At 42.0% G+C, this 60,948-nt stretch overlaps 1 protein-coding gene across 1 annotated transcript; it reads right to left on the bottom strand.

Annotated features, from left to right (window-relative positions):
* Positions 1–402: 402 nt before the first annotated feature.
* On the bottom strand, positions 403–32,088 carry LOC102444709 (serine/threonine-protein kinase MARK1-like). The gene is made up of 9 exons (XM_014578681.3): positions 31,692–32,088; positions 29,610–29,902; positions 26,174–26,229; positions 22,771–22,909; positions 15,499–15,626; positions 14,188–14,323; positions 12,479–12,656; positions 4,212–4,431; positions 403–2,712 (listed from the first exon to the last, which is right to left on the bottom strand). Exons 1-9 carry the CDS (start codon positions 31,938–31,940, stop codon positions 1,943–1,945), a joined length of 2,169 nt encoding a protein of 722 aa, XP_014434167.2. The 5' UTR covers positions 31,941–32,088; the 3' UTR covers positions 403–1,942.
* Between the last annotated feature and the right edge of the window lie 28,860 nt (positions 32,089–60,948).

Genomic DNA, 60,948 nt, shown 5'->3' with positions numbered 1-60,948 from the left:
GAGGTAAGCACTGTCCAGCTGGAGCTAACAGCCTGAACCCCCTCACATCCTAGTCCCCCTAGATCAGGTTTGAACCTCTTCCCACGCCCAAAATTCCTCCCAGAGCCCACACCCCTCCCTCACTCCAACCCCCCTCCAGCCCTGAGGCCCTTTTCACACTCTAAACTCCTTGGCCTCAATCTGGAGCCCCCTCCTGCATTCCAAACTCCTCATCCCTGGCCCCAGCCCAAAGCCTACACCCTCATATAAAGCCCTCACCTGTCCTGCACCTCATCCCAGAGCCCTCTCGCACACCCGGAACCCTTCATTTCTGGCCTCACCTCGGAGCCTGTACCCTCAGCTGGAGCCTTCATCTCCTCCAATCCCCCAACCCTCTGCCCCAGCCTACTTTTATCAAAAAAACTGAGTCAAATCCTGTTTATTTTTACATATTTTTTCGGATAAAACTCCAGGAAACTGAATACAAGACTGTCAAGCTTGGAATGAATTTAGAGAATTTTGTAAATTGGAGGGAAATGTTTGCAAATCCAGTTTGGCTGTGAAATTTCCATCCAGCTTTAATAATGAAGATATATAAGCTAATAGTACAATTCTGGGAATTATACCCATGTAAGGCCTTAGTTCAGGAAAGCACTTAATCACATTTTCAACACATACTTAAGTCCCATTGCCTTCAAGAGAATGGAAGCATATGCTTGAGAGCTATCCTTTCTAAGGGTAGGTCTACTCAGCAGGGCTAAAGTCGAATTAAACTATGCAACATGAGCTACGTCCATTGCGTAGCTGAAGTCAATATAGCTTAATTTGGCTTTTGGAGCTGTCTACAAAGCAAGAAGTTGAAGGAAGAACACTCTTCCTTTGACTTCCTTTATTCCTCATGAAATAAGAGTTACCGTGAGTTGGAGTAAAAAGTCCTCCAGCTCGACGTTATTTCAAAATAAAACCTTGTAGTGTAGACGTGCACTATGTTATTTCAGAATAACATCCGTTATTCTGAAATAGTGCTGCTATGTAGATGTACCCTAACTGCTGGATCTTACACACAATACATACTGATATTGAATTAAATTTATTCTGATTTTTCACATTTAAACTTATTCTTTATCCCCTCCAGAGACCTTCCCAGTATATTCTCTGTTTGTAGTCATGTTGGTAGAAATGTGGGAGAGCAAATTTCAACATGATGCAAAATACATTTAAAATACAGTGGACATTTCAAAGCTTCAAGCACAAAACTTGATTCTCCTTGTGCTCACGTAAGTTTCAATGAGGAGTAACTCCACTGAAATTAAAGAGTTTATATTGGGATAAGACGAGAATTAGGCCCAAAGTCTAGTAATTAGAAAAAGGAAATATAAACAATGAGGATGAATCATTGGAATTTAAAACATAAGGGAAAAAAATTGACTTTGTGTGCATCTCTAATTAATTAATTAATCAGTTAAGTTGGATGCCAAATTTGGTCCTCTTTCTTTTGGACCATTGATGGGTTAATGTGCCACTGTCTTGTTAAAATTCATATAGCAAATATAAAAAAATTCCTGACCTGTCTTACTAACACCATTGTTTGTTAAAACACAAAGAGGATTTTTAAAATCTTGTTTTCCATCATTATAACAATTTGTTTACATTTTCCTCCTTATTCAGCTAGGACAATCAAAATGGATTAGTCAGTTTTATTTTCTGGGTCTTTTGCGCTAACACAGTGATCTTCAGTTCGGCTGCAAATAGTGTGTTGATTCATGTACATAGATATACAAATTCACAACTATTATTGTGAGTCGTCTTCTTGAAACCTCAAATATTGCATATACATTACACAGACTTATAACATCATGGTATTCAGCTAAAAGCTATCAGCCTTATACTTTGTAGATAGTATTATTTTCTCTATCTTTCACACCCCTCCTCCCTTTTTTTCTTATATTGCTGTGCACTGTATTTATGCAAAATCTAACCTTAAAATCTCAGACTTTTTCCCTGACCTGGTTTGGTACGGTGGAGATAATACTGGAAGACTCAGGTCTGTAACTTTATGGGTATGCTTGAGTTGGACTAAGTTTCTCTTAATCTTCATGTTATTATTGAAAAAGGTTCTCGGGTTTTCTTTAGATTGCCTCAAACATTTCACCATATGTGTTTGTTGTTGGGGCATAGGGAAAATTGGTGGTCTTGAGCCACTAACCAAATGTGGAGGAGAGTCACTAGTTTGTTGCTTTGATGTTCCCATCCATGAAATCTTTTTAGCTATGGTGTCTCTCAAAGCAGCTTGTCTCAGCCTGGGCAAAGGAGAAAGTTGTGGCATTTCCATCATTACCAGATTAGGACTTTCCCTTTCTGAGTGCAGCCATGTTGGGGTTGGTATATTTTCATCCATTGGTTTGAGAAGGTCTTTAAATCTTGTGTCCTGATGAGGCATAGGACTGTGGTCTATGGCTCTATTTTCTATTAGAAACCGTGGGGTTACTTTGCTTGTACATGACATTGCAGATCTTTGAGTCTGGTGGTCTGCAGAATGTGTTGGGTTATTTGCTGATGTAGCAGAGGGTTTCTCATGAAGATACGATTTTCTCACTTCAGCTAAGTCTTTATAATAATCCTCAGTCTCGGACAGATCCAAAAGTGGTTGATTCATTGGCTCATTTGAAGTATTTTTATCTGGTGATTTAGGAAGTTCAAGATGAACCCATTCTCTATCTGCAAAATTGGAAACTAAACACAATATAGAATGGATAAGATCAGTTCACACTGAATTGGCATCATCAATAAAAAGTAACAAGTTATTACCAAAAGTGCTTCCCCTCATGATTGTGAATTTTGATGACTGTTGGTACAGTTTTTGCAATATTATAAATAATAAATATTATAAATAATGAAAACTTGATATAATGCCATAAATTTGTATATAGGCTTTTAAAAGTAACTACTGTCCAACTTTAGATGCTTTATAGGTTCCTGATTTTCAGAGGATAGATGACCAATACTGAAAATAAAAACTTTCTAAAATGTTGGCATTTAAGACTGAGTCACCCACAACTGCTAGTCACTGTTCAAAAATTATGTTGGTGTGTAATCAAAATTGCTTGTAAGTGGTAGAAGGTTCAATAGCAATGACTAAACAGCACAGCTCACATCCACATGAGGAGAAAGCTATTGATGCAAATTTGGAACAGAAAATAGTGTGGCATAGGGTTGCCTACTTCATTATTTCTGTGGGGGACGGGGGCTATTACTCAGCTTTTATTAAAGACAGTATGAATCAAAATATTTAGGTGCAAAATGATTGTGTTAGAATCATCTGAAATTTATTTAGAAGTCCAGTTCAGAGCTGGGGTCTGATTATCGATGACTGTGCATCTTACCCTTTTACATCACTGCTACCTTTCTGATTTGGCACAGGGAAATGGAGACTTTAAGAGAGTGCAACCATGCTGAAGTTAGCTAAGTTGTGACTCTTATATCAGACCTGGATTCAACCGCAAAGTCTAAAGTCACTTCTGTCTTTCTCTTCCAGAATAATCAGTGTTTAGAATTTCTTGACCTTGGAAGACCCTCACAATCCTCCTCACTAGAATTAACGAGGAAAACTATGGAAATGACTTGGATCGTGAACAGTTACTTATAATCAGTATATCCAGAGTAGTAACTAGGGAAAGTGTTTAGTTATGACTTTTTTTCTTACATGTATAAAGTTTTAAAACTGATCACCAAAATCTGAGATCAGGAAAGAATTCCTCTAAGGGTATAATGGACAAGAACCCTGAACATATTGGATAATTTTTGTACCATTGATCATCTATTGGACATGTTTCATCCAATGATTTTTTTCCTGTTGCAGAAGAGGGTGGATATGGGTAAACCTTGTTCATTCCCACCACAATCCTTTCTTTCAAAGATGGTGTTCTCCCACTGACTTCAGTGAATACAAGATCAGTCCCTAAATCTCCTTCACATTGACTTAGTTAGGGGAGTGAACGCTTCCAAGTCTGTTCTGAAGTAACAAACAGAATGCATTTATAATGTAATGGAGGGAAAACTGTGTGATTCAAGAGATGGTAGGGCTGATCTACATTTTTTTGAACTCTCCTCTCCCTCCTCATAAAAAAAACAGGAGAGAATTGTAAAAAAAATCATGTTTTCACTTCTTGCTGACCTGCTCTAAAGAAACATTTTTCAGATTAATAAGTCATCAATATATTTTAGTACAGTACCTTCTGGCAAATGTTCTTGGTTTTCCAAAGTAATTGCAATTTCATCTTCTTGAATGGCATCTGGGACTGCTGGGGTTAGTGCAGAAGGAAATGTCTGATTGTCATAGTTATTGAGGTTTTCTGTTTTGACCAGTTCAGCTTTTTGGGAAATCTGAATATCTGCATCCTGATTCAAGTTTGTCGGAGGTTTACCATCACATTTTTCTGTTACATTTTCCCTCTGAAAACATATCAGTAATAATTCATATTGTCTTAAATTGAAAGGAAGTTGAATAAACAAAGAAATGAAATATCACAAGCTCAGACAAGTACAAATGGAAATGTGCATCTTTCTTCCCCATCAGTCCTGCAGAAATCTACCCCTCAAATGTAATACAAAATAAGCCAGCATTCATTAGTTCATTAGTCTCCCATTGATCCCCAAAATCCACACCATTTGTGAGCTGGCAGGCCTTGCTTCCTGACAGAACAATTAGGGAGAGGTCCACAAAAAGATGCTAGTAGATTTATTCTCTTAGCCCCCTCCTGCTGTTTTACCTGCAGAAGGAGGTGATCAGAACCTGAAGCAATAATATATCTTATCCTTTCCCTCTCTGCACCTTACTAAATTCTTGGCTTTAACAGTCCCATGTGGTACTGAGTTCCATAATCTAATTGTGTATTACGTGAACAGAATTTCCTTTGATTGCTTTTGTACTTTCCAGCTTTCAATTTCATGTTATGAGATAGGGAGAACAGAAGGTCCAGATCAGTGTTCTGTAAATTATTCATTATCTTGTAGACTTCTCTCACTTCCTGGTTTATTTGTCTCTTTTTCAAGGTGAATTACCACAGTATTTTCATTCCCCCTGTAAATGAGAGTTTTTCCATGCCACAATGAACCCCCTTCCAATTTTACCACACTTCAAAGGAATCTGTCATCTACTCACAAGCAGAGCAATCTATAAAAACAGTGATCTCACCTCAATCATTCACTAAAAGGGTGGTTAGTCTTGATTTTAATTCTAATAATTTTAGTTTGAAAATAATTTATTCACAGTATTTAAATGAGAAAAAAGTCAATATCTCTCACTTTTAAACTTTGTTTAACTTCTCCCCCACTTTGGGGATTTCTCAACTGAATGAAAAATTCCAAACACTAAATTAATGAAAAAATGGAAAAAAAATAGTTTCTTCCAAAGTTTTTTCTCCAAGCAAATATTTTTTTCTCAGACCAGATATGCTAATAAAATGCTTCAAATTGCAGAGGTGCCTGCCACTAGGACAATGATGTGCTTTATCAAATAAAAAACAAGTGTTTTATGTTAACTCTCCCATTCTCTGTTCTTTAGCTGCTTCCACTAGTTGTCTGCAGCCCCATGATAAGCAGCAGTAAATGGGGAACTTTGCAAATGCTGCTCCTTCCTCCAAAAGGAAGATCCAGACCAGGAGGGATGAGGGGTACTCAGGCCAAGTTACAGGAGTAGGGTGTGAGTAAGGAGAGGTACTAAGGATTGTTATTAGAGGGGGAGAAGAAAAGGAAATGAGAAATAACATTGGGAATGTTAACATTGGGAAATGAGAAATAACATTGGGAAGTGCTCTGAGAATAACATTGGATCTAGGAAAGGAAGCAGCTGAATGCGGAGCAAGAGCAAAAACAGACCAGGGAATGGAAATTGCTCATTTGGGGTGGTAGTGGATGAGACAAGAAAGGAGGGGAACATGGATTGCAGATAGCTTAATTGAAGGGATTAGTTTTAACTCTCTTCCTCCTTGCAGCTGCTTATTTGTTCCACAGTGACTTTTTCCCTGATAAACTTCCCAGCCAGCATCCCACTATTGTATGCAGTACTGTAGCCATCTTAGTCCCAGGATATTAGAAAGACATGGTGGTTGAGGTCATAGCTTTTCTTGCATCAACTTCTGTTGGAAAGAGAGACAGGCTCAGGAGCTTCTGCGAGCTTAAAGAAGAGCTCTGTGTAAGACCAAGATCTTCTATTTCTCACCAACAGAAATCGGTCCAATAAAAGATGTGACCTCGCCACTGCGTCCCTCTAAGATTCCACTGAACAGTTCCCCTTCCCCAGTCTTGCTGAGCAACTTCTCCCTGTTTAGTTGCTCCTCAACTCAACACCATCCCTGCCTGGCCCTACTGCATTTAGCAACCATCTTCCTTTTCTCAAAGCAAGGCCCTCCCCCCCTTCTCAGCAACTTCCAGAACTTTGGGAGTTTTGAGCAGGGACTAGAATTACACTTTAGAGAAATCATAACCTGTCAGTCTGAATAATGAGGAGAAGGGGAATCATGCAACCCTGACAATGATGTTTTAGCTCTTGAAAGTCTAAGGTTCCCACCATCAAGTGTGATGGAGTAATCTGGCTCCCTCGTTATTTGGCTTTGTGACTTTGCCCACCGTTTTCCCCTGTTCAACTTCCAACCAGCAGAGGACTCTCTAAATCCCAAGGATCAGAAAATGGAAGTTCAGCCTGAGGTCTGACAGATCTGGACTTGGGAGAGAGCTGGAAGCTGCTTGGGTACTCACTTAGGAGGGAAGGCCAGGCAAGAGGCATCCTGAAAACTGAGAGTCAGACACATAGCCCGTTGCAGTCAGGGGACTAGAAGTATCTTCAGTGGAAAGATAAAAGGCTGGGGCAGCAGGTAGGAAAACTGTGTAGAGAGGCCCAGTGAGACTGTTACCTTATTATCGTTGTGTGCTCAGCCTGCCTTTAGGGGTTTTGAGTTAGCAACAGTTGGTCTATCATATGTTGTAACATTGTCAAACATGTTTTAAATCTAATATCCCACAAAAAGGATTGGGTATAATTTGTGGAAAACAGCTCTCTCAAAGACTGAATGCATTTTATAAGTTAGCAAAATGCTTGGAAAAAACTGAAGTTTATCAAACTTCAAACTCTTTCATTAACCCATCCTTACTCTGCATTTGCAACACCTAAATCGCAATTATATAAATTATCTTTGGAGTGGATATAAAACAAATTAGAACATGTTTAGTTTGATAACACATTGTTAAAACCACACTAGATCAATTGGGAATATGAGATGTCATAAGCGTTTTAGGTAATGCAATCAAATAGTCTCCCAGGATTTTACACACTGCTTGTTAAGAAAACAAATTTTCATCCTATGTTTTGCAAGCTGTCACCTTATATACAGTACATCAGAAAACTTGCCATGACCAATTTTACTGCCAGACCTCTTAAGAACTAATTGGTAAGCACCTGGGCAGGAAGCTTTTTGGCAGAAACACTATTTTGGACAAGGGCTAGCTATAAAGTTCTGGATGGCAAACTATAATCATTAAAGCTTTCTTCTACAAAAGAATACACATAATGCAAATACATTGCTTGGAGAAATTACCCTGCAAGAAAGAACCTGCCATATGTTATATTTATCCAGTCATTTATGGCTTACATTTTAACATGGAAAGAATCTTTTAAGGATCAAACTTTCAATACGCTTCTGTAATTGCATCTACAAAAATTGGATTCATGACTATTTGCATTCACTGAAACCCCTATCTGCATGTACAAATGCCAGTTTGTGTAAAACTAGCATTTCCAAACACAGCTATTTATTTGAATTAAGAAAACACAGTTTGTTGTGTGTGCAAAAGAATGTACTTGCAGTTTTTGCAATTGAAAATTAGAGGGCTTGTTGAAAATTTGTCCTTAAGCATTTACATTTTCCCTTGATTTTGTCTGGAAAAACTTTCAATTAATCTATTAATTAGAGCATTATGAATATTACAAAAATGTTTGTGAATTTTTGTTTGAATTTCAAAGTTATTTGGCTTGACCATGTTACTATCTTTTTATTATGTGTTATATGTGAGCATTGGTCCCAGTGTTTGAGTTAATATTTAGTGAATCTTGTAGTTATTTTGGCTAGAATTTCCTAAGAGGAGTTAGATATCCAAGTGTCACCGAATTTAAGCAAAGATTTGGGTGCTTAATTCCCTTAGGCTCTTTTTGAAAATCTCAGCCTCTAGGAATATCCCTATTCAGATGAAAGCAAGAGTATATGTTGAAAATTTTGTCCTGATACAAAGCCAATGAAAATTTGTTCTCAATGGGCTTTGGATCAGGCCATGTTTGCTATGCATTGTTTACGCTCCTGTTTTAAATGTTTTAGGCCCCAGTTCTGTAAGTACTACTTTGTATGCTTTCATTTTTATGCCTCTGTATATTCTTACTCTGCTAAGGGACACTAATATTGTGCTCACAGTAAAGCATATCTGGGACCTTTGTTATTCAATTGTGGATTATAAATTATACTGTGTGATTTAGTGACCAATCACAGATTTCTACAAACAAATAGCAATTTTTTGACTTTATATAGGCTAAAAAGACATCTAACAGTTTAGGTACCTTTGATAAAATATGAAATACAGAACATCAAATACTCATATCATTGTCTGTTTCCTCTCTCACCCTTTGTCTGACTTGTATTTTGGTGCATGGCAAGTTTTCTTTCTTTCCCTGAGTTTTGCCTTTTTGTAGACATAAGCATAAAATATCTGTTGCTAATGAACAGACAAGGGAATACTGGTAAAATATTAACATACAGTGAAAAAAACAATTGTGAGTCTAGATAATACAGGTTTTAGGACACTAAGGGCATGTCTACACTAGGATATTATTTTGAAATACCTAAATTTAAAATAATAACTCCCAAAATAGCTATTTTGAAATAAGCTTATTCCCCAAGGAAAGTGGCAGTACAGATTTCAAAATAACTAGCCCATTGTTTCGAAATAACGGGCTTGGTAGTGTAGATACTTTGCTTATTATTTTGAAATAACTCCCTAGTGTAGACCAGGGCTGTGGGAATTGGCAAATGGACTATATGACCCATAACTCTGATTTACGAGAACTCATTGGGGGAATGATTAGGAGAGTTAATCATGTGTATGGTTTGGATAGGTAAAAATTTAAAGATAAATATAATCAGTTACAAATATTTGTAGAGCATAAACACCAAGGTATGGAAATTATTGATGGCCACACAAAGGGGTATAACTAGGAATAAAGGGATGAAATGAATAAACAAACAATTTGGGCTGAATAGCTGGGAAAGCTCCCTGCCAGGAAGGTCTATTGGGTTATTAAATAGTCTCTGAATAGAACTGGTAGGCAGTTTGAATCTTTGAATTTTTAAAGGTAGACTTTGCTAAGCACTTCTTAATGAACAAGAGTGAATTGATCTGCAATGGCAGGGCCATGGACAAAATAGGACTACGAACTTTTTTCTATTTGTAATTTCTGTGATTCTGTTATTCATATCTGACTCAGATGCTAAGTGTGTCAAGGAACTCTTAAGATACCTGGCTTGGTCCACATTGGAGAAGTGACATATGGCCTATTTAAATCTATGACTCGTTTTATTACAGAACACAAATACAATCTCAGTGAAAATATCCATTATTTCCCCTTCTTAATCTGATCAGAAGTGGCATGCTAGAGAGGTGTTTTCATTACATTATTTCCCTCATGTAGGATATGTAATAGGAATCCAGCTATTTAGGAAAACCAGTTTCAATGATGGTTTAAGAAAAAAGTGATTAAAATAATAGGAATTTACTGTGAAAAATCCTCAGGTTTATTTCTTATTTTTAATTATTATATTTAACTGTAGTTCTGTGCTTCCATTTTTCATTTGTAAATATGTTGGAGGCATTTTGGCCACTTTTAAATATGGCTTCCAATAAATTAACTACTGTAACTAAGGTCTTAATGGTTAAATTTTTTATTATTATATCTTTTGGGGATTATAATTTGTATTCCTAAGTGTTCCTACCCTCTCCCTGGAAGAATGGCCCATGCAGGTTTCTTCCTCCATTTTGCTGAGGAACCTTCATGAACCTTCTCCCCACTAGCTGCTCAGGTTGGGTATAAGGTTTATGTGTTGACCCTTGGAGCATCATCTATAGCTATAGCTATAGCTATAGCTATCTGTGTGTGTGTGTTACTAATCTAAATGAGGTTGCAAAGAATGCTTTTTTAGGCCAACCAGAATGTGCCAAATCCATACCACAGCTAAACAAATACTGCCATCATTTGTGCATCCTCCCCACCCTTCTGAACCATAATAGTTGGCCTGAGCCTACACAACTGAAGTCAGTAGCAAAACTTTCCTTGACTGATTGAGGCCCCTAATTTGCACAAGGAATGGTGAGGAGGAAAAAGAGTAGAATGAACAAAGCTGAAGTACCAGGGAGGACATGGCTGGAAATGGGACACTGGATAAGAGGCCCAGAATAGCTCTCCCTGCGCACATGCATTCCTGCACCTCTCCCCCTTTTCCTATGTGTCTCTTTGCCCCTCCCTCAGCCATCCCTTTTCCCCATGTGGTTCTGCATCCCCTCCCTTGCTCAGTGCCTCCACTCACATTCAGCCTCTGCTCCAGAATGTCCATTGCCACTAGCCCTTATGAGCCCCCAGGAACCCCACACTGTCTGTCTCCCCATAACCCCTGTCTCCTGACTTTGCCCTACAGGCACTGGTTCTTTCTCTCCCCTAGGTGCCTGAAGTTGCTGCTCTGTTCTAGTACCACAGTGCTGCGGGGTAAGGGCAGGGGGCGGGGGGAAAGGCAGAGCTATAGCAACTTTTCTGCAAAAATAAAATAAAATATGGTTAGCACATTAAATATTTACAGTGGTACAGAATTCCCCCTGGAGTAATGCTAGCTGAGCATACAGGGTCTGTGCTGTAAGCTTGGGGTGGGCAATAAAAAATGGCAGCCCACCAAGGTTTGTTCCTGGTGGGCTGCTACTGCTATATTTACCTGTGCCTCCACAGGCATTGGGTGATCATAGCTCTCACTGGCCGCGGATCACTATTTGCGGCCAATGGGAGCTGTGGGACGGAAGCTCCCTAACTAACCCTGATGGACCACCATTTTTTTATTGCCAACCCCTGCTCTACACTCTGCCATAAGTGTAGACATACATTTAATCATTTCCCTGCTATGGCTGGGATCAGTGACCACTTTCCTTTCCACTTCAGGCAGGATCTTGCCTCAAGTGTTTATGATTTGACATTAAGGGGCCAGATGCTTAGCTGGTGTAATTTGTCATAAATACTTTGATTCTGGTAAAGCTACACCACTTTATGACAGCAGAGAATCTGCCCAATAATCTTTACACAACAGCTCACTTTCAATTATTCATAATGTAGCAGGTAGTTTTTTTTTTTTTTAAATAAAACTCTCAGGAGGGATAAGAACCCACTGCATCATGTCCTGCCAAATTTTATTTTTGGGGAAAAACATAACTAGTATTTTGAGTTTTGAATATGACTATGTGGCACTATCTCCATTTTTCCCCATAGTGAGATGGAATTAGAATGGAAACATTACATATGGTAGTGTGACGTCAGGGCTGTGTGCTGGGATGCGGATATAGACCCACTTATACTCTGCTAACTAATTTTTAGAGAAGTCAACTGGACCTTTTCAAAATATAGTTTCTCGGGGGGCTAAGACTTTGACTGGGATTTTAATCTCTGATGTGCATTGTTTTGTAATTGAAACATTCCCTGCTGCACTGACGTGTTAGAAGTTGGAATCTGGCTTCCTGTCTGTTCAGTTTCTGCCTGAAGCAAAATTTTTATGACTGAACTGTGAAACCCTTAGTAAAAATTGTAAAATAAAAGCTTACAGACTTTTTAGCTAATTGTAACCTCAGCAATTATTGCTATATAGTATTTGCTAATCTTAGCTTGCGTCTCTCCATTAGTCGGGGTTGAAACCTAACTTAAACTATAGCAGTAGAAATTCTACAGTGCACACAGGAGATAAGAATGAAAATGTGTAACTTTTCAGACTCACATTCACATTTGTGAACTCAAAATTAGGCCCCCACTGGCCAGTCACAAGATCAAGATAGTGTGAAGTCAGGCAGAAACTAACTTTCCCTTTTCCTACTGGAAAAATCACTTGTTCTGTAAAGAAACAAATTCCCATTAAAATTTCAATGGTCCGTCCCAATTTGATTGCTTGTAGAGAAAACAATACAATTTTTTTTCCTGGGAAAAATCTGTTATAGTAATCACTTCTGAGAATGCCATGAATAAGCCTCTTCAGACTGTATGCATGGTTGTACTTCTGTTACCATTTTTCCAGTGTTTGCAGTGTTAGTGCTATACATAATATTTAGAGCTACTTTACTCACATAAGCCCTCCTATTGACTTTGGTAATGCTGCTCATGTGAGTTGAGTAAGCAGAGGTTGATCCTCAACATGCTGTTTCTAAACTGATGTCTTACCTTCATTGTTTCATTTTCTTTTTGATACTTGACTAACTTCTTCAGTAATAAGCAATAAGAAGCCATGATAGAAGATGGCTTGTTGTTTATCAAAACATTGATAACTTCTGAAAGCCTGAGCTCCATTGTTTCTGTCATATAGTTTAGAACAACAGGGTTCAGTTCATCAGGACACAGTCTGAAAAATTAGGAATGCTCATTTAAACACGCAAGCAAGCAAACAAAAATGTACAAGTGTAGTTACATTGATTTAGAAGTAAGTGTGTCAGTGATTAATGGGCTCAGTCTCAGTAATTTGACAGTCCAGATACTCCATATACTTTACATATGCAAAATTTTGAGATACAGAGTGTTGTAACCTTAAATATCCAATGAGATAGCACTAAGATCATTGCTGGGTAAGGCTCAGTTACGATATTTTTAGAGGTTCCATTGCTGATGTAGAGTAGATGGATTAATTGGAAAAAATATTCCCCAAGATGAAGATTGAAGCACAAGAAGCAAATAGTTAATAATCTCTGATGATCCTGTTTGATTGCTTGTGTTTTTGATCCTCAAGGTAGGAGCCTGGGTGGAAGTGAGGGGGAAGACTTGCATGTGGAAAAAGATGGGAAGATCTAAGGAAGCTGGAAGATCTCAAGGGGTAAATAAAAGATTTTAGGGAAGTGGATGAGGAATTTTAAACATAAAAGTACTTAGTAAAGCTACTATTATAAGTAATTTATTAATTAAGTAATTATAAGTAACTTACAAATAGATATATGTGTTCATAAGATAACTGAATTAATTTGGAAGGCGGCACTTCAGAAATGTCTTGATAGCTGATTTTTAAAAACTTCAGAGATTTTTTCCAAACATTTTTATAATACTGCAGGAAGCTGGGACAAAGTCAATGCCCCTGGTTTGAGCCCCACCATAAAGAAACTGCAAATCAGCCTTTTAAAATCTGTTTCACAGGTGCAAATCCACAGATGTCTACAGAACAGGAGCCCAACATTTTCCCTAAATCAAATGATTGTTTGTTAGAAATAATAAAGGCTCCAATCACTGAAATTAGATATTTTAGAAGAGCATGCAAATACTAGTATGGAACACTAATTAATAAAAATGTAAAGGTGGAGAATTCATGTATAAGGGGTTATATTACTTCTTCAGAGACAGATAATTAAGAAATTGACATAAATAAGAAATAGAATAAGAGAGTGGGCTGCATTTTATTCTCAGAGTGGGAGCTATGTGTGCATATTTAAGAGAAAACAACTGGTCTGAAAAGGCAGTATTTTGGTGGTGTCTTGCATCGGTTTGCACATTTCTGTGGTTTAATAGGTGCAGTGATCTGTCTGGGAAAACATAAACTTCCGTAGAGACTGATTTTGCAGAAATGTGAGAATAATATCAAGATAGCAAATTCAGCATTTTTCCCCAAAATATCTCAAATGGGAATATATTATGTAGTTTTGTAGCGAAGAAATAACTGGAGTCAAACAATCTAGAAATTTAATGTCACCAATGAAACATACCAAGAAAAAATAATGCAATATATGCATGTAGCAACAGAAATACATTTTGTGTACTTTTTTTTAAAATGTAAAACAGATCTAAATGCATGAAGAATAAAATAGAATTTTATTAATCATTGGTAGCACTGGGATTGGCTCAGAAATACCATGGGACATACACAAGTAAATGGAAGAGAAATTTGAAATTACCTATTTTTATATGTAGTAAAGTTCAGTGGTTTCCTGATGAATACTTCATTCAGCCATTTGTCTTTCATGGCATCTTTAACAGTAGGCCGCTTAGCAGGATCAGGCTCAAGTAGGTAATGCACAAAGTGTTCAGCTCCTGTACAGATATTCAGATAAAATGGCTTGATCACTATAGAAGTGTCTGTTTATTCAAACAGTGTGAAGTTACCCATGTGCAGTGGCACAAATTGAGCCCTATTCTGAGGATCTGAGGCATGGTCATATATTTAAGTGGGTTATAAATAGAGCTGCTTGGGAAAAGGTTTGAGCTCAGACAGACAGGCAGCTGATATCAGCTGCCTGATTCTACTCACCCTAGCCCCTTTCAAAATTAAAGTTGCTGGGTTGTAATATATGCCAACAGTGAACTGGGCAAAGCAGAATTTTGCTCTACTGTTTCGTCTGCCCTTCACACCCTGCCCTTGACACACATTGGAACCAGTAGAGTTACACTCATAAAACTGCTGTGAAAAGGCAACTACACCTGTGATATGGAAGCCAGATGATGTTGAAACAACTGGGAAGGAGAATGTAAATTAAAACTAGATGTACTACAGAGTCTCCATTGACTCTCCCATGCTAGTGAAGATGTTAATGGGAGATGATGTAAACATTTTGAATTTCAATTTTTTAAAATGAAAAACAGGGACAGATTTTTCACAGAAAGTTCTGTTGTCAACCAGCTGTAGGAGTACCTTTAAACTTTGAAGAATTGTGCTTAAAGCAACAGGTGAGAGAGCTCTTTGAGGCAACTTATCAAATATTTTCTTAATTGTGCTTTTGTGGGCATTAACCAGATGGTTTCCTAAACTAGCATATAGCCCACTAAACAAAACCCTATGGGTTGGAAACTTATTTGCAGCTCAGGTCCTTTTACATCATTCCGGCAGCATAAAAGAGACCTTAAAACAGGTATAGTTTTCATGTCCACTCCCAATTACTTTAGTGTAAATGAGAATCGAGCCCTGTGATCTCTCAAGTTTGACAACAATATTATCTTTACCCTCACCGCCAAGACAAGATTGAGACAGCCTAGATAGTGTGTGATGATGTGCCTTTAATAATCGGAACAAAGAGAATGGAAGAGATGGTTGTTGTCTGCCATGCAAATGTATGGTTGCGTTACCTCCTAATAATATGAATGATAAAACTTGGTCTCCACTGTCTTCCTTTTTTGTGAGGTTGTTGTATTTACTTTGCTAATGAGATAAAAAATGTTGTATTATCTCTATTATATATATATATATATATATATATATAGGAATGGGTTACCTGAAGACATATCAGTTGGAATGGGACTGATCTCTCCATTGACCATCTTTTGATGTAGTTGCTTGATGTTGAATGGTTCCACGATGAAAGGCAATGTGCCAGTTAGCATAGCAAATATGCTAACTCCTCTGCCAAAGAAAAAAACACAATCAATACATCGAATCTAGAGATAAAGGTGGTAAAAATAGGAAATAAAATCAACGGTTCAGGTATGTGAGTCTTGTCTTTTGACAATCAAGGGCAGATTGCAAATTATATCTAGATAGTGAGACGCATTGAATCACTTGCTGAAATTATTTGCTCCATGTGAATGCCATTTAACCTTAAGAAAGCATTCCACAGTATAGGCAGTAAAAGAATATATTGTGGGTGGATGGGAATACTAATTTATTTGAGTGAAAGATGAAGGATGAATAGTACAGGGAGTGTGATATTTGTTCACAAAAGAACAATTGCACATTCAGGGACAGTGCACCATTCTTAGCCCATTCAAACTATGGGCTTTGGGCTTTGGATCTGACATGGAAGGTCGCCCAACAGGGGGTAAAATGATCATGGATTCGTTGGAGAATCTGCAGAGGCTGCCAATGTAGGTGTTTGTTAGCCCCTATAGTCACTAGCAAATTTCATTAAAGGTCACAGATTCAGTGGGGTGAGTACCCACATATCTGAATGCTTATCCAATTATTTTCTGTTTTCAGACTTGGTCTGAAAATTTCATGTGAACAGGCCATTTCACATTATTCATGGCACTTTCTGAACTGGTTGGGTCAGAAATATCACAACAGCAATCTGATGTTCTGTCCTTCCTGCTTCCAACTGGACCAGAAAGTACCAAAGACTATGAAAATGAAAAATCCGGCCAAACTTTATTGAACTCAAAATAGGTTAGGTTCAAATTTCAGGCACTTATTGTGTTGGAGCTGTTATATTTATCAGAGCAGATGTTTTGATGACTCTATTTGTGATGCAGACAACTTTCTTTTCTGCAATCACATAAAAATGGTCACGGGATGGGAGATAGCTTCCATTAGTTACTAGATTGGAGAAAAATTGAATCAGCTGCCTAGAAATGAAAATCTTTATTATCCTCAGTACCTTTTGATATATCCAATCCATGAATGTAGTATTTCCCCAAAGTTTGATGATTAAACATTCAACCACAATTCTAGAGACACAGTATAATCTCTGAAAATGTTGGATTAAATTTAGCTGGACTGAAAGTGAGACACAGTCCCTAAATATTTTCTGACAGTTGGAAAGAATATGGCTACGTCTACACTGGCCCCTATTACGGAATAGGGATGCAAATGTAGAACTTTGGAAGAGGCAAATGCGCGGGGGATTTAAATATCCCCCGCGCATTTGCCTCTTCCAAAGTTCAACATTTGCATCCCTATTCCGTAATAGGCGGCCAGTGTAGACACAGCCTATGTGTTATGCAAATGGATGTGTTATATAACATTAAGTACGCTTGCCTTTGCAACATTTTGAACACTTCCTTTGCCATGCACTTTTAATTGCTGTTAATGATAGACATGAGCAATGCCTTTATCACTGGCAATAGTTCTTTTCATCAGCTTACTGGATGTGAAATTCCCAATGTATGAGAATTTAGGGAGTGGGTGGGAGCTACAACCATAATATCTTTTAAAAAATATAAACAAGTAATACACAAAATATAGTCACTTAACAACAATGTATTTGTAGCTGGAAGCTGACTGCATCTTATGCTTGAAAATGTATGGTCTATAGCAGATTGCTGCTCTTCCATCTTGCTGAAATATCTGGCTCCATTTGAATATAGCAGCTGTTTTCTTAATTCAGCTGATGTATGAAAGCTCATAATTTTCTATTGCTCCAGAGAATCTTAAAGTTTGATGCACAAAAGCCTTGTACGGTCAAAGCTGGTGTTTCCTCAGTGGAATCCTAATTGTATTGCTGTTTAGTCTGATTTGGTTGGCCGAACGTGATTTTGGATTAATACAACTCTTTGTTTCCAGTGATAACCATTACCTATCAATGTCTCTATAAAGTCAGTACTTTTACACAACCTGGCTGATAGATTCCATGACTCCTGAGCTGAGATAGAAATAGCGTCATGAGAGTTAAAATTTTACACTCTCAAAGCTCTTTTTCCATGCTAAAGGTCTCAGCAATAACAAATCAAGTTATATATTCATTTTTTATGGCTTAGACAGAAAAATGTCTAAATAAAATACCAAAGGCCACGTATAAGTTTTTACAACTCTTTGTGTATGACTCATTGACAGAATTACATCAGTAAATAGCTTTATGGTTTCTATTTTGCATCCATTTTGCAGAAATCTCAACCAGGAACTAAACTAAATCAGGTTTAGGTGCTGACAGCATTCTCTCAGCCAAATTAAGCTGTATTACTCCTGTGTAAACTTTGATTAGCACTCTTGAAGTCAATGGCAGTACTCCAGATTTTTACTGATGTAACTCAATTTGTCCCGCTGTGCTTAACTTTTTGAACCATATATATCTTGTATGTTGGCAGTGGAGGCAGAAGGGAGAGTTACAAAGAGAGTCATGGTTCGGTCACAAATATGGGTTTAAACAAAACACTGTTATATGTTATGTCTGCCACAACAGTTTTCAAGAAGGGGTCCAGTTTATGCTCTTGGTTGCCTGCAGGTTTGGAACTTTCTGCTTACATTTTTATACATCAGTTATCTCCAAAGTATTCAGTAAATCCAAATGCAAATGATCATTTAGGGACATTTGGTGATCTTATTAGCATCTCTGTGAATTTTAAGTCCAACAGCCAAAATATGAAAAATTGATATTTTTTATATGTATTGTAACATGTAATGTCAGTATCTGTCTACACCAGTGTGTATTTGTATATGCGCGCATGCATGCACACACACACACACACACACACACTATAAATAAAAACTCCTGGGGGAATGCCGCACCACTGCATATATGCATAATTAATATGTTGTGCATAATTTTTTTCTGCAGAAAATAACTTCTCCTGGAAAATGCTGCAGTTCCACCTTTTAACCATTGGGGTTAGCGTAGCATTAGAACAGAGTTACCACTCCTGCATAGGAGAATTCCTAGCTGCCAGTAGGTAAGGAAAGAGGTTGTTTGCCCAGCCCTAAGTCTGTAGGGCCAGGTCAGGAGATAAGAGGTATTTTGAAATATATTACCAAAATAATTGACACTGCTGTGATTATATGATGTTATTATGATGAATAATATATGCAAAATTTTAAAATGTGTGTAAAATTGTTAATATTTTGGCACAGAATTCCTTCAGCAGTAATACAATCTATGCACAGATGTATGAATTAATTCAGGGAAGTCCTGTGCTTTGTATTTTATTGGAGGTTGGACTACATGATCACCTTCTGTCAGTCTATAAGGTTTTTTGACCTGGGCCTATTTTCCATTTTTTGTGACTTTTTTTTGTTGAAAATTGTATTTCAGATAAATCAAACATTTTGAAAATGGTTTTCAATAAAAAGATTGATAAAAAATGTCTGAAAAAATTGTGAAAAATGTTGATCAATGCTGACAATTTTCCACAAAAAAGCCTTTTTCAGCAACAAAAAACTATTTCTGTTTGAAAGAAGTTGACCTAGCTGTGAGTCTTTTACTCCTCTCCTGAATATTCCCAGAGAGGGAGGGAGAACTGTGGGCAATGGCTTCAGAAGGCAGAATATATTGCACTTAGACTGTGGGGCTTTGAATAAAAGTCTTTATAACCATGTCCCAAACAGACATCAGGGTAATAGGAAGTGGCCTGGGGAAGGTGACAAGTGGGCCAGCTGAACTTAGGCTGGCACATTCTGCTTTGTCTTCAAGATCCTGGATTGTGACCTTGTGGAAAGGGAGGGCCCACTTTCTTTACCTACCCTGAGGAACTATGACCCTTGGCCCAACAGATGGCAGAGCTAAGGCTTACCATCAGAGAAGCCAGTCAAGCTAGGACCTCATGCAGAAGGCTGGGACCCCCTGAACTAAGAGAAAGATTAGAGCTACAGGCCATGACCATTATGCCTGCTGACTGAACAAACCACCCTGCTAATTATGTTAATAAAATAGGGTACGTCTACACTACAACATTAATTCGAACTAACTTAGTTCGAATTAGTTAATTCGAACAAAGCTAATTCGAACTAACGGATCTAGACTAAAAAACTAGTTCGAATTAGCGTTTTGCTAATTCGAACTAGCATGTCCACATTAAGTGGACCCTGAACCGGGGTTAAGGATGGCCGGAAGCAGTGCCGGCAGGGCATCGGAGGAGGACTTAGAGCATGGAGATGCTGTCTCAGGCTAGCCGAGGGCTGCGCTTAAAGGGTCCCGACCCCCACCCCGGACAGACAGTTCTCAGGGGTGCCCCGCTTGCAAAGCAGTCCTGGCTTGGAGTGCCCGGACTACCCACACTGGGCACAGCACACCACTCGGCCACCAGACCGGCGGCACTTGCCGCAGGCTGCCATCTGGGGAGAGGGGGTAATTGGGGGGCTGCAGGAGAGGTTCCACCCCCAGAAGCCCGCAGAACCAGCCCAGTCCTCCCTCGTACCCCATTCCTCCCTCACCTCCTTCCACTTACCCTTCCCTAGCCCCCCTTCCTGATGTACAAAATAAAGGACAATTGTGTTCAAAAATAGAATCTGTCTTTATTGAACAAAACTCAGGGAGACTGGGAAAAGGAGGTGGGAGAGGGGAAGAGAGAGGCTGGGAGAGGGGAGGGCAACTACAATATCAGGGGTTTGGAACAGGTCCCATATGAAGAGAGGCTAAAGAGACTGGGACTTCTCAGCTTAGAAAAGAGGAGACGGAGGGGGGACAGGATAGAGGTCTCTAAAAGCAGAAGTTGGGTGGAGAGGGTGCATACAGAAAAGTTCTTCATTAGTTCCCATAAAGAAGGACTAGAGGACACCAAAGGAAAGGAATGGGTAGCAGGCTTCAAACTAATAACAGAAAGTTGTTCTTCACAAAGCAAAGAGTCAACCTGTGGAACTCCTTGCTGCAGGAGGTTGTGAAGGCTAGAACTAGAACAGAGTTTAAAGAGAAGTGAGATCAAGTCATGGAGGTTGGGTCCATGGAGTGGTATTAGCCAGGGGGTAGGAGTGGTGTCCTTGCCCAAGGTTTGTGGAAGGCTGGAGAGGGATGGCACGAGACAAATGGCTTGGTCACTGTCTTCAGTCCATCCTCTCCAGGGTCCCTCGGGTTGGCTGCTGTCGGCAGACAGGCTACTGGGCTAGATGGACCTTTGGTCTGACCCAGGACAGCCATTGTAAGCTCAGGGCTCAGGATCGGGGGTCTCACTGGACCCCCTTGATTTTCATGCACACCTGCTCCTGGGTGGCCAGGCTGGCAGCTCTCCTGCCCTAGCCGGCCACCTTCCTGTGCCTAGTGCGGAGGTCGTGGATGAGGTCCACGATGTCCGCACTAGCCCAGGCGGGTGCTCGCCTCTTGCGGTCCCAGGCAAGCTCCCGGGAGCCGCCAGCCTGGTCCCGGGAAGAGGAGGAGGGCTGGGGGGCATTGGGTGGGTGGCTCGAGCCGTGCCAGGTGCAGGGTCTGCTAGCTGGGTGCTGGCAGGTTTGCACCTGGCACGGGCACCGTAGCCAGCCCGTGCCCCTTTAAGGGGTCCGGGGCTGGGAGGGGGGCAGACGAGTTTCCCTGGTGTTGGCCAGAGTGGCCACCAGGGAAACCTGGGGAGGGCTAGCCTCCCACTAGTTCGAATTAAGGGGCTACACACCCCTTAATTCGAACTAGTAAGTTCGAACTAGGCTTAATCCTCGTGGAATGAGGATTACCTAGTTCGAACTAAGCGCTCCATTAGTTTGAATTAAATTTGAACTAACGGAGCGCTAGTGTAGCGCCTATGAAAGTTAGTTCGAACTAACTTTGTAGTGTAGACATACCCCTACATATTAACCGCTCTAGTTGAACCTCTTTAGTCTGGCATCCTTGGGAACTGACTGGTGTTGAACCAGAGAATTTGCCAGATCATTGTCTAGCAGCATTACCAACACCTCCATCACTTACTGGGCTCTTAGAAGACATTTTAGGGGTAAATTAGAGCTAAATAATAGCACAAAACACTGAAAGCCAGGACTAGTGGTTGTTAACAGACTTTATGGAACTGTGGGAATCTTGGCCATATTCATGATAAGTGGACACTCGCTAACTGATCATGCTGGACCAGAGAGTATTAGACTAGAGAGGTTCAACTTGTACCAAAATTGCAACAAATATTTATATTGCATTTTTGATCTACAGGTGCTGGTTTTATGGATCTTGAAACTGGAGAGGAATAGTGTGTTTTTCTTATATGGCTGTTACTCTGTCACTAGGTCTAAACTAGGTTTGATTAACAGAATGAATGTTCTGGACTGAACAATAAGAACAACGTTCACAGTAACCACAGAAACAGTTGTGTAGAGGCTGATATATGGGCAGAGGTGTGGATTAAATATGAACTAGGTTTGACAGAAATATGGAACAAAGACTGTTCCATAGCCAGAAGCATGAAAACCCCAGAGTGGGGAAATGGACTTGATATGGGGTAATTGTCCTAGCTGCCTGCAGTAACACAGCAAAACTGGCAAACAAAATGCATAGATTAGAGGAAGGGGAGAATTTTGCTCTATACTTAGAACTGCAATCTGCCAGTATAATGAACACATACTAAGTCATTAATTTGAAAAATACCCTTTTAATGGTGCTTTCTGCCTGTTTCCCTTACACTTTAGTTGTCTTATTTGATAGATGTGATGTTCCAGAAAAATACAGATCACTGAGACTTACACCCACACAGGAAATATCTCCACATGCTAACTGCATGATTATCTTGAGCGCTCAGCATTCTGAACATGACGGAAGCTGGTGATAATGAGGAGAAAGAGGCCTTAACCAGTTATTTCATTGCAGCGGAAGCAGGAATCCATAGGTCTCAGCTCTGTATTAGCTCCACCAAATGGCAACACTGCATGATCCTGTCCATTACTGGCATAGTTAACAGCAGAGAACCATGACCAAAGATAGAAACTCAAGTATTAGGCCATGGAATTGAAGCATAGATACTAACAAAACAATATTATCCTGTCCTCTTTCTTGGAGTGCTAGATTAGGGAATCCCTCAGGGTTCAGTTCTCCCATGTATCTCTTCATTTTCCCTGTTGCTCCCCCAAAGCACAAATGCCACCAAATCCTGTATATCAGTATCCAAGACATTCAATTTCATAACCTTCTGATGAGTAGTTTTATAGATCTACTTACATGGACCAGACATCCACCTTTGGACCATATTTCTTATGAGCTAGGAGTTCTGGGGCAGCATAAGCTGGGCTTCCACACTGGGTATTCAATAGCTCCTGAGAGAGACCCTCAAATTTCATAGTATTGCTCAGTCCAAAATCTGCCAGATTCACAACAAACAAACAAAAATTTGTAGTCTCCTCTGGGACTTATTTATCCTTAAAACTTGGCTAGAGACAGGGGAAAAGATACAGAAATAATACACTGAAACAAGCAATATTATGAAGGAAGTGACTAGGTTCTTTTTTCTTTCTCTCTTTCCACTTACTATTAATATGGTAACTTTATTCTTATAATACAGTACGCACTGATTTCTGAACATGCTCTAAATTTGTACATAGAATAAACATTATGCACTTGGGACTTGCACACTTATACCAGTGCAGCTTTATTAAGTTAGAATATGAATTTGAAACAATTAGCTAAACTGATGCCAAAGACTGTGGGCAATCATGGTTCAATTTAAATGGCCTATATCACTTTAGCTAAAATTAATGAGTGTCATGGTTCCAGGGTGAGCTGGACTCTGCATTGCCTTGGCAGTGTAGTCTGCCACTTTCCAGAGATTAAATCCCCCCTCCATCCATCTTGATGTATTTTAACTTTGAGTAGTGCTCCATGACAGCTGCTCAGTGCAGTTAGCACTTCTAACAAAGAATGGTTACAAAATAAGAATGAATGATAAGCTAGTTAAGAGAGATTGAGTGGTCCCAATAATAGGTTTGTAAACAAGTGTGAACATTTACAAGAACAGCATTGTACACTGGGTTGCAACCCTGCAAAGCACAAACCGACCCCTAAGGTGATAACCCATTGAGGTGCTCTGTTACAGTTATCTGTAGAGGGTGAATAGTCTCAAAAATGAATGTCTAATGACCAACAATTACAAGGGAACAAACTCACACAAAGCTATGAAGCCCCTAAGCAGTGCCAACAAGATTTCAGCCCACCAGATGTGCTCATCACAACCATTCTGGAGCTACTGAGTTTGTAACTGAATTCCCCTTTTCCAGGGAATCATACTTCATGTTGCGGTATGGTTTCGTGAGGCAAGTTAGGAGCTGGTATCTGTGGTTCCTCCAATATAACAGCTGGCACAGACACATCATGGAAAACTATATGAAAGTTGGGGAATATATTCCCATCTTCCCACATCCCAATCATCTGGATGCCCTGGTGTCATGAATCTTTCCAGTGTTTCACATATTGGTATTCATGAATCTGTCTTTGTGGGCTACTATGCATTGCCAAATGAGTGAATAGTTTCTGGTCTGCATATTCCTTTTGGTGGGCAAAGTATCAGGATGTGAGTGCTATTGATGGCCCCTGTACAGTTCTGAAACCCCATCTGAAATCCAGCTATTTTTAACAGAAGTTTGCTTTCGGCAGCCCCCACTTGGGTAAATCACAGTATTAGTTGCCTTGCAAACTTGTAGAACCACAACCGTAGCCATGGCCTTTACTGCCCCCTAAGTGGTTTGCAGTTGACCATTAGCTGCCTGGTATTGCAAGCTTCCATAGAGCAACAGCCACCTGCTATGGCTTCCCTGTATGGAGTATTCAGGCAATGGGCATATGGTGCAAGCTTCTCCCACAGCTCCATGACAGTCTCCTTCCTCATCTGGAAATTCTGAATTCCAGGTCATCCCATTGTTTCCAAAACAATATAAGCCAATCACACTGTGCTGGTTCTTCTGTATCAAAAGGGATGGTCAACCAATTGGCATACTGTGGCAATACCAGCATCCACCAGGTCTGTTCTGTGGGAGCCAAATGGATGGTCATTGACCCCCAATGTCAGCCATCTTTGTCATGTCAGAAAGTTATGCTCAAAGTCCATCATGCCTCTCGCTGAACATCTACTCCTCAGCATAAACATTTGCCCTGCAATCAGGAGCAAGAGGAGACTCACATCATCATCAATTCATGTCATCCACTCAGTTTGGCAGGAGGGAATTGTGAGCAGGAACTAGCACTGGTAAATGGGTGGGGCAGTACCGACCACATGCAGCAAAAATGTTCCCTTGTGATGCATATAATGCCGTGAAACAACTGTGGCAGGGTGGCTTTGTTTATTATAGTCATGTGCAGCACAGCATATGGACTCTTGGTATAGGTACAGGGACCATGCATAAATACAACATGATCTAATAACTGAGTAGAGACACCTAAAACTGATTTAGCTGTTAAATACGTTTTATCTGGTAACACACGATATATAGCTATTAGCCATAAAATTAATACAGATTTTGCCTACATTCTTCACAATTCCAGACAGATTTAACTAAATCTAAATAAGTTATGCTTAACATTGGAAAAAAAGAGTCTACATACCATTTTGGATCAGTTTAATTTTATCTCAGTAAAAACCAATTCAAGCTATGTTAGCATAAGGATATCAATGGGCACTGGCAAAGGTCAAGGGATGACACATGAAATGTCAGCATTGTTATCTATTGCAATGCTTATCAAAGCATATAAGAGAAGAGTGGAAGCGTTGTACTATGATGAACTATGTAAGCATTTCCACAGAAGTATGTGGGGGGCAGCTTGGTACAGGCTCCCAGAAGGGGTGTGGCCTTGGGCACAAGGGACAAGGCGAGAGGCAGACAGCCCTCAGTGCTGCTCAGACTGTACTATGCATCCTCCAGCCAGCCCTCAGCACTGCTCGGACCACGCCACATGGGCTCTGGTGGCGATTTAAAGGGCCTAGAGCCCCAAGCACTTTTAAATCGCTGGGCCCCAGAATATCTGCCCCTCTTACGCCCTCAGTCGGCGGCCCTGCTGTGAGGTTTCTGTAGAATAAAATAAATGCCTTTCTGAGCTATGTTAATTACTTGGTGCAAATTCCCCCCCATGTAATAGTAGTTTCCTTCACTTTTCAGCACTCTAGCAAAGTGTCCATTAGTGAAAAACAATTTTCTTTTCAAAATGTTTAATAATAAGGGGTCTCTGATCACATTAGTCCATGTAAGTCAATGGTATTGTATCTGTTTAGCCTAGTTAATTTGCTTGTATCGACAGTTCACCTCTGCTAATATTATTTTTCCACACATGCCATCTATAATTCTTAAAGTGTTTATTGGCCCTACAACGTACAACAAAAGAAAACTGAATCATGTGCAAAATATTCTTCTCTGTGTATTTTAAAAATAAATTAAATAATTGCAAAATACATGTGTAAAGACACATTTAAGAAATGTTTATGTTCCATTTACACCCAACACATTTGTTAAAGAATCAATAACTCCCCAACAGAACTTAGTTTAATCAATAGTTGATTGTAATAGACCCCTACATGAACTATCAAGTTCAAGAACAAGAATCAATCTTCAATGTTATTCTATGAATGATATACACCTACCAACAATTTTGATGTTGTTATTTTCATCCAGAAGAAAATTCTCAATTTTCAGGTCTCTAAGCAAATCAAGACAGAAAGCAAATTTTAAGATGTATAATATTGAAACCTAACATTTATGTTCTTATTCTTAGCAGATATGTTAACAAAAGTTGATTAAAATAATGAAATTATTTAACTCAGAATGAACAGTACTGGAGTGGAACTTTCATAAGTGTGTTGAATAGCTTAATGAGTATTTTTAAAAGCAATTCATTCCATTAATATAATTAGATTAAGACAATACTATTATTTTGTGTACTAAGTAATTAGTACTTTGTGTACTATAGTAATTCAGTGCTTCGAAACTTCAAGAAAAATGTCTAAAATATATCTATTGATTTTTTTGTTGCTACCCTTCATTTTCAAGACAAAGGTTAGTATTCTTATTTTTGTCTTTTGCAAAAATATTTTCCCACTCTTTGAGCCTCGAGCATTCAGATTTGCACTTCAAGTTTATGGAGAATTGAGCATATTTCTGTGTTACATTAAAGAGGTGATTATGTTAATTTAATTGTGTACAGAAAATATATAAGAAAGGAGGTAAATTGAGAAGTGAGAGCTGCCTTATGTGTTAAACAATCGAGTCAAAGGAGAACATTGCAATAATGTTCCTGTGGACAGCATCAGCCAAAAGAGAACTGCTTGTAGCAAATAGTGATGACCAGGTCAAAAATATAGGTGAGATATTATAAATTGCCTTAGCTGAACATGGGCTTATTTATGTGAAAATTTGCTGTCTTGACAAAAGACTAAGAGCTAGAAACTGGCTTCTCCTTTGGTGGTGCCAAGTGGCTAGAATATGGCCCAAAAGGGCAGCTAAGGTTTTTCCATAGCACAAGGGACCTCTCAGATGATATAATTTTGATGTTGGGAACATGGCCAGAGCCTCTTACAGTTCTGTGATCCCTGCTGGCATAACAAACTGTTGGATAGCACTGCATGCTGGTGTAATGCAGAGCAGTCCAAGGGATGTCCTAAAGTCCACTGTGGTCAGGAGTGGCAAAAATGGGATGGAGAACAAGCAGCTCCTTTGAAATCCCTTCCCTCAGTTATAACTAACATGTATTGGAGACAGTGAAGGATTTGTTCAGCCCTTCCTTGCAAAACTGAAAGTGTATATTGAGACAAGACCTAATGAGGGATGGAGACTGGGAGGAGAGCATGGAGAAAGGATGGGGAATTATGTAATACTATAGCAGTTTCATAGGCTATTAATGCAAATATCTTGAGATTAACCTAGTGTTTTGTGGGGGGCGTATAGGTGTGCATGGATCTACTCATTGTTTATAGGTCTCAGGAAGGAGGTTCCTGGCACTACAAAACTGCACAATAGAACTTTGTGGCTTTCATTTAAAAATGTTAGTAATTTTATGAAAACAATTTAAATACATTATTTCTAAATATGCAAGTGAATGCCCAAAACCTTTGAAATAAATTAAGATGATTATTGCCTAACATACAATAGTATTGCATAATTTTAATACACATTATATCGCTCACCTCTGCAAATCGGATATTGCTCTTGGAGTTTAACACTCAGGTTATGTCTACACTGTAGGCTTTTTGCACAAGAAGCTTTTTGCGGAAGAGATCTTCCGCAAAAACTTCTTGTGCAAAAGCGTGTCCACACTACAAAAGCGCATGGACACTCTTGTGCAAGAAAGTTCTGATTGCCATTAACAAAATGGCCATCAGAGCACCTGTGCTTTTTCTGTGCTCTTTTTGCACAAGAAACCCCTGTTGAGCGTCCACACACACTTTTTTGTGCAAGAATTCTTGTGCAAAAAGGAGCTATTCCTCATAGAAAGAGGTATACCTATATCGCAAAAAGCCCTCTGTTCTGCTGTTCTACTGTAATTTTTCTTGCACAAAAATGCACTTGAGGTGAGGACGCTCTGCAGGTTTTTGCACAAAAACCCTATAGTGTAGACATAGCCCTAGTCACTATGGGTATGTCTAGACTACAGGCTTCTGTCGACAGAGGCTTGTTGACAAAGCCTTTGTCAACAAAGAGCATCTAGTCTACATCCAGTTCTGTTGACAAAGCAAGCTGCTTTGTTGACATGAAAGTGTAGACGCAAAGGAAAGTGTAGATGCAATAATGCCTTGTGTCATCAGAACTCTGTCGACAAAAGGTATTATTCCTCGTAGAATGAGGTTTACCACCGTCGACAAAACTGCCGAGTTCTGTCGACGTTATGTAGTCCGGACACACACTATGATTTTTTTATACCCTACAGTAATGAATGTTATTTTGTATCAGCACTACAGCTATTTCTGCAGATCCTGCTGAGTGTTCATGCAGTTATTAAAAAATAAGGGTTTTCTCTCCTGACAAACCTGATAAGGATGACTGTTAAAGTTTTATGGTGTCAGAAGTTCTTCTGATTCAAGGGAACCTTACCAAGTAATGGGGTAATTTTAAGCAACAACATGAACTTTTCCACAGTTCTATGGGGCTTTAGAGAGAACTCCTAGACTAGAGGGCAGTGAGAGAGGATGGTCTGCACCCAAATGCCCCCTGCTGGAGACCTCAGAGCTCTGCCACACCCATCCTTGGAAAGGAGCAGTGGAGAGGTCCTCCAAGAAGGCTAGAGGGGCTGCACAGGAAGCATCTAATCAGGGCCAAGGAGGGCCATATAAAAAAGAGTGTCAGAACAGAGCAAAAGGAAAGAATTGGTAAGAGCTGTTGAGCTGCACTGCTAGGAGATGGAGGAGATGGACTGCACGCCCAGTTGCCTGAGGGAACAACAACAGCTAAGTGGGGGTCAAGGACCAGGGACTTTGTTGTGAAGTGCACAACAGAAATATTGTAGATGAGGAAAACCAAAATAACAATCAAAATAGGAAAAAAGGATTCCTGGTAACAAATATTCATTTGTCCTTGAAGAGGTCAAGAAACTGAGCAATATTTAGTTAAATGTGCCACAAATGCAATAGCTAATGTTGGTTGTTTCAAGGTGCATTTCAAAGTTAAGTCAAAAGCGTCCTTGTGCCATTTCCAGGCAAAATTATTGACAACAAAGCTCCAACATGTGACATCTGCCAACATGCAGAGAGATAGCTTTAGGAGCACTAAAAGATGATCTTGTAGGAATAGCGGTGAGGAGTCCTGTGGCACCTTATAGACTAACTGAAGTGTTGGAGCATAAGCTTTCATGGGCAAAGACGCACTTCGTCAGATGCATGCAATAATACTTTGACCCAGATTAATTCCCAAATGACCAAAATAATGGCCACCCTTTCATTTATAATGGTTCTTACCCTCTTAACAAACCTCCGGATTAGTTCTCTCTAACAATTCATCCCCCAGAATTCTCCACTCATCATAAACAGAATTCACATTCGTGAATTATTGATTTTGTCCATTTTTTTTGAAAAGGAGGAAGAACCCTACCTGTGGACAATCCCATGGCGATGCAGATGGTCAACTGCAGACATGATCTGCCTGGTATATTCCCTTACTTCCCTTTCTTCCAGTTTCTTTTTGTCACAGATTCTGTCCATGAGGTCTCCACCTAGGCACAGTTCCATCACCATGTAATAGGAGTTTTCAGTCTCCAATGTCTCATATAGCTGAACAATATTAGGATGCTTAATCATCTGGTGTATCCGGGGCTCTCGTTTCATATTTTTTAAAACGTAGGAATCCTCCTTGGCTTTTTTCTTGTCAATGACTTTTATGGCCACCTATATTGTAGAATATATGCAAATTGGCAACACCCATTTCAACGTGAGCAACATAGACCTATTTTCAAAATGCTTGGGGAACAAGTTTAATGGTACAGAGAAGATTCATTGCCAGTGTGAAGCATAAGCCTCTAGTCTCCCTGAAGGGTCAAAATTTGCTATTTGAAATGCACATCACATCGATAACTCTGTCTCAGAATAGGCCACTGATTGCAGTGGGGAATGTGTGCATGTAAAACACACTTGAAGATAAAAAATAAATATGTTCCTTCAAATGTACAGGCAGTCCCCAAGTTACGCGGATCCGACTTATGTCGGATCCGCACTTATGAACGGGGCTTTTCTCGCCCCGGAACTCGCGGGCGGCGGGACCACCCAGACGTGCAGTGGTCCCGCCACCGCGTCCTCCGGGGTGAGAAAAGCTGCTCCAGGTGTCCCTGGTCTGCTGGGGGGATCCCCAGCAGACCAGGGACACCCCGAGCAAAGCCGCAGAGGCAGCGGGGTCCCGTGCCTCCAAGGCTTTGCTCCGGAGCAAAGCCGCAGAGGCGCAGGACCCCGCCGCCTCTGCGGCTTTGCTCGGAGTGTCCCTGGTCTGCTGGGGACCCCCCCAGCAGACCAGGGACCCCACCGCCTCTGCGGCTTTGCTCCGGGTCTCCCTGGTCTGCTGGGGACCCCCTCCCCCAGCAGACCAGGGTCACCCGGAGCAAAGCCGCAGAGGCACGGGACCCCGCCGCCTCCGCGGCTTTGCTCTGGGTCTCCCTGGTCTGCTGGGGAGGGGGGGCACAGCTAGTGCGGCCCCCCCCCCCCAGCAGACCAGGCTTTTGTTGTGGACGCCTGGGGTAGAGCAGCTGGGGTGCTGCCGGGTTGGTCCTGGGGGGACCTACCCGGCAGCGCACCAGCTGTTCTGTCCCAGGCTCCAGATTCAGCCACTGTTGAAACTGATCAGTGGCTGATTCCAGGAAGCTGGAGGCAGAGCCACTCTGCCTCAGGCTTCCTGTAGTCAGCCCCTGGTCAGTTTCAGCAGCAGCGGCTGAATGTGGAGCCAGTTCCGAGTTACGTACAAATTCAACTTAAGAACAAACCTATAGTCCCTATCTTGTACGTAACCCGGAGACTGCCTGTACTGTATTTTGGACAGTGGGCAATGTGTTCTTTTTCTAGCATTCTCCCTTAGGTCCTAATCCAAAACCCACCCAAGGAAAGACTCCTTTTGGAATTAGTGGGCCTTGATCAGTCCTTTAGAAGATTAGTCAAACAGAATGAAACTAAATGGCATAAATAAATAAATTTAATCTGTTTAGAGCCATTCAAAAAATAAAGTTGACAGCCAATACAAATGTAATAGTATGTCATACAGCTCCATAAAGAGGTATGTATTTTAGCTGGGGAAAATATAAGATATTGCTGTTGGAGTGGGCAGTTTTTCCTATAAGTATTTCTGCATAGCTTTAAGAATCAGACAGGATACTGGTTAATGCATGGAGGATTACTGGAGAAAATAGATTTGAGGCTGTAATTATGCCACTATCCTTTTTCTCTTTTAGAGATGATAGCTTTGCTAGAACTAGCTCAGTGTCCAGTTACATCTGCATGAAAACAATGATACAAATGTACTGGCTTTTAAATGAACAGTAAACTCTATTTCTGAAGCCAGACAGCTTCAGTTTTAGGATTTATGGTGATAGTTCAGTGAGTGACTAGTGTGTAGGATTAAAAGCAATCATCTGAATTCTTCCCACATATGGATTAGTGGCAATTATTAGTTAATCTTACTCGGTTATGAGTTTACCTTTTCCCCTGTGGAGATGTGTAGTCCCTCCATCACCTTGGCAAAGGAGCCTTTGTTGATCATTTTGCCCACCAGGTAAGTCCCAACTTGTTTGGTGTGAGGAAAATTCTTCCCAGGGTCTTGTGGCGTCTTGCTAAAACAAAGCGTCTGCGTATCCCTGCTAGTTTTCTCCCATTCTGGTAATGTCCCATCCAGGGTGGTGGTATCTGTTGGTGTGTCATCCAAAGTTACTTTGATGGCTGCAGGCATCCTTGGGAGAGTCAGATTTACTGACCCCACTCTCTAGCTTTCCAGGGATAGCCTGTGATTAATAACACAGATGAGCATTAAATCTTTACCTCTCGAGATGCAAGTACCATCCCATTGACCATACAGTATCTAATTCTTTCCCCCGGAGACTTCCTTTTCATCGCTACCCACCCCCAGGCATTCAGATCTGCTGAAGCAGAACCAAGATGCAGATTATTAACCTAACCTGATACATGATGTCAATTAATGCCCCAGTGCTCCCAGCTCTGATGACACACAATACCAGCATTAGCATGGAATAAGCAACCCCTTTCACATAGAATGAGACTGCAGCCCAATGGGCAGATAACACCAATCAAATAAATGGACTGTGACCCTCTTTGCCTGTTTTCCAAAGAGAAGAGCACAGCGGCTCATTGTAAAAACATCTGAGTATATGCCACTTGCATTATTATCTTTACGTCACAGAATCTTAGCGTGCATGGGGATTTTTATTCTCATGAGACAATTTTACATTTCCTGGCAAATTATTACAAAATTAGCTTCTGCAAAAATATCCCTCATTAACTCACTATAGGATTGCTTTTCTCTTTATGGAGAGGATTACTAAAAGTTACTTTTAAAAAATGTCCTGCTTTTAAATGAATGTAAAGACTACTTTGTGTTGTGTAACTCAGACTTCAGAAAGGACACTAGTCCCCAAACTGAGTGATAGGGAGAGTGGGAAAACTGTAATGAAAAATGAGGGCCTGCAAACAATTAACTTTATGCATATGAATAGTCCCATTGACTTGAATGGGGCAACATGTGCACAAAGTGAAGTATGTGTGTAACTGTTTGTAAGATCAGGATCAAAAGTTCATATGACCATCAAAAAGGTAATTCAGATAATGTAAATAGCACTCCCTCCCCTCACTCTAGGTCAAGCTTGAATTTTTGATGAACCCTTTTCCTTGTCACTCAGCTAAAATGTCAAGTATGGCTCTCTTCCTCTGAGTCTCATCATTAACCAAAAGATAAGTTGCAGCTGATGCAGTTGAGAGCAAATGCTGGATTCTCATAAAGTATTTCAGATTAGTTTTGTGATGATTGTCGCTTGATTTGATGGGGGCATTTGCTATACCTCAGAATTAAGGCTGTTTTTCTGATTCCCACAGAGATGCAGAGCCAAAGAAAACTGATCTTCTAGAGAAACTAGAGGATGGGATTGATAGAATTGAGAAATGTCTCTTGATTAGTGCTTTGAGCCATGCCTTCTCCTTTTTATCCACATCTCTGCTATTGGCTTTCAATCAAGACAGAGCGGTAACATTTAAAACAAACAGAGAGAGAGGAATCACAGCTTGAAACACAAAGTCCATATTTCTGGCACTTTTCCGAAGAAAGGCAAAACGTGTAACAAACATTTATAACTGGCTATGAATTATATATATTCTTGGGGAAAGGCCCACCTTGAAAAATCTTGAAGTAAAAAAACTGCCAAACATATTTTAATGTATTTTTTTGAATAGCAAAGAATTAAAAAATTGGGGGTAGGGGTGGAGTTGGGGAGGGGAGGCGGGGAATGAGCCAAATATTTCTCTGTTTTTTGGGAATATATTCCTAGTATTGAGCACAAGCCAGCTGAAATCTTGTATGAAAAGGCATCTGACAGGCATAAGAATGGCCATACTGGGCCAGAACAAAGGTCCATTTAGCCCAGTATCCTGTCTTCTGACAGTGGCCAATGCCAAATGCCCCAGAGAGAGTGAACAGAAATAGATAATCATCAAGTGATCCCTCTCCTATCATTTATTTCCAGACCCTGACAAACAGAGCCTAGGGACACCATTCCTACCTATTCTGGCTAATAAGTATTGAAGGGCCTAACCTCCATGAATTTATCCAGTTCCTTTTTGAACCCTGTTAACATTCTGGTCTTCACAACATCCTCTGGCAAACACCTTTTGTTTGTTTTAAATCTGCTACCTATTAATTTCATTTGGTGACCCCTAATTCTTATTGTAGTCCCCTTACTAAAGGTGCCTCTGACTTTTTCTGGGAGGATCCTGTGTGCTGCAATCTAGCCCTAGAGACAGCAACTCCCATGAGCCCTTGTAGAAGAGAGGGCTTGTCCAGGCATGTTGAGAGAGGGTCTCAGCAGTCTGGGGCTCTCAATTTTGGGAGAGGGGAGCCAGGCTGCTGTGGAAGAACCTTATATCCAGTCCAGGAGCTGTTGTATTGCAGCTACAGCCTGGGACTGAAAGTCTGCAGTGTTTGGATCTAGCAGGCTGCTTGAGTGAGGAGCTGATGATTGCCCTAGAGGGGAGAGACTCTGGCTGCGCCTGTGGCTGAGAAGGACTACACAAAAACCAGCACACAGGAGGAGGCTCTAAATAAATGGGCTCTTTGGGAAAATGCTGCCTGGGACAGACCTCAGAGATACAGACTAAAAAGAGAGGCAGAGTGTCCAGCCCAGGGAACCAGAGCTGCTGGCATCTGGTGGAGCCTGCTCCAGTGGTAGAGGGAGTTTGCAGCTGGCTGCACAGCTTGGACTAACACACACACAACCTACAGAGAACCTCCACTCCAGCTGCAGATCTTCAAGCACCCATGCAAGCAAATGTCTGGAACTCTGGGGTGGGATAAATGGTGGCAATGCAAATGCCAGATAGATAAGTTCCTATTATTTCTGTGTACAGGCAGTCCCCGGATTACGTACAAGATAGGGACTATAGGTTTGTTCTTACGTTGAATTTGTATGTAAGTCGGAACTGGTACATATTTTGGGGGGGGGGGGGGATGGGGAGCTGGCGTTAGGTGGAAAAGACCCTGATACTCATACAACTTCCTTATTCTAAGAAAAACACATAGGGTATGTCTACACTACAGCGCTAATTCGAACTAACTTAGTTCGAATTAGTTAATTCGAACTAACCTAATTTGAACTAACGCATCTAGAACTAAAAACTAGTTCGAATTAGCGTTTGCTAATTCGAACTAGCGCGTCCACACTGATTGGACGCAGGGGCGCATTTAAAGGCAGCTGAAACCGGTTCCGGCAGGACATCAGGTCAGTAGTTGCGTTGTGTGGCTGCTGTCTGAGGCTATCGGAGGTTCGTGCTTAAAGGGACCCCCCCCAGACAGCCGGTTCTCAGCTTTTCCTGCTTGCTTGTCAACCTCGCCGAGGGACAGCAAAGCATTGGTCTCTGTGCCCGTGTGTGTCGGCGCTTCCCTTCGGGGCTGCCGCCGCAGGTGGCAACATGGAGCCAGAGCTCGCCCTGCACCTTCTGGTGCACTTTCTAGACTTGCTGCTGCAAGCCTGCCAGCAATGGCTCGAGGCTGCCTGGCACCTCCTGGTGCACGTCAGCCCCCTGCCTCTCCACCTGGCCGCCCTGGGGGCCGTGGAGGAGCCGCGGCGGCGCCCCGGCACCGGCGTGCCCCGCCGCATCTGGCGTCTGGACACCAGCACCGACTGGTGGGACCGCATCGTCCTGGAGTGCTGGGAAGACCGACAGTGGACCCAGAACTTCAGGATGAGGAGGGACACCTTCCTGGAGCTCTGCGAGTGGCTCGCCCCTGCTCTGCACAGAAGGGACACTCGCATGAGGCCCGCCATCCCCCTCCAGAAGCAGGTGGCCATCGCCCTCTGGAAGCTCTCCACGCCGGACAGCTACCGATCCATTGGGAACCAGTTCGGCGTGGGGAGATCCACCGTCGGAGCAGTGCTCATGCAGGTATGGCACTCGTCGGCCACTGCGCCGGGGGGGAAGAGGGGGCTGCAAGGAGGGGATGGGCCGCCCCAGGGACAAAGGGGGGGCAGGAGGAGGCGAAAGCGCCCCGCACCGGAGGGGTCGGTCTGTCCCGGCCGTACTACATGCCGCCACGGGGGTTACTTCCAGGAGTGGGGCGCGGGGCACTGCCAGGGCACGAATGCTCCCAGCCACCCAGTTGCCCCACTGATTGGCACTTTGCTGTGTCTCTCCGTAGGTGGTCAAGGCCATCAACCGGGTGCTGCTCCGCAGGGTGGTCCGCCTCGCCGACCCGGACGCCGTCATCCGGGGATTCGGCGCCCTCGGTTTCCCCAACTGCGGGGGGGCCATCGACGGGACGCACATCCCCATCCGTGCCCCAGAACACCAGGCGTCCCATTACGTGAACCGCAAGGGGTACTTCTCCATCCTCCTGCAGGCCGTGTGTGACCACCGGGGACAGTTCACGGACATTAATGTGGGCTGGTCCGGCAAGGCACACGACGCCAGGGTGTACCGCAACTCCTCCGTGTGCCAGCGGCTGCAGGACGGGACCTTCTTCCCCGACCGCCTCATCAGGGTCAGGGATGTGGACATGCCCATGTGCCTGGTGGGGGATGCCGCCTACCCACTGCAGCCATGGCTGATGAAGCCCTACACGGGGCACCTCAATCCTTCCCGCCAGGCCTTCAATGCCAGGCTCACCAGGGCCCGCATCATGGTGGAAGGGGCCTTCGGGCGACTGAAAGCCCACTTTCGATGCCTCCTCACCTGTCTGGACCTGGTCGAACACAACATCCCTCCCGTGGTGGCAGCATGTTGTGTGCTCCACAATTTATGTGAGAGAAAGGAGGAGGCTTTCCTGCCAGCCTGGATGGCTGAGGCTGACCGCATGGCTGGACACTACGGTCAGCCCCGCACCGCCGCCGCCCGGGAAGCCCAGCGGGGGGCCGTCCGGATCCGGGAAGCCCTGCGGGAGAGCTTCCTGGTGGAGGAGGAGGACTGACCTCTCCCTTGCATGTCCCACTGGGGCCTTCTTCCACCCTACCCCCCTTCCTCTTACCCCTCCCTACCTACTGTCAAATAAAGACACCTGTTTTTCAAACAAAAACGTCTTTTTATTTAACATAACTGGGGTGGGGGGAGGGAGGAATTAGGGTGGGAGAGGGAAGGGGGGAACCTGGGACGAGCGAGCTGGAAGGGGAGGGAAGGGAGGAAGGGAAAGGAAAGCTCAGGGGTGGGGGTCCAGCTGCCTCTCCCGACTCGCAACACTGCGGGTCCGGGGGTGTCTGTGGGGAATGGTTGTGGAGGGTGGGGCAGGAGGGACGGGGGGTGTGTAGGAAGCAGGAGCAAGAGCAGGGGGAGCAGGAGGAGGGGGAGCAGGAGCCGGAGCAGGAGGAATTGGGAAGCGGTCGAGCAGGCTCTGGAGGTGGTCTCGCAGGGCAAGGCCCTGCTCCTCCAGTGCCTCCAAGCTCCTCCGGCGCAGCCTCAGGTCCTCCTGGACCCGGTGGTCCTGGATGCGGAGCTGGTGCTCCAGGAACCGGAGGTGCTGCCGCTGTTCCTGTGGCTAGTGCAGAGATCGTGGACATTGGAGTCTTCCCCCCAAACCTGGATGAGGTCCACGATCTCCGCACTAGACCACGCGGGCGCCCGCCTCTTGTGGGCCCGGGTAGGGTCCTGGGAGCCGCCAGGCTGGTCCCGGGAAGAGGGGAAGGGGTGGGGGGCATTGGGTGGCTGGCTCATGGGGTGTCAGCTGCTGGGTGTGCTGGCACGGGTGCTGGCAGCCTTGCAACTGGCACAAACCCCGTAGCCAGCCCGTGCCCCTTTAAGGGCTCCGGGGCCGGGAGGGGGGCAGTAGAGTTTCCCTGGTGTTGGCCAGAGTGGCCACCAGGGAAAGCTGGGAAGGGCTAGCCTCCCAGTAGTTCGAATTAAGGGTCTACACACCCCTTAATTCGAACTAGTAAGTTCGAACTAGGCTTAATCCTCGTGGAATGAGGTTTACCTAGTTCGAACTAAGCGCTCCGTTAGTTCGAATTAAATTCGAACTAACGGAGCACTAGTGTAGCGCCTATGAAAGTTAGTTCGAACTAACGTCCGTTAGTTCAAACTAACTTTGTAGTGTAGACATACCCATACTGTTTTGATATGAAGGTTTTTTTGGTTGATATTTTAATTAAAAATTGATCATAAGTTTCAGTGTTTCATGCTATATCCAAATCTTCCTTTTGGGGTACCTGAAAGATCCCAGTTATTCATTTAATAGTCAGAATCTTTGTTTTTTATAACTAAAAAAAGTTTATTCAATGCATATTACTGTTCCAAATAGAATTTGCTACAGGTGGTTCAGTGAAATGGGTATTAAGTGTAATCAATAGTCATTGGAGAGCACAGTGAAATATTGATACAATCAAAGCTGTTGTTGTATTCTGCTGAGCAGAAAATGGAAATCCCTTCCTGTGAAGTGTGTGTGTGAATTTATCCACAGGATTAATTTTAAAGAAAAATTCTGTGTTGGGAACAGGAGTTTAGCCACAGGTGGGTGCTCATTGTCCACTCACCCACTTTGCAATCAGACCCATCCCCTCGGGGCTTACCTTGCTCCGCTCCAGCCAGGGTGTGGGGTTGAGGCTTATCCCCTCTTCCCTTCTGTCCTGCCCCTCCCCATTCTTGCCCACTCACACCACTGGCTAATTTTTCAGCTTCACCTCTGCCAGGCTGGAAGGGACTTGTTAATTTCATGTGATGCTAACAAGATACTTGCAGCTCTAGTGCTGAAGAGGGAAAAAGCTGTTGCTCCCAAGGTGGGGACTGTAACACAATGGGTCTCACTGCCTGCTGCTCCTGCAGTTCCTTAGGAAATTAATTTTTCCGCTCTGGGGTGCCCCCTTTTGGCTGGTGTCTTGTTCCCCCCAGCAGCCCTGCATCCTCCGTGGCGAGAAAAGCCGCTCCGCGTCTCCCTGGTCTGCTGGGGGGAAGCGCCCCCCGCGCCGCCAGAGGTGGCGACAGTGGGGGAGGCACCCTGCACTAGCTGCACCCCTTCCCCCTGTTTGTAACTAGGGATCTGACGTAAGTCGGATTGATGTAACCCGGGGACTGCCTGTACTTTGTTAATGTTATTCATTGTTAATCTGCTAAACCCTGTTTCTTTAAATTGTTAAGTAAAGGTGTGTTCATTCTAATGTAATCAATTAGATGTATATTATTTATAATTTGTAATGGTTGTTCTGGAGTTAGAGCCAGATTATTGCTGGAATAATTTTATTCCTGGAGTCTCCCAAGGCACCCCATTAAGCATGTACAGGGCCAGCCAGGTGGAGGCACTGCCACTGCATATTCTTTGTGAGCCAGGGACTGGCAAGAGGATGGATAGGGAATCCCCAACATAAAAGGATCTCCTTTTATGTTAAAACCATCAGGCGCCCTGGCACACCTGTGATTCTTAACTTCTTTAAATGCTCCTGTGATTATTGCTTATTTTAAAACAAACAGGATGGATTTCAAAAGTGCCTTAGGAACAAATGCCCTATTGAAAGTCAATGGGACTTGTATTCTTGTGTCACCTACGCATTCCTGAAAAATCTTACTCAGTCCCTTTTGAGTATATTTCTCACTAACCACTGCCCTCACTGCACTGTTGTTGGGGAGAGGGAGCGGAGCAGAATCCACGTTGTGCTCCCTGTCAGTATGGGTATGTCTACACTGCCACCCTAGTTTGAACTAGGGTGGCTAATGTAGGCAATCGAAGTTGCAAATGAAGCCCGGGATTTAAATATCCCGGGCTTTATTTGCATCTTGACAGGCGCCGCCATTTTTAAATCCCTGTTAGTGCGGACTCTGTGCCCACGGCTACATGCGGCACGGAGTAGGTAGTTCGAATTAGGCTTTCTAATTCGAACTACCATTACTCCTCGTGGAACGAGGTGTACCGGTAGTTCGAATTAGAAAGCCTAATTCGAACTACCTACTCCGTGCCGCGTGTAGCCGCAGGCACAGAGTCCGCACTAACGGGGATTTAAAAATTGTGGCGCCCGGCAAGATGCAAATGAAGCCCGGGATATTTAAATCCCGGGCTTCATTTGCAACTTCGATTGCCTAAATTAGTCACCCTAGGTCGAACTAGGGTGGCAGTGTAGACATACCCTATGTGACCTGAGCCAGGTAGCTATTGATTCAACTTTTGGACCAAATTCAGATATGTGTCCTAATCACATGTCACATGAGGCACATTGTGCATTGCTAAGAAGGAGGAATAGCTGAGAAATGCACACTTCTGTATGTCAGTTCCTTTTGCTGGCTGAGCTAATGAAGTTGCTTCCTTTGCTCACAATTTAGGCCTAAGTTTTAGGGCCTTCAAGCACTGTTCCCTCTAAGCTGGATGGCAGCACAGCTTCACAGGTGATTAAACAGCCCTGACCAGTCAGTCAGCTCTGTGGGCTGAGCCCTGAGCCTCTGACTGGGCAAGGCTTATGGTTCACCTGTGAAGCTATGCTGCCATGTAGCTTAAAGGGAACACTGCTTTCAAGCTCTAAATTGTTCACATAGGGTATGTCTACACTGCCACCCTAGTTTGAACTAGGGTGGCTAATGTAGGCATTCGAAGTTACAAATGAAGCCCGGGATTTAAATATCACGGGGTTCATTTGCATCTTGCCGGGCAAATGCAACTTCGAATGCCTACATTAGCCACCCTAGTTCGAACTAGGGTGGCAGTGTAGACATATATACACATGTTTTAGTTTAGCTGATGGTATGGAATGAACTCAGCCACATATGTTTAAAGCTTTTGAAGTTTCATACTGAGAAATGGGGATTTCCTCCTCAGAAGGAAATCCAAGATGGCAAGTTCAAATTAAGTAGTTCGAATTAAGGGCTGTGTAGCCATTTAATTCGAACTAGTGGGAGGCTAGCCCTTCCCAGCTTCTGCCCCCTCCCGGCCCCGGAGCCCTTAAAGGGGCACGGTCTGGCTACAGTGCCCGTGCCATGTGCAAGCCTGCCAGCACCCAGCCAGCAGACTCTGCACTTGGCACGGCATGAGCCAGCCACTCGCTGCCACCCAGCCCTCTGCCTCTTCCCGGGACCAAGCTGGCAGCTCCCAGGTGCCTGCCCGGGGCCGCAAGAGGTGGGTGTCCACCTGGTCTAGTGCGGAGATCGTGGACCTCATCCACGTTTGGGGGGAGGCCTCCAACGTCCACGACCTCTGCACTAGGCACAGGAAAGTGGCCGTCTAGGGCAGGATAGATGCTAGCCTGGCCACCAAAGGCCACATGAAAACCCAGGAGCAGGTTTGCATGAAAATCAAGGTGGTCCAGTGAGACTCCCAACCCTGAGCCCTGAGCTTAGAACATAAGAACGGCCATTCTGGGTCAGACCAAAGGTCCATCTAGTCCAGTAGCCTGTCTGCTGACAGCGGCCAACACCAGCTACCATGGAGGGGATGGACCAAAGACAATGACTAAGCCATTTGTCTCGTGCCATCCCTCTCCAGCCTCCACAAACTTTGGGCAGGGACACCACTCCTACCCCCTGGCTAATACCACTCCATGGACCCAACCTCCATGACTTTATCTAACTTCTCTTTAAACTCTGGTATAGTGCTAGCCTTCACAGCCTCCTGTGGCAAGGAGTTCCACAGGTTGACTATCTGCTTTGTGAAGAAGAACTTTCTGTTATTAGTTTGAAGCCTGCTACCCATTCATTTCATTCGGTGTCCTCTAGTCCTTCTATTATGGGAACTAATGAAGAACTTTTCTTTATGCACCCTGTCCACACTACTCATGATTTTATATACCGCTATCATATCCCCCCTCAGTCTCCTATTTTCTAAGCTGAAATGTCCCAGTCTCTTTAGCCTCTCTTCATATGGGACCTGCTCCAAACCCCTAATCATTGTAATTGCCCTTTTCTGAACCCTTTCAAAGGCCAAAATATCTTTTCTGGGGTGAGGAGATCACATCTGTACACAGGACTGAAGATATGGCGTACCATAGTTTGATACTTCCCATCCTCCTTCTTCCCCTGGCTTCCCCCTTCCAGCTCCCTCCTCCCAGGTTTCCTCCTCCCCTCTCCCATCCTCTCTCTTTCCCTCTCCCACCTCCTTTTACCAGTCTCCCCAGAGGTTAATCCCCTTCCCCCACCCTCAGTTTTGTTAAATCAAGAGAGTTTCTATTTTTGAACACACGTGTCCTTTATTTTTTACATCAGGAAGTGGGGCTAGGATGGGGTAAGTGGAAGGAGGTGAGGGAGGAAGGGGGCACGAGCCCCCGATGGGGAGGACTGGGGTGGCTCTGCGGGCTCCTCGGGGTGGAAGCTCTCATGCAGGGTCTCCTGGATCCTGACAGCCCCCTGATTAACCCCCCCCCCGATGGAAACCTGTGGCAAGTGCAGCCGGGCTGATGGTCGAGTGCTGTGATGTGCCGAGTGTGGGCACTCAGGGCACTCCAAGACAGGACTGCTTTGCTGTCCCTCATCGAGTTAGACAAGCGAGCGGGGAACCCCTGAGAACTGTCTGTCCGGGGTGGGGGTCGGGTCCCTTTAAGCACAGCCCTTGGCTAGCCTGAGACAGCAGCTCCACACTCTAAGTCCTAACCTGATGTCCTGCCAGCACTGCTTCCAGCCAGTCTTAACTTCGGTTCAGGGTCCACTCAATGTGGACATGCTAGTTGGAATTAGCAAAATGCTAATTCGAATTAGTTTTTAGGTCTAGATGCACTCGTTCGAATTAGCTTAGTTTGAATTAACTAATTCAAATTAAGTTAGTTCGAATTAGTGCTGTAGTGTAGACATACCCGCTGACACAGCTTTTGGCACTCAGACTTTATTTTAGAAATCACTGTATGTACAGGTTCAGAGTTTCTGCAGGATTTACTTACTGTAATGTGTTTAAGGGATTAGGAAGGCATACAGTTCTGGGACTTGTTCTTCTCTAGAACTAGTGCAAATCAGGAGTAACAGATGTGGTTAATGCAATTATAGTAGAATTGGGCCCATCGTATTTTATTTATACTATGTCTTTAGCCACTTATAAATGACTAATGGTTCTGATTAGGGATGTTAAATATCAGTTAATTGAATAGTTGATTAACCTCATGAATTTTTATTGGTTAGTCTATTATTCTATAGTCCCTAGGCAGCCCCTGTCCAGGAGGGAGGGGTCTGAGCTCCTAGACCCTGCACGAACCAGAACTGAGTCGGGTTGCCTATCCACCTGGCTCCCAATACACTTTAAATGCAGAGCTGCAGTAAGGGTAGGTCCAGGACCCAGTACAAGTCAGAACTGAGCTGGGCCGCTGTCCAGCCTGCTAAAAAATGTGCTGGCAAAGGGTGGGGGGAAATGCGTGTAGTCTACATCATTAACCGATAAGCTTTTACTTATCAGTTAATAGATTATTCTATTACATTCATAGTTCTGGTCCATTGTGGGAACAATGGAGCTAGAACCTTATGGAGATATATTCTGATTAGTGAGCTGATCCAACTCCCACTGAAGTGAATAGGAGTGTTTCCAATAAATAGATAGGCAGTTGGATCAGGTTTCAAAGAGCATAATGAGTTTGTTCTCTCTGATGTTATATTAACTATTAACTTGCATGTGAATAATTATAAAATTAAATGTCTTACAAACTTCCATTTTTACTTTCACGGCCCATGCCATTGCTAGACCAATGACCGATCCTATAGTGATTTCTTAGATTAGCCATTAAACCAAAAGAATGGATTTACCTTGCTTACATATTTGCTTTATGCAATAACGTATGTGTTTAGTATAGTTGTTACAGGCTTCCCTTGCCTAGGTGTCACAGATTTTCCATTTTTGAAAATAATCTGGCACTACCTGTTAATCCCCAGGGATCTTCTGTGGCTATTTTAGCTATAATTGATAGAAATCAGATTTGTGTTTACCGTGTTTGTCTTTATGGCAGGATCCTCTTTATTGCTCAAGCATATAGTATTGGTGGTTTGTGTTCTCTACCCACTATTCCATTTCTTAGATCAGAAAGACTGACTGTATTTTCTCATGATTTGATGGCGAAGTGGGTCTTTTATGTTAAATGAAATCTGAGAGTCTTTAAGGTGTCACAGGACTCCTTGTTGTTTTTGCAGATGCAGTCTATCATGGCTACCCCTCTGATACATGAGAAAATGTGGAAATGGCAAAGGTGCTTAATGATTTCTTTGTTTCAGTTTTCACCAAGAATGTTGGTGGTGACTCCATCTAATATAGTGAGAGCTAATGAAAATCAGGTACGATCAGAGGCTCAAATAGAGAAAGATCAAGTTAAAAATTACTTAGACCAATTAAATGTCTTCAAGTCACTGGGGCCTGATAAAATGCATCATAAAATACTTAAGGAGCTGATTGAGGAGTTAGCTGACCCATAAGCGATTATATTTGAAAAGTCATGGAATATGGGAAAGATTCCTACAGACTGGAAAAGGGCAAATATATAAGTGAAATAAAGGGAAATAAGGACAACCTGGGGAATTATAGACTAGTGAGTTTAATTTCTGTACCCAGGAAGCTAATGGAACCAATAATGAAAACGTCAGTTTACAAATATCTACAAGGTAATATGTAAGTAACAATCAGCATGGATTTGTCAAGACCAAATGACATCAAAGCAACCTGATAGCTTTCTTTAACAGGATAAAAAGCCTTGTGAATAGAGGGGAGTGGTAGATGTGGTGTATTTTTAATTTAGGAAAGCTTTTGATACTGTCTCACATGAGTTTCTGATCACCAAACTAGGGAAATATAACCTTCATGGAGCTACTATAAGATAGTGCATAACTCTTTGGAAGAACATTCCCAGACAGTAGTTATCAAAGGGGTTCACAGTCACACTAGAAGGTCCTAAAGAGTGAGATCCTGCTAGGATCAGCTCAGGGACTGGTTTTGTTCAGTATCTTCATCAATGATGTAGATAATGGCATCAAAACAAACATATAAGGTTTATGGCCCATACCAAGCCAAGAGGGATTGCAAATGCTTTGGAGGATAGGATTAAAATCCCAAACGATCTGGAGAAATGGTCTCAAGTAAATAGGATGAAATTCAATAAGGACAAGGTACTTCATTCAGAAAGGAACAATCAATAATACACATGTAAAATAGGGAATGACTACATAGGAAGAAGTATTATAGAAAGGGATCTGGGGATCATAGCGGACCACAAGTTAAAGACAGAAAAGATAGTAGTCATCTGACTCCTTTGTCCTTGTCTGGCAACAATAAAATATTTAAGACTTAGCAGAATGTCCCTCAGGTGCTGTCCTGGAGACAGCCAGTGACCCATCATTGTTCCATTGTGCATATGCATTGCTGACATACATCTGACATTACATCCAGTCAAAGTAGCGCCTACACTCACGCAGGATGATGCAAAGCATTAGAAGACCTGGTATAAGAAGATCAGCCTACCTTAAAAGGACCCATCCTGTTGTATTGTGTGTCCTTGTCAGGTCCAGCCTTTGTGGCATCCAGTATTTCAGTCCTGCACCTCTGCCCGTGTGATCTTCACTCCAGAACATGGTGATGTAGTTAATTTTTTATCTTTTTTATCCCTCTGTGTCCCTTTCTTGGCCTCTCTGATAACAAATTTATGGGTGCAAGAACATTTTTTACACAGATTTGTCTCTTTGCCTTCTCTCAATTTGGGATGCTCCCTGCACTGTAGCCCTGTACAAGGCTACATTGTAATCTGTCATTATAGCCACAGGGGTTGGAGCAGGAGATCCTGTTCTACCCCATGTTCTTTAATTTTGCCAGAACCTGTTGATAGCTGAGAGGTGAGGAAATAGACATAAGTTAACAGCATGAGTATAGGACTGAAAAATGCTCTCTACTCCATTATATTCTTGCTGGGACCATGAAAGAATTTCAGAGCTTTGTGTGTCTGAATGCCAGCATACAGATCCATGCCAGAGGTCCTCAAAGGGCATCAGAACATGAGGAACAACTTATGTATGTAGAAAAAGGCAAAACTGGGCATGGCCTTTTAAAAATTAAATAAAAGACACAAGTCTCTGCCCAAAAGAGCTTTGCAATCCATGACAGACTTCCTGGCTCTGAAATCAAATAAATATCTGCTGGATTATGTGATAATATTATCTCTATTATTTTAGAACTGAGTATGATACAGGAAAATTGCCTAGAAAATTGCACCAAACTATTATATATTTTGAAGAATTTGTTTGTGGATTTGTTTGTGCAAAATAAACACACGATTTCCCACATATACCAAATTTTGCATAAACAATCCTGTCACTTAAATTAGCTGAATGCACTACTTTTTATACCAGAATATGCTAGGTGAAAGGTTTAAATAATTATTTTTGTTTTCATCAGAAAAGTCATGACTATTATGATTAGAGTTCATAAAAATATTTGCTAACAAATTAAAATTGAGTCACCTATTCAACTGTCATTTTAGTGCAAAGAAAATTTTACTGTTACAAATCACAAAAGCATGACTTGGCCACAATGATCCATGCTCTTGTTACATCCTGATTGGATTACTGTAATGCGCTTTATGTGGGGTTGCCTCTAAAGAGCCTTTGGAAACTTCAATTGGTCCAGAATGTGACTGCTTGAGTTTTAACTAATACTCATTATACGGAGCACTTTATGCCAGTGCTCCAGCAGCAGCAGTGGCTTCTGCTATGTTTCCGGGCACAATTGAAGGTTTTGGTTATGGCCTATAAAGCCCTAAACGGGTTGGGTCCAGAGTATCTGAAGGACAGTCTTCTCCTATATGAACCCGCCTGGGGATTGAGGTCAGCTGGGGAGGCTCTGCTCAGTGTTCCTCCACTTTGGAGATAAGATTGACATCTACGCGGAGCAGGGCCTTCTGAGCTTTTGCTCCCAGGCTGTGGAATTCTCTTCCTCGGGATATTTGCATGGCGCCAACATTAGCATTGTTTCAGTGTCAGGCAAAAGCCATCCTTTTTACTCGTGCTTTTATTGGTGTTTGAGTGTGTGTGTGTGTGTGTGTGTGTCCCTCCTCCTGAGATGTCTTAGCAAGTTTTATATCCCTCTAGGGTCTTGTATTTTAATTAAATACATTGTGTTTTAAAAAAATTTTGTAAGCCACCTCGAATATTTTATTAGAGAGGTGGTGTAAAATATTTAAAATAAATAAAATAATTGAAATTAGTCATGGAAAAAGTAATAGAAGCTTTATGAGTTTCTAATTCAAATTTACTGTGTATGGTAATTATTCAATAAAATGAATAATGTTTGAAGTTGAAATCATACAAGTTTAAAACTGTTCTTTTACTTCCTTTTTGCAAGCATATTAATAAACATTTCTATTACATATATTTAATTTCTTGAACTTTTCTATGAGTGTAATCTATGCAAAATGACTTTGCCTGGTCAATGACATGCCTCGCCTGTTAGTATATAAATAAAGGAGGGGTAGAGGACAGGTACTCATACATTTACGTTAATATTAATGCAACTGTAGGCTGCTGGTAGCTGGTGTGCACAATTCATGTTAATTAAGGAGTTTTCCAAGGACAATATAAATGAATTGTTTTATATTGATTTGATTTGATTTATATCCCTCTAGGGTCTCAATTAATTCAAGAGTATTTGATTAATGTATTTGATTAATTTAAAGCAAATGACCAGAGTACATTTCAATAAGAAGCCTCTTGATGGAGTATACTGTACTTTTCATACGTGCTTGGCATGGTTTCTTCAGTGTCTAGCTGTTTATTACCTTCTTACCAATTGCTACAGGACAGGGATGTCTACAGGATATCTGGACAGTATGAAAGCCCTTATTCCCACTGGAAGTAGAAACAAAATGCCCATTGTTTTTAACAGGGACAGATCAGTTCCTAAGAGCTTATGTATTCATGGGGTAATATGCACAAGGGATGGCTGATTTCTAAAGCATAGTAGTGTGTTGTGCATTAATTGGTCCATGTAGCCCAGCTGGTATGATAAAGATTCCTTGTGGGCTTTAATGTAATAGAGTACACCAAGAAAAATGCATGAGGAAACCTTTAGTGCACCAAGAGGGTCTGCATGGACCAGTCAATGCACAACATATTAGGGTGCTTTGGGAAATCACACCCCGAATAGTGTGCACGGCTCTGCTGTGTACAGATCAGCCTAGTGACTCTGTTACTGACTGCAAAAAAGACTTGCTTGAATTAAAAGGGGAACAGATTGACCTAGATTTTTTTGTGTCAATTCATGAGCAAAGATGGAGAAAGAGGGGCATACGGTTGGGCTAAGGGAAGAGTCCCATCATATTCCTCACTGAGCCAAAGCAGACAGATTATGCAGTCAATGCCATTCCCTTATCATATGATTTTATAATTACCTCAATGGAACAGTCAGCATCACTGTTGTGGAGTTTTCTGTACGTCATCCTTTCTCTGCTGAAACATGGTTTACCTTATGATCTTCTCCTCCCCAACTGCACATCTGTTGTTATAAAAGCTCTGATTGCCCTTGAAATATGCCAGTGAATGGCACGGAGAAGTGCCAAGTTGGACCCATGCACCCTCTCCCCTCTTCTCTGTGCCTCATTTGGGGTTTGTAAGACCAGTGTCTTAGTCCAGTGCTCAGGCCTGTAAATAAACAGAAGTCCCATTTAACCCACGGCCCAGAGTACAGGGCAGGGCAGGGCAGGCACCCAAAAGCAGTTCAACGGTCTATACACTGGCCCAAGCCCTGATGCAGGGCAGGGCAGGGCAAAAAAACAACCAGTCAGGGGCTCAAGCCTGGTTGCAGGCTGAGCAGCAGTTTATCATGGTCCCTGCAGTTTATTAACAGCAATCCAAGCAGCTAAAGGTGCCAGGCACTCAGCAGGTGCAGCCAAATAGTTTATACAGTCCCACCATTGGTCAGGATGGGGCAGCCCACAAACAGGTACACAGTTTGAAACTCGGGCCTGTCTGCAAGCTGAAGTCTATAAGGCCCAGTCTTTGGTCAGGGTGGGGCAACAGGCAAACAGTACAAAGAGTTAACCAGTTGAAACTGTTTAATGCTCAGGCCTGTCTGCAGGCTGAGGCAGGGGTTGGGTCTCCTCGCTGGCGGACAGTCAACAAGCGCTGGGGGGTTTACTCCTGCCAGGGGAAACCTACCACCTGGTGATGAGTAGCAGGGGGGTTGCAGGCCCACCCACTACACTGCATCCCGGCCTTACACCCTAACAATGGCAGTGCAGGCTGCCCCTGGGTCAGCGAGGATCCTGGCTGCAGCACACTGCCCAGTTGACCTCCATTTCCTCAGCTGGTCCTAGGTCGGCTACCACGGACTGTTTCTCAGGCCCTCCTGGGGGCCTACCTGGATCCACTTCTGTTCTGTGGGGTCTGCTGGGGATGAAGGTGCCAGCAGTGTGTCCATGGGGTCAGGGTCAGGCAGGGTTCCAGGCAATCCCGCCCAGTGTTCAGGGCCCGGCAGGGGTTCTAAGTGTCCTGGCCAATCTTAGGGGCCTGACAGTGGTCTCAACAGCCTTGGCCAGTCCTCGAGGTCTGGCAGTGGCCCTGGCAGCCCAACCCAGTCCACCCTTTGAGGACAGTGCAGCTGGGCCTTCCTCCTCTGGAGCTTATGTAGAGCATCTGGCCTGCTCTGCGGCTGGGGCCAAACTGAGCTCTGAGCCCTGGTTCTTATATTTCTGACCCCACCTTCCTGCTTCCTTTGGGTGGGACTAGGTGAGTCTGGCCCCACCCACCAGGAGGTCTTAGGTGGCCCTTCCTCTTCTGAGTCAGAGGGAGGCTACGCTGCTGTCCTAGCCTCATATAGCTGCCTGTTCACCACCTTTCTATGAGATCATTTTCTCTTTGAATATAAAAAAGGAAGGGAATTTAAGAACATGCCCCCCTATAAATTACTTTCTTGACTTTTTAAATTTATAAGATGCAGAATTTATACCTAAACAGTGAGAAACAGGAACAAATTGAAAATGATCAGACAGATTTTGATGGTGCTCATACCCAGGAGTTCTTGGATTTATTTGCGGTTTGATTATTTTTTCTTTTAATCTATGACAAAAGCACCTGGAATATGAGAGGTGTGCCTTTTTCAGAATTGTTAAAAATGACTCAAAGCCTCTTTGTTTCTAAGATTTCTTGTTTAGAGTTCTGGAAAACAGCTTGTACAGTACTAGGTTGTGACATCCTTCTGGGGATCAATAAATTAAATAACACATCAATACCAGACAGCAAATGCATAGCTATAATAATAACAACTCATCTCTGTGGGTTTCTCTTGGCATGAAAAGTGTTTGATCTAAGTGTGCTGTCATAAAAGATGGGAGCTACTCTATCATCTTCATGGAGTTAGTTTTATTGATCTTTACTTACAGTGTACCTATTTCTTAGCCCTGATTTGAAACTGAACATTTTTATTCACTTGTCCCTGTATTAAGAGTGTTTCTTTCTGGTGAAATACAAAAAACAAACACAATTTGAACAGCTTATATGCTAGTGCCAACAGGTTGCCATCAGGCAAAAGGAAAATGAAAGTAAAAATAAATCTCTAAATTATGAAAGAATCATAGAACTGGAAGGGATCTTGAGAGGTCATTGAGTCCAGTCCCCTCAAGGCAGGACCAGGCACTGTCTAGATCATTCCTGACATATATGCTAATAATATTTGCCAGGGCCAGTTATTGTTAAATCAATACAGGATGAAAGATTTTTCCAAACATGCTTTGGATGACAGATTTTTCAGACAGGATTCACATGCCTCATCAGAAAAAACTGCATGGCCTTAGGAAAAAGCCATAAAAATTCACTGTTGTGTGTGGGCTCTGGTGTCTACGCTATAATGTATAGCGATGGCCTGCTACTTGTCTAAAAGATTAGATGTCTAACACTCAGTAAGAAAACACCTTAATGTTTTATAATAGGAAAGTTGCCTGCAAAATATCCTAATTCATTTGTTGCCTGCAGGGTCTATTTTCATCTTTTGTCTTTTGAAACTGTACTGAGGCCTACTCATCCTTTATGATTTCAATACATTATCAGTTGGATTTCACTCACAGATTTGTGGCCCTTGTGCTCTGGTTCTTTCTTGGAACAGTCCAAGGCCAGCATTCAGCCACAAGAGGGAGTGCGTCCATTCAAGAGGTGAGGTTGGTTGCCCTGCAGTGGGGAGTTGACTGAAATAACATGCAGCACAGAGACAGGGATTTCACAAGCCTGTTAACATTTGGAAATTTTAACAAAAAGGATTTTGCAAAGAACAATCCAGGCATGTCATTTGACATTTTTAAAAATCTTTATCGGAGAGGATGATGTGGTGTGAGGATGTTTAGTTTTTTTATCGCTAGGAATGAATTCATGCTTTTATTCATTCAGTGGGGCTAAACTGGACTAACCTCTGCACCCCAACTCATCTGGACTCCTGTAATTTCAAATGCTGAGGTCCTGTGGATCAGGAGGCCATCTGTTCAGGAATGTGGCATGGCACCTGTTCTAGACTGGGTTACTCTTTCCCTGAATGAACATGTACGCAGCTTGGGAGCCCGCCTGGATCCTTTTTTAATATTTGAAAACCAGATTTTTTCGGTGGCCAGGAGTGCTTTTGGGCAGCTTCGTCTGATTAGCCAGCTGCAACCCTTCCTGAACAAGCATGACTTGGCCACAGTGATCCATGCTCTTGTTACATCTAGACTGGATGTACATCTAGACTGGATTACTGTAATGCACTCTGGGTGTGTCTAGACTGGCAAGTTTTTGTGCAAAAGCAGTTGCTTTTGTGCAAAAACTTGCCAGCTGTCTACAGTGGCCACTTGAATTTGCACAAGAGCACTGACGTTCTAATGTAAGAATTCAGTGCTTCTTGCACAAATACTTTGACGCTCCTGCTCAGGAATAAGCCCTCTTGCGCAAGAATACTTGCGCAAGAGGGCCAGTGTAGACAGGCACCTTAATTTTTTGTGCAAGAAAGCCCAATGGCTAAAATGGCCATCGGAGCTTTCTTGCGCAAAAGTGCGTCTATACTGTGCATGGATGCTTTTGGGCAAAAGCATCCGTGCCAATCTAGACGCAATTTTGTGGAAATACTTTTAATAGAAAAACTTTTCCATTAAAAATATTTCCGCAAAATCATGCCAGTCTAGACACAGCCTCTATTGGGACTGCCTCTAAAGTGCCTTCAGAAACTTCAGCTGGTCCAGAATGAGGCTGCTTGAGTCTTAACTAATACTTGTTATATGGAGCACATTATGCCAGTGCCCCAGCAGCTGCACTGGCTTCCGGTATGTTTCCGGGCACAATTTAAGGTCTTGGTTATGACCTATAAAGCCCTAAACGCAGCGGCAGATTTAGGGCAGGATGAGTAAGGCGGCTGCCCCAGGCCCCGCGCTTCCCGAGGCCCCGTGCATGTGCTGTGTCAAAGGAGGGTCCCCGCAAAATTTTGCTGCCCTGGGCCCCGTGGCACTCTCATCCGCCCCTGCCTAAACGGGTTGGGTCCAGGGTATCTGAAGGACCATCTTCTCTCATATGAACCTGCCCAGGGATTGAGGTCAGCTGGGGAGGCTTTGCTTCATGTTCCCCCACTTGTGGAGATAAGATTAACATCTTTGGGGAACAGGGCCTTCTCAGCTTTTGCTCCCAGGCTGTGGAATTCTCTTCCTCGGGATATTCACATGGCACCAATGCTAGCATTGTTTCGGCGTCAGGCTAAAGCCCTTCTTTTTACTCGTGTTTTATTAATGTTTGAGTCTGTATGTGTACGTTACTCTTCTCGATATGTTTTTAGCAAGTTTTATGTCCCTTTGGGGTCTCATATTTTAAAATGTTATATACATTTGTATTGTGTTTAAAATTATTGTAAGCCACCTTGAATATTTTAAGTAGAGAGGTGGGGTAAAAATATTTAAGTAAATAACTAAAATGTTGCATCTGCTGTTAGCCTGGCAGCTAAAAAGTATGTGTGTCTGTGAGTGTAAACATGCATCAGAACTGTCCATTTGCTTACAAACCTGATGGCTGAGGATGTGACCGACTATAATATTGTAAAAGAGGCTGAGTATTCATCAGTGACTTTTATGTGTGGGTTAATAGTTGAATAAGTTCTACTGAGCACACCTTGAAACAGTTTGATAATTATACAGCATGTTTTCTGAAGTCAACGTGGCTTCCCCACAGAGTCCTAAAACTGGTGAAAAATGGGTAGCATCAATAAACACTGAACCTTGTACCAATAAATGTGTTCCTCTCATTACTCAATGAGCCCAGAGGCATGGAAATATAAAAGGCCCCATTCTCTCCTATAAGGGACTAACACATGTAGGGGAGAGGAAGCGCAGTTAATTTCAGAATGCAGAGTTCCCTGCTTATTCTTCTGTGGGAAGGGAGACGTTGACTGCTTTCCCCACCATCATTCTTTCATGGTCAGGATGGAGGTTCAATGACAAGGCAGTATGGAGCAAACTGAACAGCCAATGCCCATGCTGTGCCTATGGAGAAAAAACTTCCAAGCTCTAGACGTGTGAGTCTGGTGCTTTTCACAAGTATGAAATTCGCAAGCTTTTTTTTTTTTTGTAATGAGTTTCTTTTTATTCCAATCTAGTTAATGTGGAATAAAGATGATTATCCATTCAAGGCTCCCATTCTTCTCCTGTTTTGTTATTTTAAAGGATGCTTTGTACTTAACTGAGCATAATGTCCAATGTGGTTGTACTGTGTTAATTCAGAAAGATGCAGGCTCTGAAAAATGTGACAGATCTTCTTGGATTGGTTTAAATATCTCTATCTTAGGTCTCTTTTCCCTTTATATGTAAACTGCCCCTCCCCTCCAGTTCTTACAATGTCATACACTTATGGAGAAGTGTGACTTGCAAAACTACACACTTGTATGCACACACAAGACATGAATCATTTCACCCACCACAGGAGATTAGACACTTCTGATGTGGAATGTGGCAGCTGGTTTAGTAGAGCAGTAAAACTCAGTTCTGCAAACATGTGTGCACATGAGTACTTTTACTACCTTGAGTAAAGGTATGTGTCCTTCAGCATTTGAAGGCTTAAGCTCTAAGAGATTATTTTGGTCTCATAACACTATTTGTTAGTGAAAGCAAGAAGCAGGTAGCAAGTTCTTTTTGTTATTTTCTCATTGCTGTAAGAGCTACAATAATTTTCAATGTTTTCCACACTTGAAGAATGCCTCCCTATCAAAACATCACTTCTGACCTTCTTTTATATATCCAGCATGTGTTTTATTAACTCCTTTCTCATATACTACATGTGGTGTCTGCCACTAGACAAGCAGGAGACAAACTTTGGGCTCTTGATTAAAAGAACAGCAGTGAGAAATAATACTCACTGCCAGCAGTTTTTTGCAACAAATGTATTATTTGGGGGTGATGTGAATTATAGCTGTGCACACACACATTTTCCTCTTCAACCAGCACAACCCTGTGGAAGTCAGGGAGGTTGCACTAATGTAATAGTGGGGGGAATTTGACCCATCCTGTCTGGTGCATTTCACAAAGATGGTATTTCAATTAATTGTCAAAAATACTTTCCAGGGTATCTCTGTCCTTCTGAGATTCAGAATACAAGTAGATTGGAGAGTATGTACTTATTATGCAGTCTATCATAGTATATATTAGTGAAACTTTATTGAATGCTGCAGCAAAACCAAAGAGAAATTAAGATATAGTCCAGAAAAATAAAATACATACTTCTTGCATGCAGCGTTATTGATTTCTAACAGCCATGTTATTTTCTGGACTACATCAGGGAAAATAATTTTTATGCATGGCAGAATGATATACTACTCTTTTAAAACTAGGCTTACCCTTTTTTTGTCCTGCTGTATGCATGTGCAGAGGGGTATCTACCTAATTGGCCACAAGAGGGGATTAAAGTAAATAAAATCACAATCCACGGGAGGCCTCTAAATATGGCTTTTTAATTTGAAAAATTTTGTGAGTTACAGTGTAATTCAAGCTTTTCAAGCTTTATTCGTTCATAGCCATTCATACAGCTTGCAAAGCTCAGGTCTCGGTGAGTTTGATATGCCCGCCACTGTTAATGCAGGAGACTAAGCTATTCTTTTCAGCTGCAAAACATGTTTTGTGACATAACAAAAGACCTACTGTAAATAAAACACATGTTAATAAAAATGAGAGGAGGCAGTGGAAGCCAGCAGTCCATGTCCAGACCGAGACACCATTTGAAGGCATAGCTAAGTAGAGGTAATGATAATCAGAAACCACCCTTGCACTCTGTCAGTTACAAAGACATTGTTAACAGATATAAGTAAATACCAACGATTTCACATGTTCACTGTAATTAAAGTCAAAATATGCAGCTCAGTGTAACTAATTGCTGTGGAAGGAAAAAAGAACCAATCGTGCTCATTGCTGTGAAACTGTTAATGGAGAACTTATGGAGAGAAAGTCCAAGTCCTCTCGTCCAAATTGGAATGTGAAAGAAATCTGTTGGAAGGTGATGACAGAAATGAAGTAAAACAGTTGTTTCCTGATCCATGTGCCAGATGTGTCACATACTGTGATAAATAAGATCTGCATCTTACACTCCAGAAATTGGGGAATATTACAAGCGTTTATTATAGTGAGGTACAAAAAATGTACTTGAAATGCTTTGTTTCTCCTGGCACCAAGCAGTGAGCAGTTATTGCACAATGCCTGGAGCTGCTAATTCTTTTGTTTAGGTTCAAGCCAACATAGCCTATTAAAAGCTTAAATTCAATTTTATTGTTAAGGTATTTATTAACTGATTATGAAAAGACATTAAAGGGCTCATAATTAAACTACTAAATTATTCCTTACCCTGTCAAATTCTCCTATTTTCCAGGATAGAACTTCCACAGTATAAATTATCAGTGTTTTTATTTAGAAAAGCGTTCTGGTTGCTATCGCTGTATTTTTTTTAACTGCACCTCCTGACTCCTTCTCAAACTGACTTGCTGCAGTTCTCCAGCTAAGGAAATCATTGCAGAAACACCAATGTGTTGTTGGCATTTCTAAGTCACATTATTATGTAGTATTCCAGTGTAAGACAGATGCAGGATTTCACTCTAGAAATAGCTTCATATTGATGATAGCTAAAATAGTATATTATCAGGAAAAGTCACACTGACTGCAGGATTTAGATTTTGGCCCACATTATTAATAACTTGGTATTTCAAATAACTCCTAGAAGCCCCAGCTGAAATTGAAACCACATTTTGTGGGGCAAAGTATACTCCAATAGTGAAAAATAGTGCCTGTCGTGGAAAACTTAAATAGCCACAACAGACAAAGGTTGAGAAGGTTCAGAGAGTTGTATGACTTGGTCACATGCCAGGTCAGTGGTAAAGCCAAGAATTAAATGCAGGTCTTCTGACTCCTAGTCCATTACCTTAAACACTGGCCTACAAGATCTCTAGATCCAAGATTGTTGCATCTTGGGTGAGGGGTAGTAGGACAGGAGATGACATAGACAGAAGTCAGCAAGGAGGAAAACTGTTAGGTTTCTGCTTTAGAATTTTCCCAGAGTATTCCATCAGAGGAGCATGATCTCGTGTGCATCTCCAACATTAGTAGGAGGCCATTGCCATCTGCATGAGGGCCTTGTGCTTCTGCATGGGCTCTGGGACCCTTCCTCCTGACAGCATGGTTTTGCTGGAACTGTTCAGACATGGAGCCTCATGTCCACCACTGATCCTGAGACTCCCTAAAAGGGAGAGCTCTGCAGAAAAGCTAACACAACAAGAGGCTGTGATTCAGCACAGGGGGCCAGTTTGGCAGATTCTAATACAGGTTCAGGACATTAGGCTATACAGGTTGAACCTCTCTAGTGAGGCACCCTTGGGACGTGACTGGTGCTGAACCAGAGAGTTTGCCGAGCCACGGGAGGACAATATTGTCTAGCAGCATTAACAACACTTGCATTGCTTAGTAGGCCCTTAGAATTTGTACTTATTCCCACAATATAAGAACTAGGTGTCACCAAATGAAATTAATAGGCAGCAGGTTTAAAACAAACAAAGGAAGTTTTTCTTCACTCCATGCACAATCAACCTATGGAACTCCTTGCCAGAGGATGTGGTGAAGGCTAGAACTTTAACAGGGTTCAAAAAAGAGCTAGATAGATTCATGGAGGTTAGGTCCATCAATGGCTGTTAGCCAGGATGGGTAGGAATGGTGTCTTAGTTTCTGTTTCTTTGGAGGTGGGTGACAGGAGAGAGATCATGTGAGGGTTATCTGTTGTGTTCTCTCCCTCAGGGGCATCTGGTATTGGCCACTGTCAGTAGACAGGATACTGGGCTAGATGGACCTTTGGTTTGACACAGTATGGCTATTCTTATGTTCTATGTTCTAATACATTTAGGAGTAAATAGGAGCAAAATAACAGCACAGAACACTGAGAGCCAGGACTGGTAGCAGTAAACAAACTTTATGGGACCACAGGAAACTTGTCCCCACTCATAACAAGTGAACATCTGGCTAATTAAAATGACGGCTCATGGAGGCTGCTGGACCAGAAAGTGCCGGACTAGAGAAGTTCAATCTGTATTAACTTTTCAGTGGATTCCTACATGCTTACTAGATGGCAGGAGACAATGCTTGTCAGAAATAGTGCCACAAGACCACCTCTGAATTTCACCTTGACTGAGAGCTCTTCAGAAGAGCTACCATGTCACCTTAGTGGCAAAGTAAAGTGACAAGCCCACTTTTGCATGCTGTCCAATAATACAATAGCAATAATAAGATTGTAGCTCCTTTGGCTTTTTTCTTGGCTTTATCTTTTTGCCGTCTTCCCCCATGAGAATCCCACAGTTCTCGGAAGGTGCTTTTTGCAGCCTGAAGTGGGTACATGTGTGTGTGTGTGTACTGCAGCTAGGTGTCTAACCAGGGTGCAAAAAGGGGAATGGCAGGCTTCCATCTGCCATGCACAAAAAGAGCTCTGGCAATGTGAGCCACCAAAATAAGACATCTCTACAGCAGATTGCGTGAATGTTCAAAATATAATCTGTGTGCTCCTTTGGTTCTATGGACCAATTTGACATGACTCCTAATCAGGGACTTGAATATGCATATACCCTGCTTTTCTCCTTGGGTGCAGTTCCTTCTTGTTTGGGAGAGGGGAAGCATCTGTGTCCTCAAACACCTCCCCCCCCACACACTTTTGGCAGCAATATGGAACGCCAGCAGATTGTGCAGTTTTTCAGCCCTGCCTGGCCTCTCTTACCAGACGGATGTAGTAGTTAACAAAATTGACATTCATATGACCTGGTGCATAGTATTACTGTGAGTCTTATTATATTTGATGTTTTTCCTTCAGGCTCCTGCTACGATTGCATGACAATCAGAGCTTTGCCTTTTTAAAAAGTGTCTGATCCTCCAGGCTATGGAGAGGCATTTGAAAATACAATTTGTGTGCATCCTAATGGCTCAGACTTCAAAAGGCAAATAAAAATAACCCCCAATTTATTATCTTTTGATAAAAGGCTCGTGGTTCTTAAGCCAATGATGATTTGGAGGCATGGCATTTCATTTTAGTCATAGCAATACTGGACTTATCACTGGGGATCTTAGTTAACACCTCAGAGCAGTTGTTCCGGGCTCCCTGTAAACTCACTCAGACATCAGTTACAATTGGTTCACATTTTTGTAGGCTTTCTTCATTAACCGTGACAGCTAGAGACATTTTTTTTGCAAAAATGAAAGCCGAGATTCTGCAGGACAGTAGCTTCAGAGAGGTCCAGAGATTTTGTTAATCTAGTTTGTAAAAGCTCCCTCTACAATATTAAAATAGAAACAAAAATAAATTTAAAAATATCACCCTGGTAATGTACTTGCCCAATTTGTGTTATAGCTAATGTTGTAGAACTAGATTCAGCCAATGGTGGGGCTGTCTCTGACTGGATTCTAATTCTAGATCAATGCCCAGGACTATTTTAGAAACTTCTAGTATCAGATGCCTGTATCTTGAAAACTCCACAAATGCATAAGCACTTGAAAGCCTAGTAGAAGGTTTGTTTTACAGCAGTTGTTGACTGATTATTAATGTAGTACTGGTAGTTATTTGTGCACACCATCCTTCTACTCAGATCAAAAGGGTATAGAAGGAAGGTAGGTTTGGCCCCTACTAGTTAATGCTTAACTCTTTGAAAATGTAAATTGCTATACAAGCACCATTTGCTTAGGTAAAGTTAATGTCATTATTATGCACATCCTCAACATTTCCGGTTTATAGCACTGGACAGGAAGATTATCCAAAGTTGTTATGATAAGGATTAAAAACAAAAGCTTTGGAAGAAATACAGAGCCTCATGCTTCAGGATAGGCAATAGGCTCTATTTAATAGGGGTTAGAAAGTTTTCCTGTTTGCTTCAGAGGGTTCTTTCTTACACCTTCCTCTGAAGCAGTTGGCATTAGTCACCATCAGAGACATAATTCATCATATCTGGACCAGTGGATTTATGGAAATTCCTATTTTGCTTTGTGATGGGAAGTTTATAGGTGGCTATTAGGGCTGTCTAATGATTAAACATGTTCATTTTGACTAATGGTGAGATTAAAAATAATTAATTGTAATTTTGATTGCACTATTAAACAATAATAGAATACCATACCATTTATTTAAATATTTTCTACATTTCCAAATATATTGATTTCAATTACAACCCAATGCACAGTGCTCATTTGATATTATTTTTATTAAAAATAGTTGCTCTGTAAAAAGATAAACAAGTGAAATAGTATCAGTTCAGTTCATACAAGTGCTGTAGCACAATCTGTTTATCATGAAGGTGCAATTTACAAATGTAGAATGTTTTTGCATAACTGCCTTCAAAAATAAAACAATGTAAAACCTTAGAACCTATAAGTCCACTCAGTCTTATTTCTTGTTCAGATAATTTCCAAGACAAACAAGTTTGTTTATATTTATGAGTGATAATGCTGCCCACTTCTTATTGAGAATGTATTGAATGTTTAGCATGTCTGGCATGTAAATACCTTGCAACATTGACTAAAAAAATGCAAATATAAATTTACATTTTTAAGTTGCAGTTTCACAATGAAGATTTTGCACTACAACCCTTCTATGAGTAGAATTGAAAAATGCTATTTTCAAAAATCTTTTTAAAGTTCAAATATTTGAAATAAAATAATTATATAAATGAGCACTACGCTCTATATTTTGTGTTGTAATTGAAATCAATATATTTTAAAGTGTAGAAAAACAAAAATATAATAAATTTCAATTGGTATCTATTATTGTTTAATAGTGTTATCAAAACTACAATTAATCATGATTAATTTTTGGAATCAAGTTAATTTCTTTTGAGTTAATTGCTTAACTGCAATTAATTGACATTGCTAGTTGCCATTGAAGGTTTTACATTCATTGGGCCACGGTCTGCTCTCACTTACACAAAGATACATTTAGACAACTCAGTGAAGTAAGTGCAGTTACTCTGGATTTTCACTGCTGCAGCTGACAGCAGAATCCATCTCTCTGTCTCCTAATAGGAACATAGCAACTCTTTTCTGTTCATCAGTATCTTTCCTAGACATTTAATATCAGTTGTAAGTAAGGTAAGAAACTCTTTAAATCAAAACTAGAAAGGCATCTGAATTAGTGTGTGTGATATTTTAGATGTTGCTTGTAATTATTAGAACTGGGAGCATTGGCTGTTGGGAGTCTGGAAGCACAGGAAACAGGAAGAAGGGGGAGAAGATTAGCCGGGCTGAGTGAAAGCTACAGAGGGATGCAGCAGCTTTGTAAAGAGGTTCTACTTTTGGCAAATAAAGACCTTTTGAAGTTTGTTAGTACCTTGCTTGCATAATACAACATTTTGGTGATGAGGATGGATCTTCTGCCTCTGAACCCACCTGCACCCTTTCTGTGAAGCCCAGGTGACCCTCCAATTGCTTGTACTGCCTGGAGTTCATATGTTTGAGACTTATCTGCTTGCAATCAGTGCTACAGAGATTTCTGAAGTAAGAAAACATGTTCTGCTAATCCACTGCCTTGGAGCAGAAGGGCAGCCTATATTTTACACTTTTCCCTTTGCAGATGATAAATATGAGACTGCATTCACTGCATTAAAGAACTTTTTTTGTGCCAAAAGTGAATGTAGTAGCTAATCGCTACAGATTTCGCCAGCATGAGCAGAAACCAGGGGAGACTATAATGCAGTATATTGCTCCTCTGAGGAGTCTGATTGTAACTTGTGACTTTGGGAATATGGCAGATGAGATGATTAGAGACCAGCTCATTAAGAAAACAACCATCCTTAGCATAAGAGAACACTTCCTTCTAGAACCACAACTTACACTGGAAAA

The sequence above is a fragment of the Pelodiscus sinensis genome, chromosome 3 (assembly GCF_049634645.1).
Source record: "Pelodiscus sinensis isolate JC-2024 chromosome 3, ASM4963464v1, whole genome shotgun sequence".
In the NCBI taxonomy this organism is placed as follows: domain Eukaryota; kingdom Metazoa; phylum Chordata; order Testudines; family Trionychidae; genus Pelodiscus; species Pelodiscus sinensis.
Note: the sequence above shows the minus strand (reverse complement) of the source record. Positions and strands in the feature narration are given on the sequence as shown.

Bases quoted from the DNA above. Each gene is read 5' to 3' on its own strand.
- LOC102444709 (XM_014578681.3), bottom strand. From the start codon at position 31,940: ATGCCTGCAGCCATCAAAGTAACTTTGGATGACACACCAACAGATACC. The intron at 29,903-31,691 runs GTAAACTCATAA...TCTACAATATAG, and splicing joins ACATCTCCACAGGGGAAAAG to GTGGCCATAAAAGTCATTGA. The intron at 22,910-26,173 runs GTAGGTGTATAT...TGAATCTGGCAG, and splicing joins TAACAACATCAAAATTGTTG to ATTTTGGACTGAGCAATACT.